Here is a 68586-nt window from a genome sequence, read left to right as displayed (position 1 = left end):
CAGTCCACCAGATACTGTAGATGACCTCCTCATCTCCTGGAGTCCAAAAAACTGTGAACAATGTAGACTGGGGCTCCTTCAACTCCCACCTGCAATGGCGGTGGCTACAACATCAGGCATGGCCTCATCCATCAGACCTGGAACAACTGACTTAAGGAGGAAAACATGAAACAAGCAATGTCTGGGTAAATCAAGCTTGAAACTAACTTCATTAACTCTTTTCCAAATGCTGAATGTACCACCACGTTTAGGCATGTGTTTTCTGCAACCCTCCTCAAACCTGAAGTCCTGACTTGACAGCCACACACAGTCTCTCGATCAACCTGGGCCTTATTCCTCCTCAGAACTTGTTCAACGCACTGATGTGTCAAAGTCCAGACTTCTTCGCTTCTCTTCATCCATTCATCCAGAGCTGGAATGTCAGTGGAATCAGCAGTCCAGGGCATAAGTGTAGGTTTATACCCTAGCACACACTGAAAAGGAGTGATGCTTGTAATGGAGCTAGTGAGAGTTCTGAGCCATCTTGGCCCATGGTAAGAATTGGGCCCGGTCCAACTGGTTGTCATGGCAATATATTCTGAGAAGCTTGCCTAGTTTTTGGTTGACCCTTTCACATTATCCATTGGAGAGGATTTTCAAATGTTAAACTTATATTTACACCAAGGTGTTCAAAGAAAGCAGACCACACAGCAGAAATAAATCGAAAGCCACAATCAGATGTTTTCTGTTATGCCAATCTAATCTAAAACCATGGTTAAGTGATGCTTCTGCAGTTTAGAAAGCTGAGGGTAATTTAGTAAAACAGATGAATCTGAATGCTCGAGAACACCTATTGGCTATTGTCATAATGGTGTGTGTGTGTGTGTTTGTTTTGTTGTAAGTATACTGGTGCAATATTGCTGCCACTTTACACTGTTTTTTTCATTTGTTTCATTTTATGTTGTTTGTGTGAGGGGGGAGAAGATGACAGCCTCCACGCAGCCTCCCCTGCTAGTAGTGAGAAATGGTGCAAGACCAACTCATGAAACTAATGTCACCAAAGAATCATTGAGCTGGCAGACCAAGGTACAAGCCAAGGTCAAGACCAAGGCAGAGAACGTCCTATTCAGGATGGGTGGATACCCCCACTGTGGAAAACCAAGGCCTGTCAGTGCTCCAACTCAACATTGAGGGCCTTACCATTGCCAAACTCAAAGTCATCAAAAATCAAATCAAATCAAATCAAATTTATTTATATAGCGCTTTTTACAACTGATGTTGTCACAAAGCAGCTTTACAAAAATGGGAATCACAGCACAGAGAATCAGACAAAACACTGAACATAATATACAGAATATACAGAATATACAGAACCCCCGTGAGCGCTGAGGCAAGGAAAAACTCCCTCAGAGCTGGAGGAGGAAGAAACCTCGGGAGGACCAAGACTCACATCTAAAGGGGGGGACCATCCTACCACTGGTCAGACAACTTATAAGTTAAACATTGAAAAGTCAATTTTACATCCACGCAGTTCTAATATATTCAGGTGTGTATAATCAACAGTGGAAACAATTAGAGTTCATATAGATTTGGATGTGATCTGTAGTGGAGAAGCTGCGTTCCAGAAACTTCCATCAGTCTGGTCAATCAGGGGGACAGGGGGACTTGAGGGTGGGACATCCATCAGTATTGGGCCGGACCGGTGGACAGTCAGTAACTCGGAGGAAGGAAAGATTTAGGAATTGGTTTAGACTAGATTTATGAAGAACAGAAAATGTAAAAAATTATCAGAGTGTGACTAATGACTCCGGCAGGTCTGAATATGACAGCCTAACTAAAGGGAGAGAGCCAGAAGGTAACATAGACACGGAGGCTCCCTGAGACACTGGCATTCACCCACTCCACCGTCCACAAACCTGAGTGACTGCATGTAGTGAGTGACAGCAGCACCAGCATCTCAGTTTACCCACAATTCACTATGTCCATGAACCCCTGGATCTGCAGCCTTATCTAAAGGGAATTAACATTAACTACCAAAAGCTAAACTAAACAAGTAAGTTTTTAGTCTAGACTTAAAGATTGAGACTGTGTCTGAGTCCCGAACATTATCGGGGAGATTATTCCAGAGTTGGGGCGCTTTATAAGAGAAAGCTCTTCCTCCTGCAGAGCTTCTCTGAATTTTGGGAACTACTAGGAAGCCAGCACCCTGTGATCTAAGTAATCGTGGTGGTTCATAATAGGAGATAAGGTCTCTCAGATACTCAGGAGCGAGCCCATGTAGGGCTTTATACGTTAACAGGAGAATTTTATAGTCTATGCGGAATTTGACTGGAAGCCAGTGAAGAGCTGATAGGACTGGACTAATATGGTCAAATTTTCTAGTTTTAGTAAGGACCCTGGCTGCAGCATTTTGAACTAGCTGAAGTTTATTTAAGTTACTGCTAGAACATCCTGACAGTAGCGCATTACAGTAGTCTAGCCTTGACGTAATGAAGGCATGTACTAATTTTTCTGCGTCATGTAAGGATAAAGCATTTCTTAGCTTGGCGATGTTACGGAGATGTAGAAAAGCTGTTTTAGTAACATTAGATATGTGTTTATCAAATGCTAGATCTGAATCTATGATAACGCCAAGATTTTTAGCTGTTGAACCAGGTGTGACTGAGAAGTCGGCCAGATTCAACATTAGGTGTGATAATTTATTTCTAGCAGCTTTAGGGCCTAATAGAAGAACTTCTGTTTTATCACTATTTAATAGAAGAAAGTTGTGTGACATCCATGATTTCACATCTTTTACGCAATCCTCCATTTTCTTTATTCTCTGTTTGTCATCAGGTTTGGCTGATATGAAGAGCTGCGTGTCGTCTGCATAACAATGAAAATTAACATTATGTTTTCTAATAACTTTGCCCAGGGGGAGCATGTATAACGTAAATAATAACGGTCCTAAGATAGAGCCTTGTGGAACTCCATATCTAACCTTTGTATAATTGGAGGGTATATTATTTACCCTCACAAACTGAAAACGATCGGTCAAGTATGATTTGAACCACGATAAGGCAGTTCCAGTTATACCGACCATTTTCTCTAATCTTTCTAGGAGGATATTATGATCTATTGTATCAAAAGCTGCGCTCAGATCAAGAAGTACCAGTAAAGAAACGCAGCCTTGGTCAGCGGCAAGAAGCAGATCATTTGTTATCTTAACTAGAGCTGTCTCAGTGCTATGATGAGGCCTAAATCCAGATTGGAATTTTTCATAGATCTGGTTTCTTTGCAGATAAGAGCCAAGTTGTTGGGCCACGGCCTTTTCTAAAATCTTAGAAATAAATGGTAAATTTGAAATAGGTCTATAGTTAGATAGTACACTAGGATCAAGATTTGGTTTCTTGATCAAAGGTTTAATTACTGCTAGTTTAAAGGCTTTGGGAACATACCCCAGGTTTAATGATGAGTTTACTATTGTTAATAGTGGTTTAATTATGTCTGGTAATACCTGTTTTAATAGTTTTGTGGGAACTGCATCAAGTGTACAGGTTGTGCACTTTGATGAGGAGATAATTTTCTCCAGTTCTAAATGATGTAGTGGGTTAAAAACTTCCAACCTGACTTCGGTAGCTGGATTTTGTTCTATATCAGCCACACCAGATGACAGACAAGATGTGCTATTTATCTGTTGAATTTTGTACCGAATATTTTCGATTTTATTATCAAAATAGTCCATAAAAGCATTGCTAGTGTGGATTGCTGGAATCTGAGGATCAGTACCTGCCTGATTTTTAGTCAGTTTAGAAATAACACTAAAGAGAACTCTAGGGTCTTAGCGATTCCAACAAAGTGGCAGTTGTTCTACTGCAAGAGACACACTGGGTTTCTGACGACAACCTGGGATCCTTCTCACTGGGTCCATCCACAGCAAGAAGCATGGAATGGCAACCTTTGTCCTGGAATGATTAAGCTGGTCAGCCACCAGCCAATCTCCACCTGGCTGCAACATTGAGTGGCCGGTCACCAAAATCCAAGAAACATCTGTTGTGAATGTATGTAAGCCCCCAGTAACAGCACTGACTATAGCCTCACTTCAACCTGTACCTGCTCCCGCCATCTATGCAGGTGACTTCAACTGCCAACATACAGATTGGGGTTACAACCACACATCACATGATGGTGTAGCACTGAGTAAGTTGGCTTCTAACAGCGAAGCACTATTGCTCTTTGACCCAAAGAGCCACCAAGCTTCTTTTCTGCATGCTGGAACTCTTACACCAATCCAGACCTGGCCTTCGCCATATGCCGCAGTAATGACCTGAAACCATCATCAAAGTACCATCGCTGGTACAGCCAGTAGCTGGCAAACTGGTCAGGAGATGGAACTTCAGAAAGGTGAACTGGCAGTTCTTTGTGGTAGAAACAGAAAGATGATCTGCTGGCCTGCCAGACCCAGAAGTAGCTGATGTGGACATTGCATACTCTGCCTATTGTAAAGTCATCCTAAGGGCAGCAAAGCACAACATTCCACATGGAATCAGGCTGGGATGAGGAGTGCAGCTGTCTGCTGCGCCAACACCAGCAGCTCCAGGGAAGAAATGGAGGCAACAGCAACAACCTTACTGCAGAAGCTGGATGACACCCGAAGGACCAGGTCGACTGAAGTAGTGGAATCTATTGACTTCATCCACTCTAGCCGGAAGGCATGGCAGTCCATCAACCTGCTCTCAGAGAGAAGAACAACACCCTGCAGGTGTCCAGTGACAGCAGATGCCATTGCTTCACAGCTCCTGAAAAATGGCCGCTTCCCAGAGGCAGACAAAAACTTCACATGACTGACCTCGTGTGACGTATTATCTCTCTCCAGGGCAGCCAGTGCTGATGCCAACCTCTTGGGAGACTTCACAGCAGCCAAACTAAGTGCAGAAATCAACAAACTGAAGCCGGGCAAGTCACCAGGTCAAGAAAATATCCACCCAGAGTTTGTCATACACCAAAGTGACATCTCCCTATGCTCGTTCATCTTGGCATGCTTCTGGAGGGCCAAACTCCCAAAGATCTGGTGTCATGCTTCCATCATAGCCTTGCCAAAGCTGAACAAACCCACTGAAGACCCAAAGTTCTACAGGCCCACCTCTCTGCTCTGCGTACCATATAAGATCCTGGAGAGACTGATTCACAGCTGCACTGAGCCAGTGGTGGACCCACAGCTTCCGTCGGAACAAGCTGGCTTCCACTGAGGCAGGTCAACAGTGGCTCAGTTAACCCTATTCACTCAGGACATCAAAGACATCTTTTAGGATAACGAGAAAGCTGGGGTAGTATTCCTGGACCTGACAGCCACCTATGACACCGTGTGGCACTGTGGACTATATCTGAAACTGTTGAGGACAATCCCTGACTGGCACATGGTGAAATTTATTATGGAGATGCTAATGAACCATAGTTTCATTGTACACACCAGCGATGGCCAGACCAGCAGGCTCAGAAGACTGAAGAATGGAGTTCCGCAAGGCTCTGTCCTCTCACCAATGTTGTTTAACATCTATATTCATGACCTTCCGGGTACAACTACCAAGTACAGCTACGCAGACACCCAACATAGAAGGTGGTGGAAGATGGTCTCAACGGAGACATGAGCAACCTGGCGGATTACCTCCAAAAGTGGCACCTTCAGCTCAGCATGGGCAAGACAGTGGCTGTAGCATACCACCTCAACAATTGGGAAGCAAGAAGGGAGCTGGACGTGTATGTTGGCAAGAACTACCTGGAGTTCTAGCAAGCCCCCAAGTACCTTGGGGTGTGTTTGGACCGGACACTGTCCTATAAGCAACACCTGGATGAAGTGAAGGCCAAGGTAACAGCAAGAGTCTTGCTCATCCGCCGCTTGGCTTGATCGACTTGGGGTGCTTCCCCCCAGACCCTTCACATATCCACACAAGCCCTTGTCCTACCCGCAGCCCAATATAAGTCCACATGTGAACAAGATAGATACTGCCATTAACAGCACCCTCCAGATAGTAACTGGTTGTCTGAAACCCACCCCTGCATCCTACCTGCCAGTCCTTGCTGGAATCACCCCAGCCAAACTCAGATGGGATGTAGCTACCCTCACCCTTGCAAGAAAAGCCCAGAAGAATGATGCGCACTTCCTGCACAAAGCCACAATAACATCGGCTCCACCGGGCAGGCTCAAGTCTCGCCATCCCTACAACAAGGTGGTACAAGAGACACTACAGTCTATTCCTGAGGACTTGTCCAGGGATGCTTGACTGGCAGCAACCTGGAAACAGACATGGGAGAAGGCTGGGCCATCCAGCATCCAACAATACATCAGGGACCCAGGTGGCGGTATAAAAGGAGAAGACCTCCCACGCCACCTGTGTACCTTGCTGAACCGATTTTCCACCCATGGAGACTTCTTGGACCGGCTGTTTGGGTGATGCTATATTACAGCTATAGCGTGGCTTGGACCAGCCACTTGAGTGATGCTGTATTTTGGCTACTAGGCTGCCTGAACCAGGGATGTGATTGACATGACATCATAGATATGTGGCCACTGGGCTGGCTGCTTGGATGATGCTGGGGGACTAGGTTCAAGACCTTGGTCTATTTTGTCTATCTCCCATCTAACAGTGGCCACTATGCATTCAGAGGCAATGATGCTCTCTGCTGGATCAAGTGATTCCTTCCCTTTCCCACTTCTAAGGCTGCATGAAAATATATCAGCTTTGATGTTGCATTATCCTGGCTTATAAGTGATTGTTAAATGAAAATGGAAGAAAAACAAAGACCAACTAGCCTGACGTCGGTTGAGATGTTTTACATTTCATAACTATTTAAGATTCTTGTGGTCAGTTAGAACAAGGAAAGGGTGTTCAGACCCTTCTAGTCAATGTTGCTATTCTTCTAAAGCTAATTTTATTGCAAGAATCTGCCCATCACCAATACCACAGTTTATTTTGGCAGATGTGAGCTTATGGGAGAAAGATTTTACTGGATGAAGCCTACAAGCATTACAAGAAGCTCCCAACCCTACATTTAAAGCATCTATTTCTAAAACAAATGGTCTTGCTGGATCAGGGTGAACTAGAATTGGTGCTAAAGTGAATGCTTCTTTCAGCTTGTGGACTCCACTGTAGATGCTTAGGTACACTCTTTAGGAGTGAAATCAGAGGAGCTGCTAAAGTACTATATTTCTGATGAAGTGACAGTAGTAATGAGTGAATCCTAATAAATTGTTGAAACTCTTTATTCTCTTTATTGGGGACAGGAACAGGCTGGTTCTTAATGACATCAATCTTGCAATCATCCATAATTACACTGTCATTACAGTGCATCTGGAAAGTATGCACAGCGCTACATTTTTACCACATTTTGCTATGTTACAGCCTTATTCCAAAATGGATTACATTAAATTTTTCCCTCAAAATTCTACAGACAATGCCCCATAATGACAAAATGAAAGAAAGTTTGAATGTTTTGCAAATTCATTAAAAATAAAAAAACAAAAAAATCATATGTACATAAATATTCACAGCCTTTGCCATGACACTGAAAATTGAGCTCAGGTGCATCCTGTTTCCACTGATCATCCTTCAGTTGTTTTGACAACTTGATTTGAGTCCACCTGAGGTAAATCCAGTTGATTGGACATGATTTGGAAAGGCACACACCTGTCTATATATGGTCCCATCGTTGACAGTACATGTCAGAGCACAAACCAAGCCATGAAGTCCAAGGAATTGTTTGTAGACCTCTGAGACAGAGTTGTATTGAGGCACAGATCTAGGGAAGGGTACAGAAAAAATTAAAAGAAGGGGCTCAGTCAGGGAGGTGACCAAGAACCCAAGGGTCACTCTGACAGAGCTTCAGCATTGCTCTATGGAGAGCGAAGAACCTTCCGGAAGGACAACTATTTCTGCAGCACTCCACCAATCAGGACTGTATGGTAGAGTGGCCAGACGGAAAACACTCCTCAGTAAAAGGCACAAGACGGCCCACTTGTTTATCAGAGTCACCCCCTGTAGTTTAGACTGTAGACTCTGGTCTGCTACTCTGGTCTGCTACTCTGGTCTGCTCTCTTCTACTGTCTTGCTGCTGTTGCTGGTGGTGTGCTGATTGCTAGCTCTCTTTAATTTACTTCAATTTCTACATTTACCCGTTTTCTTCCTCTTTCACCCTTCATACTTACTAATCCACCTTTAGCCTGCTTCCACTTTGCTCTACCCACCTATTAATCCACTCTTAGCTCACTTTTACAGACTTCTTCCACAGGTTTGCTGGATTAGCTGTTTGCTGCTGCTGTTTGGTTTGTGTTAGTTTCTAATTTCAACTGAAACAAGGTGAGTGCTTTTTTGTCATGGCTACTGCTGGGTTTTTCTCTTGTTCAGAGTGTGGCATGTTTAGTTTAGACCCCTTCTCCACCGATAGTCATAATGATAGTGGTGTTTGTTCAAAGTGCAAGCTAGTTAACTGCCTGGTAGAGAAGGTGGACAAGTTAGAGCTGCGTATCCGGGGTTTAATAAGGGATAGACAGCAAGGGTCACTGTTAGCAGCCCCGGGTACACCAGGGAGAGCTAGTACCCCCTCGACTCCGGCCTTAGAGCCCCCACAGCAGGGCGAATGGGTAACGTCTCGGCGGCATAGTCGAAAGGCTAAGGCTAATGCTACTGCAAAGGCCACAGCCAGCCCACCTGTACACCATGCTCCCCCAGTTCACGTGTCAAACAGGTTTGCCCCGCTCAGTGAAGCACCCGCTGAGGAGCCTGTTAAAGGTACTCTGGTGATAGGAGATTCTATCGTCCGGCACGTGAAATTAGCTACTCCTTTAGGGGCACCAGCGGCTAGAGTTATCTGCTTACCGGGAGCCAGAGCACCGGACATTAGTGGCAACCTTAGGCTGTTAGCAAATAGGAGATATTCGAGGGTAGTTATTCATGTAGGGGCCAATGATATTCGTCTGCGGCAGTCTGAAGTAACTAAGGCTAATATTAAAGAGGTGGTTAAACAGGCCCAGACGCTGTCCGAGGAGGTAATCTGTTCTGGCCCCATCCCAATGAGGCGTGGCGATGAAGCTTACAGCAGGCTTTCTTCGCTGAACCGCTGGATGTCCAAGTGGTGTACGGACAATCATGTGGGCTTTATAGACAACTGGCTAATGTTTGAGGGCAAGCCTGGTCTTTTAGGTAGGGATGGTGTCCACCCCACGCGGGATGGTGCTGCCTTACTTTCGTGCAGCATAGCACATAGTCTCTTAGTTAGTCGGCAGAGTAGCAGTAGCCTTAGAAGCTGCTGACAAACCGGAGCCGGGACCAGGCCGCAGACAGAGAGGCTTAACCGACCGTCTGTGAGCTGCAAAGAGACGTTACCTAGATACCAATGTATTCAGACTGTGTCTGTCCCCCGAGTCAAACATAAATGTCAAAAAACTCAAACAGTAAATCTAAATAACCTAACGTATATTAAACAATCATATCCAGACTGTAGCACTAGCACTTCAAAACTAAAGATTGGTTTACTTAACATAAGATCTCTAAATTCAAAAGCAGTAATAGTGAATGAAATCATAACTGATCAGAAATTTGATGTGTTGTGCCTCACTGAAACCTGGATTAGACCCGATGAATATTTAGCATTAAACGAAGCCACCCCTGCAGGCTATAATTATATACACAACCCCAGATCGTCCGGTAGAGGAGGCGGGGTCTGCATAATTTTTAGAAATTCCCTAGCTGTCAATCAGAAACACTATGATAATTTCACTTCTTTTGAGCTTCTTTACATCAATATAATTAATCCAATTACAAAACAGAATGCATTTTCTTTAATTAATATTTACAGACCACCAGGACCCTATGTAGAATTTTTAAAAGAATTTAGTGATTTCGCTGCAGATTTAGCAGTTTGTAGTGATAAAGTAATTATAGTAGGAGACTTCAACATTCATTTTGAAAAAGTTGATGACTCATTAAAAAAGGCTTTTGCATCAATTCTAGACTCAGTTGGTATTGCTCAAAATGTAACAGGACCTACGCATTACTGTAATCATACTCTGGATCTGGTTTTGACCCTGGGTGTTAGCATAGATAACCTAGATATTCTTTCTCAAACCTCAGTAATCTCAGATCATTATCTTATTTCTTTTAAACTTCATCTTAGTCATAATATACGTACATCCCCCAGCTACTCTATGAAACGTTCAATAACGCCCTTTACCGTTCAACAATTTACTGATAACCTTCCTGATTTATCAACCATAGTGTACTCTCCAGGTAACCCAGCAGAACTAGACAAACTAACTGATTGTTTAGAAAATACCTTCCGGTCTACTTTAGATGGTGTAGCACCACTTAAACACAAAAAAGAGAGACAGAAAAAACTTGCGCCGTGGTATAACGACCAAACTCGTACTTTAAAGCAATTAGTACGAAATTTTGAGCGAAAATGGCGATCAACCAAACTGGAAGTATTCCACTCTGCTTGGAAAGACAGTATTGTTGAATATAGAAGAGAAATTAATAAAGCCCGCTCAGAGTATCTGGCCTCTCAGATCGAGATTAATAAAAACAACCCTAGAGTTCTCTTTAGTGTTATTTCTAAACTGACTAAAAATCAGGCAGGTACTGATCCTCAGATTCCAGCAATCCACACTAGCAATGCTTTTATGGACTATTTTGATAATAAAATCGAAAATATTCGGGACAAAATTCAACAGATAAATAGCACATCTTGTCTGTCATCTGGTGTGGCTGATATAGAACAAAATCCAGCTACCGAAGTCAGGTTGGAAGTTTTTAACCCACTACATCAGTTAGAACTGGAGAAAATTATCTCCTCATCAAACTGCACAACCTGTACACTTGATGCAGTTCCCACAAAACTATTAAAACAGGTATTACCAGACATAATTAAACCACTATTAACAATAGTAAACTCATCATTAAACCTGGGGCATGTTCCCAAAGCCTTTAAACTAGCAGTAATTAAACCTTTGATCAAGAAACCAAATCTTGATCCTAGTGTACTATCTAACTATAGACCTATTTCAAATTTACCATTTATTTCTAAGATTTTAGAAAAGGCTGTGGCCCAACAACTTGGCTCTTATCTGCAAAGAAACCAGATCTATGAAAAATTCCAATCTGGATTTAGGCCTCATCATAGCACTGAGACAGCTCTAGTTAAGATAACAAATGATCTGCTTCTTGCCGCTGACCAAGGCTGCGTTTCTTTACTGGTACTTCTTGATCTGAGCGCAGCTTTTGATACAATAGATCATAATATCCTCCTAGAAAGATTAGAGAAAATGGTCGGTATAACTGGAACTGCCTTATCGTGGTTCAAATCATACTTGACCGATCGTTTTCAGTTTGTGAGGGTAAATAATATACCCTCCAATTATACAAAGGTTAGATATGGAGTTCCACAAGGCTCTATCTTAGGACCGTTATTATTTACGTTATAAATGCTCCCCCTGGGCAAAGTTATTAGAAAACATAATGTTAATTTTCATTGTTATGCAGACGACACGCAGCTCTTCATATCAGCCAAACCTGATGACAAACAGAGAATAAAGAAAATGGAGGATTGCGTAAAAGATGTGAAATCATGGATGTCACACAACTTTCTTCTATTAAATAGTGATAAAACAGAAGTTCTTCTATTAGGCCCTAAAGCTGCTAGAAATAAATTATCACACCTAATGTTGAATCTGGCCGACTTCTCAGTCACACCTGGTTCAACAGCTAAAAATCTTGGCGTTATCATAGATTCAGATCTAGCATTTGATAAACACATATCTAATGTTACTAAAACAGCTTTTCTACATCTCCGTAACATCGCCAAGCTAAGAAATGCTTTATCCTTACATGACGCAGAAAAATTAGTACATGCCTTCATTACGTCAAGGCTAGACTACTGTAATGCGCTACTGTCAGGATGTTCTAGCAGTAACTTAAATAAACTTCAGCTAGTTCAAAATGCTGCAGCCAGGGTCCTTACTAAAACTAGAAAATTTGACCATATTAGTCCAGTCCTATCAGCTCTTCACTGGCTTCCAGTCAAATTCCGCATAGACTATAAAATTCTCCTGTTAACGTATAAAGCCCTACATGGGCTCGCTCCTGAGTATCTGAGAGACCTTATCTCCTATTATGAACCACCACGATTACTTAGATCACAGGGTGCTGGCTTCCTAGTAGTTCCCAAAATTCAGAGAAGCTCTGCAGGAGGAAGAGCTTTCTCTTATAAAGCGCCCCAACTCTGGAATAATCTCCCCGATAATGTTCGGGACTCAGACACAGTCTCAGTCTTTAAGTCTAGACTAAAAACTTACTTGTTTAGTTTAGCTTTTGGTAGTTAATGTTAATTCCCTTTAGATAAGGCTGCAGATCCAGGGGTTCATGGACATAGTGAATTGTGGGTAAACTGAGATGCTGGTGCTGCTGTCACTCACTACATGCAGTCACTCAGGTTTGTGGACGGTGGAGTGGGTGAATGCCAGTGTCTCAGGGAGCCTCCGTGTCTATGTTACCTTCTGGCTCTCTCCCTTTAGTTAGGCTGTCATATTCAGACCTGCCGGAGTCATTAGTCACACTCTGATAATTTTTTACATTTTCTGTTCTTCATAAATCCAGTCTAAACTAATTCCTAAATCTTTCCTTCCTCCGAGTTACTGACTGTCCACCGGTCCGGCCCAATACTGATGGATGTCCCACCCTCAAGTCCCCCTGTCCCCCTGATTGACCAGACTGATGGAAGTTTCTGGAACGCAGCTTCTCCACTACAGATCACATCCAAATCTATATGAACTCTAATTGTTTCCACTGTTGATTATACACACCTGAATATATTAGAACTGCGTGGATGTAAAATTGACTTTTCAATGTTTAACTTATAAGTTGTCTGACCAGTGGTAGGATGGTCCCCCCTTTAGATGTGAGTCTTGGTCCTCCCGAGGTTTCTTCCTCCTCCAGCTCTGAGGGAGTTTTTCCTTGCCTCAGCGCTCACGGGGGTTCTGTATATTCTGTATATTCTGTATATTATGTTCAGTGTTTTGTCTGAATTCTCTGTGCTGTGATTCCCATTTTTGTAAAGCTGCTTTGTGACAACATCAGTTGTAAAAAGCGCTATATAAATAAATTTGATTTGATTTGATTTGATTTAGTTTCCCAAAAGGCATCTGAAGGACTCTCAGTCCATGAGAAACAAAAATCTCTGGTCTGATGAAACAAAGATTAAACTCTTTGGCCTGAATGCCAAGTGTTATGTTTTTGTAAAGCTGCTTTGTGACAACATCAGTTGTAAAAAGCGCTATATAAATAAATTTGATTTGATTTGATTTGATTATGTCTGGAGGAAACCAGGCACCACTCATCACATGGCCAATACCATCCCTACAGTGAAGCATGATAGCGACAGCATTATGCTGTGGGCTTGTTTTTTTGGAAGCAGGAACTGGGAGACTAGTCAGGGTGAAGGGAAAGATGAATGCAGCAATGTGACATCCTTGAAGAAAACCTGCTCTAGAGCGCTCTGGAGCTCAGACTGGGTCGAAGGTTCATTTTCCAACACAACAACGACCCTAAGCACACAGCCAAGATGACAAAGCAGTGGAACAACTCTATGAATGTTCTTGAGTGGCCCAGCCAGAGTTCAGAACCTGATTGAACATCTCTGGAGAGATCTGAACATGGCTGTGTATCAACGCTCCCCATTCAACCTGTTGGAGCTTGAGAGGATCTGCAAAGAAGAACAGGAGAAACTGCCCAAAAGTAGGTGTGCCAAGCTTGTAGCATCATACTCAAAAAGACTTCAGGCTGTAATTGCTGTGAAAAATGATTCAACAAAGTACTGAACAAAGGCTGTGAATATGTATGTACATGTGATTTTTAACATTTTTTTTTTTTTTAATAAATTAGCAAAACATTCAAACAAACTTTTTTCACTTCGATATTTTGGGGTATTGTATGTATAATGTTCAGAGAAAAAAATTATTTAAAAAAAGTGAAGAGCTGTGAATACTTTCCAAATGCATTGTATAACCTAAAAATGAAATCCTGTGTACAACCCCAATTCCAATGAAGTTGGGATGCTGTGTAAAACATACATAAAAACAGAATACGATGATCTGCAAATCCTTTTTAAACTATATTCAATTGAATACACTACAAAGATGAGATATTTAATGTTCAAACTGATAAACTGATTATTGTTTTTTGCAAATATTCACTCATTTTGAATTTGTTCCAAAGAAGTTGGGACAGGGGCAACAAAAGACTGGGAAAGTTGAGGAATGCTCAAAAACACCTGTTTGGAACATTCCACAGGTGAGCAGGTTCATTGGAAACAGGTGAGTGTCATGATTGGGAATAAAGGGAGCATCCCTGAAAGGCTTATTCGTTCACAAGTGAGGATGGGCGAGGTTCACCACTTTGAACAACTGCGTGAGCAAATAGTCCAACAGTTTAAGATCAATGTTTCTCAACGTGCAACTGCAAGGAATTTAGGGATTTCATCATCTACAGTCCATAATATCATCAGAAGGTTCAGAGAATCTGGAGAAATCTCTGCAGGTAAGCAAGGCAGAAAACCAACTCTGAACGCCCGTGACCTTTGACCCCTCAGGCGGCTCTGCATTAAAAACCCACATCATTCTGTAACGGATATTCCCACATGGGCTCAGGAACACTTCGGAAAACCACTGTAAGTGAACTCAGTTCGTCGCTCCGTCTACAAGTGCAGGTTAAAACTCTGCCATGCAAAGCGAAGCCACATATCAACACCACCCAGAAATGCTGCCGGCTTCTCTGGGCCCGAGCTCATCTGAGATGGACTGACGCAGAGTGGAAAAGTGTCCTGTGGTCTGACGAGTCCACATTGTTTTAGGAAATCATGGACGTCGTGTCCTCCGGGCCAAAGAGGAAAAGGACTGTCCGGATTGTTTTCAGCACAAAGTTCAAAAGCCAGCATCTCTGATGGTGTGGGGGGGGGGTGTTAGTTTTCTTATTTTTCTTTTTTATTGTTTATTTTTATTCTAATTTTTTATCTCCTTCTTTTACATTTGATTAACTTCTTTTAAATCTATTATTTTAATTAATTTACATACATTTTATTTTATTTACATTAATTAAATTTTTCTGTATTTTTTCATTTGTAAAGCACTTTGAATGACCGTTGTGTATGAAAGGTGCTATATAAATAAACTTGCCTTGCCTTGCCTTGCTTTAGTGCCCATGGCAGGGGTAACCTGCACATATGTGAAGGCCCCATTAATGCTGAAAGGTACATACAGGTTTTGGAGCAACATCTGCTGCCATCCAAGCAGCGTCTTTTTCAGGGACGTCCTGCTTATTTCAGCAAGACGACGCCGAGCCACATTCTGCACGTGTTCCAACAGCGTGGCGTCGTAGTAAAAGAGTGCGGGTACTAGACTGGCCTGCCTGCAGTCCAGACCGTCTCCCATTGAAAATGTGTGGCGCATTATGAAGCTCAAAATACGACAGTGGAGACCCCGGACTGCTGAGCAGCTGAAGCTGTACATCAAGCAGGAATGGGAAAGAATTCCACCTACAAAGCTCCAACAATCAGTGTCCTCAGTTCCCAAACACTTATTGAGTGTTAAAGGAAAGGTGATGTAACACAGTGGAAAACACGCCCCTGTCCCAACTTCTCTGGAACGTGTTGCAGGGATCAAACTTAAAATGAGTGAATATTTACAAAAAAACAATAAAGTTAATCTGTTTGAACATTAAACATCTCGTCTTTGTAGTGTATTCAATTGAATATCAGTTGAAAAGGATTTGCAAATCATCGTATTCTGTTTTTATTTATATTTTACACAACGTCCCAACTTCATTGGAATTGGGGTTGTACATGAAATATGCATTTCTCCCCTTTTACATATAACTGATTCTCTAAAAGTCCATGAAATACCTAGTAAACATGTTGAATGTGGGTCTCAAAAGCGGGAATAAACTGTCATCTAAATAGGTGATTACAAATTTTCTATGCATCTCTCTGAATACATTATTAATGATAGACTGAAGGGCAGAGTCCAAATGGCGTTGCCAAGTATTTACAGTGGCCACTGTTAGTTGAGGAAGTGGTTTTCCACTCATCACCCTCTTTAATGCGGATAAGGTTATATGTGCTACGGAGAACAAGTTTAGTGAATATTGTAGTTTCTATGAATTGTTCTATGGCTACGGGTACCAAAGGCATGATCAGAACAAGTTAGTAAATTACAAAAATACAGTGAGGACTGCAGCAAAAAACCCTTCTCTTTGTCTATTGAACTGTCATATTTATCTGGCTTACTAACTAACGCTGTAGTGAGCAATAGGAGATAACAGATTAATAGTGGCAGTCACTCCTGGCGAACAGTGAGGAAACAGGTCAGACACTTGCAGATTAAAAGACAAGGTTGTAGTTTACTTGAGAGCTTTGGATTTTCACAAAGAGCATAGTCAGAACATGCCAGGGTCGAGACTACAAAGCACAATAATCAAACCAAGGAGGACGTTCAGAGAGAATCCAGTAATCATACCAAGTTTTTAAAAAACAAAATCAAAAATGTGCAGCAATCAAACCAAAAGGGCAAACACAGCAAAGTTTAAAATCTAATGATGCCAGCTTTAAGGCATATGACACAAAAATGACACTGGTTGCTTGAACCATTGTGTTAAAGCTCAATTCATTCTACAATGATTATGTGACCACTCACATCTGAAGCTTTGGTTTAGCACACAGCCACGTGACTGCTTCAGGGACTAGTTCAAAAAGAGTAAAAAGTAGAAAATCCTTGTGCGGTCTTCAAAGGTCATTCAAGGATTGAGAAGAGAGAAACCAAAATCAAAACAAATAGCAAGTAAAATTTAACCAGCAAGAAAAACAGGGCATTCAATGGACTGAATGTATGTAATGTGAATGTAATAATTACATCAGAACAGTTTTCCAATGTGTTATCAAGTAGAATAGAAAATACATATATAGAATAAAGAACACATTTCATTATTCAGCCATCACTAATTTTTCTAAGCATTCTGCTCCACACTGGATGTTTGTCCCCAACACAGCAATAAGATTTTGAAGACATGCACAACAATTTAGTTTTATCAGTTGTTTTTATTGATACAACAAATGTCATGTTTTTTTATGCACTGTAACACAGAGTTCACAAATCTGTTAAAAAAAAAAAAGTCCCAGATGAAACACTTTGTGGTGATGAGGCTTCGAGTAATTAACCTTTTTACGATACAGTTATGAGGAAAGTTTCAGTAGGTCAGAAAACTTCATTTACATTTATGGCATTTGGCTGATGCTCTTATCCACAGCAACTTACAATTTGATCATTTTGCACAGGTAGGTGAAGGTGGTGTTGGGAAACCAGCCATTAGGGGTGTACTGTTGACCAGCAGGGTGCTGGCGGAAATTGGACTACTGTAGGTCGAAGACCATCAGAGAGGAGAGGAGGAAGGCGGGTTAGAAGGCAGCGAGAGAGAAGGAAAGGCAGGAGTGTGGAGGTTAGAGTAGGGACTCTGAACATAGGGACAATGACTGGTAAAGGCAGAGAGCTTGCAGACATGATGGAGAGAAGGAAGGTAGATATTCTGTGTGTTCAGGAGACCAGATGGAAAGGAAGCAAGGCCAGGAACATTGGAGGTGGATTCAAAGTGTTCTATCATGGTGTAGAGAGGAAGAGAAATGGAGTAGGGATAATCCTAAAGGAACAGCTTGGGAAAAGTGTTCTGGATGTAAATAGTGTGTCAGACAGGATCATGAGCCTGAAGTTGGAGGTTGATGGTGTGATTTTGAATGTGGTCAGTTCATATGCACCACAGGTTGGTTGTCAGAGGAGAAAGAGGAATTTTGGAGTAAGATGGATGAAGTGGTAGATGGTGTCCCTAGAGAAGAGAGATTGTTGATTGGTGCAGACTTCAATGGACATGTTGGTGAAGGGAACAGAGGGGATGAAGAGGTGCTCGGTGTGTATGGTGTGAAAGACAGAAATGCGGAAGGTCAGATGGTTGTAGATTTTGCAGAGAGAATGGAAATGGCTGTGGTGAACACGCATTTTCAGAAGAGGGAAGAACACAGGGTCACATACAAGAGTGGAGGGAGGTGCACACAGGTGGATTATATCCATAGCAGGAGATGCCACCTAAAGGAGATTGGAGATTGTAAAGTGGTACCAGGGGAAAGTGTAGCAAGGCAGCATAAGGTGGTTGTCTGTAGAATGAGGTTAGAAACAAAGAAGAGGAAGAGAGTGAAGACAGAGCCAAAGATTAGATGGTGGAAGCTGAAGGAGGAGGATGGTTGCAGGCAGTTCAGGGAAAATTTGCAACAGGCCCTTGGGGGCAGTGAGGAGCTACCTGAGGACTGGTTAACTACAGCTAAGGTGGTGAGAGAAACTGGCAAGAATGTGTTGGGTGTTTCGTCTGGTCACAGGAAAGAAAACAAGGAAAGTTGGTGGTGGAATGAGGAAGTCCAGGAGAGTATTCAGAAGAAGAAGGCAGCTAAGAATAAGTGGGATAACCAGAGAGATGAAGGAAGTAGGCAGGAGTACCGTGAGGCTAATCGCATAGCAAAAAGAATGGTGGCAAAGGCAAAGGCTCAGACCTATGATGAGCTGTATGAGAGGCTGGACAGTAAAGAAGGAGTAAAGGACTTGTATCGTTTGGCTAAACAGAGAGACAGAGCTGGAAAGGATGTACAGCAGGTTAGGCTGATAAAGGATAGAGAGGGAAATGTACTAGTGAGTGAACAGAGAGTGTTGAGTAGATGGAAGGAGTACTTTGAAGAACTAATGAATGAGGAAAACGAGAGAGAGAGGAGGACAACGGGGGTAGAAATAGTGGATCAGGAAGTGCAGAGAATTAGTAAGGTGGAAGTGAGGGCAGCTTTAAAAAGAAGAAGAATGGAAAGGCAGTTGGTCCAGATGACATACGTGTGGAGGTTTTGCATTGAGAGTGTTGGTAGAGAAGTACAGAGAAGGTCAGAAGGAGCTGCAGTGTGTCTTTGTGGATCTAGAGAAGGCAAATGATAGGGTGCCAAGACAGGAACTGTGGTACTGTATGAGGAAGTCAGGTGTAGCTGAAAAGTATGTTAGGGTGGTGCAGGACATGTATGAGGATAGTGAGACAGCGGTGAGGTGTGCAGTTGGAGTGACCAATGGTTTCAAGGTGAAGGTGGGGTTACATCAGGGATCAGCTTTGAGCCCCTTCTTGTTTGCAGTGGTGATGGACAGGTTGACAGATGAGGTCAGGCAGGAGGCTCCATGGACCATGATGTTTGCAGATGACATTGTAATCTGTGGTGAGAGTAGAGAGCAGGTGGAAGAGAATCTGGAGAGGTGGAGGTTTGCACTGGAGAGGAGAGGAATGAAGGTCAGTAGAGACAAGACGGAATACATGTGTGTGAATGAGAGGGAGGCAGGTGGAAAGGTGAAGATGCAAGGAGTAGAGGTCATAAAGGTGGATGACTTCAAATATCTTGGGTCAACCATCCAGAGCAATGGACAGTGTAGAAAAGAGGTGAAGAAGAGGGTGCAGGCAGGATGGAGTGGGTGGAGACGGGTGTCAGGGCTGATGTGTGACAGAAGGATAGCAGCAAGAGTGAAAGGGAAGGTCTACAAGACAGCAGTGCTTCCTGCTATGATGTCTGGTTTGGAGACCGTGGCTCTGTCTAAAAGACAGGAGGCCGAGCTGGAGGTGGCGGAGATGAAGATGCTGAGATTTTCGTTGGGAGTGACAAGGATGGACAAGTTTAGAAATGAGCAGATCAGAGGGACAGTGAAGGTGGAGCAGTTTGGAGATAAAGCCAGAGAGGCCAGGTTGAGATGGTTTGGACATGTGTTGAGGAGGAATAGTGTTTAGCCTGTTTACTCAGGCGGGGACTGAAAGGGGTGTTACCCACTACACTATACCAACCGCCAGCCATCACTACAAAAAGCAGGTCATACACAGATGGTTGGGTTGAAATTAATATCTGTTGGTTGCTAGTGATGATGGGGTAGTCATGTGATCTCCCACTGTGTCATGGGAACTGGAGCTTTCCCAGACAGTCCACTGACCCAAGTGAGCCAGCAGGCAAAAGGGAACCAGTAGAGAAGGCGTTCTCGGCAGGAGGTGTGACACACCACAGAGCAAGTATATTCGATCTATCTATCTATCTATCTATCTATCTATCTATCTATCTATCTATCTATCTATCTAACAACACACACAAAGTTGTGACATTTTGTAAAATACAACAAAAACTGTAAATCTGTGATTTGTTATTTCTCTTGAACATTTAACTGATAAAAGTACAATGAAATGACTTAAGGTTTTGGCTGACCAATTTGATCATATTTTGTAAAAAAAGAAAAAAAAAGTTAGGAAAGGTGAAGAACAAGAATGAAAAGTACATTGTTTTGAAACATTACACAATCAGGACATGAACTGGTAACAGGTGATCATGGCTGAGTATAAAAGGAACATCCGACAAACGTTCAGGCTTTGCAAGTAAATTGGGTTTTGGGTTTTGGCTCATCACTTTGTGCTGAACTTTGTGAGAGAAATGTTTAAAAAGATCTATATCTAATCTACGTAATGCTGCAAGTAATTTAGGTTTTCACTATCTACCATACACAATATTGTGAAAAAGGAAATTCCAGAGAAATATCAGTCCTTGAAGGGCATGGAAGGAAACCGCTCTTGAGTGTGCCACATAGGCTCAGGAGTACTCAGGAAAACTGTTGCCCCCTTACACAGTCCTCAACTGCATCACTGCAACTTGAAAACATTAGTCAAATAGAAAACTACACATCAATTCTATACAGAAATGCCACAGAGCTTTCTGGATCTGAGCTCATCTCGGATGGTCCAAAGACCAGTTGAGTTACAGCTCGTTTTTGGGGAAATTGAACATTGATTTCTCTGTGCCAAAGACACTTTAGAGAGACACGATGCCATCAAGATGATGTCTTGTCTTGGGAAGTCCATGGTCATTTCAGCAGGACAATGCCTGGCCTCATTCTGCACAGGCCACAAGTGTGTGTGCTTGACTGGCCTGCCTGCAGTCCACATCTGTCTGCTGTATGGAGCATCGTGTAGAGGAGAATCAGATAGCAACGTCCACAGACTAAAATACTATACTATTGACATTGTAAAGCTTTTCTTTGTACTTTTGTCAGCTATAGAAAGTTTGATAAGATTGAACCTTTTTATAACCTTAATGCTGTTATTTCATAATTGTTGTTGGAAGGTGTTTGGGCTAGCATTCCCATCTCATCATTCACACGGTCATATAATAATTAGGTAGTGTTCATATCATGCACATACTGTGCTAGCTGTGACTTGTTACTTTGAAAATCACCCCAGTGTTTCAATTCCTATTTTACATTTGAGAATGTAATAAAACATGATTTATATAGGTCACATACAATTCAGGTAAAATAATTATTTTTATGCATTATTATGCATTTATACAAAAAGACATCATGAATGAAATGTGAAATTCCTATTTCAATGCTGTTAATAGAAAAGTGTCAAACTGATTTTTATGGTTTCCCCATTAAATACTGTGTGTCTTTGCATTCCAATGGTTGGTCTGGTCATAAACCAGTCTGTACTTTAGCACAGGTCAGGAAAGGAGTCACAGTGTGGGGAAGGGGTCCCTGCTGTATGGTTCACTGTCCAGGGGGGTTACTTTATGGCTGGGTGCATTTGGAGACCTTTAAAATGATTTCTTGGTAGACTAGGAGCTTTTCATCATGATATGGGAGATGGGAATTCCCTGCCATATTGAACGGACAAGACCTCTTTTGTAACAGGTGCTTTCACTCCTCCTGGAGTCCTTTCTCCTCTGCCCTTCCACCTCTGAGCTGGAAGCTGTAAAATCCACCATCTTAGATGACATTTAAATTCTTTACTGACATTCAGGGGAATTTAATGGAGAGGAGGTTTTCAGAACATGTATGTCTAATGCAGATGTTTTTGTTTTAGCCTGTAACACAAGGTCTGAGATACTCCAATTTTACTGTAACTATGATCTTGTCTTGAAGACCATAGTTACAGCATACAAATATTGGCACCCCAGTACATAATGATCAAAACAGTGCATCGACTGAAAGTAAAAATTGAACCTGATCATGAAATAAGTCACAAACTGTAGGTGCTTGGGTGTGTTGGTCCTTGACAGCAGATCTTAGCAAAATATTTTTTCATAGCATGTATTTCTCGATTGCGCTGTGAAGGAGGGGCACTGTAAACGTGTGGATCTCAGTAAGGATAGCCTTGTGAAACTATCAGGTTCGTAACAGGTGATGAAAGTGACGACTGAGTGAAGACCATCTCATTTGGAAAGCATGTTTGGTGTTGAATCCTCAGTCCTCCCATCCAATCTTCATGCCCTCAGAGGGAGGAGCTAAAATGTGAGAAAAGAATGCAAGAAAAGGGAATGGGTGACTACACCGTTTTGAACCCCTACAACCATCACACCACTTCCACACTCACTGCCCTCAGTGTAGCCAAAAAAACCTATCCTTAAACACTGGAAGACCAGGAATTCCATAAACATTACACAATGGAAAAAGCTACTTTTAACGCATATATCACTGGAGAGATTAAGCGCTATAGAAACGAACCAAACGGCCATATTCAACACCTCATGGGAACCATTTATTAAAAATATTGACCCCTGAACACCGTAATCCCCCCACTTCTGTCTCAGCCTGTTCATCAATCCCCTCATTTCAGTGAACACTTAAATCTCTGCAATAGTTCGCATATACATCAAGTACACACACAAACACACACCAATTTATACACACACACACACAAAAATATGACATGAATACGAAATATTAAATTCTGTTAAACCCTTTCCTACATGATTACACTGAAAACTTCAATATACATGAGGTAGTATGTAGGTTTGTCTCTATTAGTCTATCTACTCTTTCATCTCTGTCACACTGACTAACACGCACACACACACACACACACACACACACACACACACACACACACCTGCACTGACCACCTAACCCCAATCCTCTGTTGTTATTTTTGATTATTCCCTTGATTATATTAGTTTAAAAATGCCAAAAGTTGTAAAAGATGAATGTTTTTTTTTCCTCTCTTCTTTCCCTTTCTCTTTTTTCTTTCCTTATTTCTATTGGTGTAATAAAATAAAGAATAAAGTTGTCCTCCAAAGAGGGGGGTGGTGGTGGGCCAAAAAAAAAAAGGAAATGAGAACATACGATAAAGGATATGAGAGACACCCACTGTTTCACTAGTAACATTAACATTTATACTTCACAGAGCTTAGAAGGAAAGCCTGTGGGTGGAGCATCATTAGCAGTGGATTTTATCAGTGGAAGTTGCTTTCTTAGCCCAGGTTTACATACTTTTATAATGACAGCTTACACTACCTGAGCTTCTACATATGTATAGATATTCACACATCACTTATGGTCATCTCCATTGCTCTTTATTATTCTTTAATCTATTGAATTTTTTTTGCTAAATACCTGTTAACAGGATGTCCTCTGGTCTGTTCAGTGTCAAACATGTCATACATACATGTTTAACTTGACGCCAGGACTATTCTCTGTGTATGGGAAACATACCTCGTAAAATAAAGTGGGTCTGATTCTGAAGGTCTCATACTTACACCACTTCTAATTTTATAAGGAGTTGGTCCCAATTTCATTGCTATAACTACCCAATGTATGTTCTCAAAATACATGCTTTATTGCTCCTTCCATGAGCTCATTTTGTCCACTGCTCCACCACTGAGCAATTGATGCTTAATGGTATTTCCTTTGCCTGATCTTTGAACCCACTGGACTGTTGGACTAACTGAGGAGGCTCCCTGTTGCTGACCTGCTGCTTCTCTGCACCGGCCTGCCGGACCTTTGAAACCACTGGACTGTTGGACTATCTGAGGAGGCTCCCTGTTGCTGACCTGCTGTTTCTCTGCACCGGCCTGCCGGACCTTTGAAACCACTGGACTGTTGGACTATCTGAGGAGGCTCCCTGTTGCTGACCTGCTGTTTCTCTGCACCGGCCTGCCGGACCTTTGCGACCACTGGACTGTTGGACTATCTGAGGAGGCTCCCTGTTGCTGACCTGCTGCTTCTCTGGGTTGGCTGTATCTGTCAGTCTGACTATCTTGGTCAACATGGTGTTTGGTGGTGCACTACATTGTTCCGGCACTCCACTGTTGCATTAATGTCCTTTACTGGATGTAAACAAGTGGTCCTAGGTCTCAGTGGAATATTTGTTTAAGACTGTTGACTTATTCCATCCTTGAAATCCATGATATCCTCCATTGATATCCTTCATTTACTTCCTCTTCTTCCCCGCATGTACTGTAATAACTACTGTTATTAGTACTGAAAGCTGACTAGATTACTGTCAGCATAACACATGGGTATAGACGTGTATCCTAACTTCACTTGACAGGAAAGGACAGATTTGGCTGTTGTCCAGAACTATAATATGAAAATTACAGCATTTGTTTTCTAAATATTGTTGATTCGTTTCCTCTGCATATAATTCAAATGTATTGCTCTCCTAAATCTCCAATTGTGTACTGCATGAAAGGGGCAGTTGTGGGCTGGAGGTTAGGGATCCAGCCTTGTGGCTGTAAGATTACCAGTTCAATCCCTTGAGCTGACAGGACATGACTGAGGTGCCCTTGAGCAAGGCACCAAATCCCAACTGCTTCCCGGATGCCATGGTTAGGGCTGCCCACCGCTCTGGGCAAGTGCACTCACTGCCCCCAGTAGTGTGCATGTTCACTAGCGTGCATGTGAGTGTTTCACTGCTTTCAAGTTAATAAAGAATAATTTATTTACTTATGATTTTATAAATGTTTACATTAGCCTGGGTTTTGCATACTGCTATGATTTTATTCAGAGATTTCAATATTTATATTGTTGCTAGCTGTTCCCTCAACACACATTTTTTCAGATCCAAAGAATCTAGGTTTGGTGTTCAGATGTTCCTGAAAGCCTTCATTACATGTATATCAGGTGTGTTTGGTAAGATTTGATTCTAAACTCTGCAGGGTGGTAGATCTCCAGGACCAAGTCAAGCACAATGTATCATTACCTACTACCTAGAAGAATTATGGAAATGTATCACAAAGATTTTTTACCAGCTAACAGTGAGATATGGTTGAGGCCATCTTCCAGATGCCTAATACCTTCATACATTTCTCAATCTACAAATCTGTACTCTCTCAAAGTTTTGTAATTGTTCAGAAACTGTTTAACTGTCTATCAAATAAAATGACAAGATACCCCCCCCAAACAGTTCAAAAACTCCAGCAAGCCACCATTGCTTCCCTCAATTTGGCCAAACATTTTATGGGACCTTTTTATTAACCTTAAATTATCCTTCAGGAGCTAATAGTCATAAAATATTGTGGAAAAATTAAAAGATTTATTAGCAAATATTAACTTTATACTCAAAACGTTAAGGTGTACAATGACACAAACTTTTTCATCAAATCGTAAGATTTTATAGAATAGCTAACTATAAACTTAGAATATTTACAATTAACCATTCAAGAACATTCAACTTCAACAGTGAAAACTGTAGGATAACCTGTGTTTCTTTTATTCAGTGATTGTTATTCAGTAAGAATGGCACAGCTCAACTCACCACTGTGAAGTTCAGATGGAGGTTCAGTCAGGACCATTTGCTCCTCACTCAGTACTGCAGAGCTGGTTGTGGCTTTTTATTTCTTTTTATACTCAGAAGATGAAACTGCAGCTTATGTTTGTCTGCATGGGTTTGAACGGCTTGCTGATTGTTGGATGCGTTTTATTTTTCCTGAGTTTAATCACTTGATGCTGTGTGTCTCGGAAGAGGCTTGGATGGATCAAGATACCTTCTTACAGAGCTAGTAATGGGTCGGTCTCTTCAGTTCTCAAATCTCCTGTCTTCAGAGGACAGAGAAAAACAAATATTTTCATGATCCATATCTTTTTAGTAAACCAAAACTGATTCTTCAGTTATCCAGATGACATACAAGCAACACCTACTAAAAAGTACAATCATGATATCTTAGCACTTCTGTTTAATAGACTATGGATGCTATTAGCTATGATATGCTTTACTTCCTTAAGTTCTACAATGCCAGAATACAGCCTCCTTTGGTAGAAGAAAAAAAACAAACATTTAAAATGTTTTATGTTTTTTTTATACATTTTTACCTTTTCATGCACTTCGGAAGCTTGTCCCTCTGAGCAGTGATCAGGATTCTCTCTTATATGAAGGCGCTGGTGTTTCTTGAGGTTACTACCATCTCTAAAACTCTTTCCACACTCTGAGCAGTGATACGGTTTCTCTCCAGTGTGAATGCGCTGGTGATTCTTGAGGGAACCACTTTGTGTAAAACTCTGTCCACACTCTGAGCAGTGATATGGTTTCACTCCTGTGTGAACACGCTGGTGTTTCCTGAAGGTACCACTTTCTCTAAAACTCTGTCCGCACTCTAAGCAGTGATACGGTTTCTCCCCGGTGTGAACTCGCTGGTGATTCTTGAGGGAACCGCTTTGCCTAAAACTCTGTCCGCACTCTGAACAGCTATACGGTTTCTCTCCTGTGTGAATGCGCTGGTGTTTCTTGAGGGAACCACTTTCCGTAAAACTCAGTCCACACTCTAAGCAGTGATACGGTTTCTCTCCAGTGTGAATACGTTGGTGTATTTGAAGATCACTCTGTCTACAATAACGTTTTCCACACTCTGAGCACTGATACGGTTTCTCTCCTGTGTGAATACGTTGGTGTATTTGAAGATCACTCTGTCTATTATAACGTTTTCCACACTCTGAGCACTCATACGGTTTCTCTCCTGTGTGAATGTGCTGGTGTTTCTTGAAAGAACCATTTCCTGTAAAATGTTGTCCAAACTCTAAGCAGTGATAGGGTTTCTCTCCTGTGTAAATGTGCTGGTGTGTTAAGAGATTAATCTGTTGATTAATACTCTGTCCATAGTCAGAGCAGGTATACAATTTCTCTCCTGTGTGAATGCGCTGGTGACGTTGGAGATGACCTAATACAGTAAATCTCTTCCCACAGTCTGAGCAGTGATACGGTTTTTCTCCTGTGTGAATGCGCTGGTGTCTTTGGAAGTGACTAAGTACAGTAAAACTCTTTCCACAAACTGAACAGAAATATGGTTTCTCTCCTGTGTGAATGCGCTGGTGTATTTGGAGATTACTATGTCTATTAAAGCTCTTTCCACACTCTGAGCACTGATATGGTTTCTCTCCTGTATGAATAAGCTGGTGTCTTTGGAGACTACTCAGTCGACTAAAACTCTTTCCACACTGAAAGCAGTCATACGGTTTCTCTCCTGTGTGAATGCGCTGGTGTTTCTTGAGGGTTCCACTTTCTCTAAAACTCTGTCCACACTCTGAGCACTGATACGGCTTCTCTCCTGTGTGAATACGTTGGTGTGTTTGAAGATCACTCTGTCTAATGTAACACATTCCACACTCTGAGCAGTGATACGGTTTTTCTCCTGTGTGAATACGTTGGTGTATTTGGAGACTTCTCTTTGCAGTGAAACTCTTCCCACAGTCTGAGCAGTGATACGGTTTCTCTCCTGTATGAATGCACTGGTGTCTTTGGAGATCAGCCAGTAAAGTAAAACTCTTTTCGAACACTGAAACGTGATGCGTACTTTCTTCGTCTTCAAATTTTAGTGTTTGTCTGGGAGATGTGTTTGTGCTGACAGCAGCAGAGGATGTCTGAATACTAAAACTTCTGGACACCATGTCCTCACATTTAATCTTTTCTAATGTTAGCATTGTGATGTCTTCCTTTTGGTGGTGCTACTGTATGTACTTGTGCAGGTAAACTTAGCAGGAAAGTGGACATCAGCAGCAGAAGAACGTTTGCAGCAGGAGACCAGTCCTTTCTAGAAGAGAAAAAGGAGAAGTAGTAAAATGTCACATTCAACAAAATAGGGGCAAATTCAGCAACTCAACATTACTGGCTTTTAAAAAAAGGAAATGCATAACATTCTTATTCTAAATATATAGCTAAATTTCCTTCGGTATCAATAAAGTATCTTCCCATTTACCATTTAATTTTCATTGTCTTAACATGGGTACACTTCATCAGTCCAGCACAGTTTGGTAGTGTCTCTGGTCATTAAGTGTAATCAGGTGTGCATGAGCAGGTTAATCAACAGACTGTATGGGACACTGGCCTTCCTGGACCAGAAATGCCATACCAGGCCGAAAAAAAGTCCCCCATTTGCAGGAGTATTTCCTCATTATCAAGCTTCAGCTCTACCAAAATCAACATGTATTTAGTCCTGCTTGGACATGCATTTTCACGGTGAATGATTTTCACTGTTATTTCTGTCAAACACTGTGTGTGGGACAGCAGAAGGGACTGTGTGGGTGTGTTTTTCAAAAGGCTGGAGCTGTGCATCCTTCTGTTCAAGTGTTAGCAGCATGTGTAAAACTTATTTTTACTGTAAACAACTAATGTAAAAGCAATAAAATGTTATTGAAGCATATCACAGCATGAAGTACAAATGCTATATTTTTCATTTTCAAGCACAAAGAAGTAGATTCAATCTAGTCAAAGCTGTGATTAAAATCTAAATTAAACATACTGAAGAAGCTGTATGTGAGACATAGTCCTATTTACTACTGTTGAATCTCACATGGGAAAATCTCTGCCACATGCAGAGTATTCAATCGATTTTTGTAATATTTGTCTTTAAAACAATGCTGAACTTTTATATGTAGCATGTATTCCCAAAGGACTACCAGCTTGCTAACATATCAGCTTTGAGTCACAAATTAAAAATATAAATAGATCAATAAATAAATGAACAACTAAATATCAAAAAGAAAACTTAAACAATGAATGATATTGGTAAGCTATTAAATCAATAAAGAAAGCATGCAAAAGGGTGATATGGACTGAGCGACTGAGAGCGCGTTGCCGTCAGCGGCTGAGGTGCATCCGGGGATTATTAAGGGATAGGCAACCAGATGCAGCATTAGCAGCCCCCGGTACCCTAGGGAGAGTTGGCACCCCCTTCGACTCCGGCGTCAGAGCCCTCACAGCAGGACGAATGGGTGACGACTCGGCGGTCTAGGCGGAAAGCTAAGGCTAATGCTAATGCTGAGGCCAAAGCTAGCCCACCGGAACACCACACTCCTCCGATTCGCGTGTCAAACAGGTTTGTCCCGCTCAGTGAAGCACCCACTGTGAAGCCTGTTAAAAGTACTCTGGTCATAGGAGACTCGATTGTTCGACAAGTGAAGTTAGCTACTCCTTTAGGGGCGCCAGCGGTTATAGTTAGATGCTTATCGGGAGCCAGAGCGCCAGACATTAGTGGCAACCTTAGATTAGCTGATAGGAGATATTCGAGGATAGTCATTCATGTAGGGGGCAATGATATCCGTCTGCGGCAGTCTGAGGTAACTAAGGCTAATATTAGAGAGGTGGTTAAACAGGCCCAGACGATGTCCGATGCCGTAATCTGCTCTGGCCCCATCCCAATGCGGCGCGGCGCTGAGGCCTACAGCAGGCTTACGGCGTTAAACTGCTGGATGTCCAAATGGTGTTCCGCAAATCAAGTGGGCTTTATAGACAATTGGTTGCGTTTCAAGGACAAGCCTGGTCCTATAGGTAGGGATGGTGTCCACCCCACGCGGGAGGGTGCTGCCTTACTTTCGTGCAGCACAGCTTATAGTCTTTAGTTAGTCGGCAGAGTAGTGTAAACAGCTGCTGACAGTCCAGAGCCGGGACCAGGCCGCAGACAGACAGGCTAAACCGACCGTCTGCGATCCGCCTTGAGGTGTCACCCAAGATTAACCTTATTGAGACTGTGTCTTTGCCCCGAATTAAAACTAAATTTAATCATAGAAAAACTCAATCAGCCCGTTTAAACAACCTAATCAACATATATCCATGTTCTGATGATGGCACTAACACCTTCAATCTAAAACTTGGACTACACAATATAAGATCACTAAACTCTAAAGCAGTCGTCGTAAATGAAATTATAAGCGATCATAAATTAGACATTTTCTGTCTCACTGAAACGGGTTAGACCAGATGAATATTCAGCTTTAAATGAAGCCACGCCTACAGGCTATAATTATGCACATAGGCCAAGATTATCAGGCAAGGGAGGTGGAGTCTGTATAATATACCAAAATACTCTCGATATCAGTCAGAAACAATGCGGCACTTTCACTTCCTTTGAGGTTCTTTCCATTCACGTTACAAATCCGGTCACAAAAAAGACGTTTTCATTATTTAAAATTTACAGGCCACCAGGGGGCGACTCTGAATTTATAAAAGAATTTAGTGACTTCGCTGCAAACCTGGCTGTGTGTAATGATAAAGTAATAATTGTAGGAGATTTAATATTCACTTTGAGAAGGTAGACGACCCATTAAAAAAGGCATTTAACTCAATCCTAGACTGTTGGTTTTACCCAAAATGCAGCAGGGCCTACACACTACTGTAGTCATACGTTAGATTTAGTTTTGACACTAGGTCTTAACATAGACAAGCTTAATATCCTACCGCAAATCACAGCGATCTCCGACCATTACCTAGTTTCATATGAGCTACGACTTAGCCATAATATATACGTCCCCTTGTTATTCAACCAAGCGCTCAATAAAACCTACCGCCCTACAATTTATAGAAAATCTCCCAGAGCTATCAACCCCAGGCTCCACTCCATCAGACCCAATGGAACTAGATTTACTAACCGATTATTTAGAAAATACCTTCAGATCCACTTTAGAAAATGTGGCCCCACTTAAAATAAAAAGAATAAGGCAGAAAAAGTTCGCCCCGTGGTTCAACGATAAAACCCAGACCTTAAAACAGCTTGGAAATTAGAGCGGAAATGGCGTCAAACCAAGCTGGAAGTGTTCCACACTGCCTGGAAGGACGGCCTTATAGAGGATAGAAATGCTCTCACTGAAGCTCGCTCAGCATATCTGGCCTCGCTGATCGAGAATAATAAGTATAATCCTAGAGTTCTGTTTAATGTGATTTCCCAAATCACACAAAATCAGGCAGGTACTGAACCAGAAATCCCAGCAACTCTCACCAGTGAAGTTTTTATGGACTTCTTTAATAATAAAATTGATAATATTAGACAACAAATTCAACCCCCAGTATCAAATTCAAATCCAGCTTGGCCGTCATCTGACTTGGCTGATATAGAACAAAACACAGCTGTAGAAAAGAGCCTGGAAACTTTTTACCCCCTCCCACAGCTGGAGCTAGAGAAGATTATCTCTTCTGCAAATTACACAACCTGCACACTCGATGCAATTCCATCAAAATTACTCAAAGAAGTCCTGCCAGTTATTATAAACCCTATTTTAACTATAGTAAACTCGTCCCTTAGTCTGGGCCATGTACCCAAAGCTTTTAAACTAGCAGTTATCAAACCCCTGATCAAGAAACCAAATCTTAATGTCACCGTTTTGTCTAATTACAGGCCTGTTTCTAACTTACCGTTTATATCAAAGATCTTAGAAAAAGCTGTGGCCCAACAACTTAGTTCATATCTACACAAGAACCATATATATGAAAAATTCCAATCTGGATTAAGGCCACACCACAGCACTGAGACGCTCTAGTTAAGATAACTAATGATCTTCTTCTTGCCTCTGATCAAGGCTACATATCTCTCTTAATGCTACTAGACCTCAGTGCGGCTTTCGATACAATAGACCACAATATTCTCCTAGAAAGGTTAGAAAACATGGTTGGAGTCACAGGGACGGCCCTATCATGGCTCAGATCTTACCTTTCAGAACGTTATCAGTTCGTTAGGGTAAACAATTTATCTTCCAATTATTCAAAAGTGAGATTTGGAGTTCCGCAGGGCTCTATTTTAGGACCATTATTATTTACACTATACATGTTACCGTTAGGCACAGTTATAAGTAACCATGGTGTAAACTTTCATTGTTATGCAGACGATACTCAACTGTACATATCAGCCAAGCCTGATGACCAATACAGGTTAAAGAAACTAGAGGACTGTGTAAAAGACGTGAAAGGCTGGATGTCACGCAACTTCCTCCTATTAAACAGTAACAAAACAAAGGTTCTCCTTCTGGGTCCAAAATTAGCAAGTAAATTACCAGATTTAATCTTAAATCTTGCCAACTTTCCAGCCACACCTGGATCAGCAGCAAAAAATCTCAGCGTTATAATAGATTCAGATTTATCATTCGATCAACACACAGGCGGCATCACTAGGACAGCTTTTCTACATCTTCACAACATCGCCAAGATCAGAAATGCCCTGTCCCTGCGTGATGCAGAAACACTAGTACACGCCTTTATTACTTCCAGGCTAGACTACTGTAACACGCTACTGTCAGGATGGACGAGCAGGAATTTAAACAAACTCCAACTAGTCCAAAATGCAGCAGCCAGGCTCCTCACTAAAACTAGAACATCTGATCATATCAGTCCAGTGCCATCATCACTTCATTGGCTGCCTATTAAATTCCGTATTCAATCAATCAATCAGTCAATCAACCTTCATTTTAACTCGGAAGTACAGGAGGGCAACCCTCATTTTCAATGGTCTGAAATGGGTAGCAGGAGGGCTCGACAGTCAGTTGTCCTTCAGTGTCCGGCCAGGGGATGTGAACATTTCCAGAGTGTGGCTAACAACTCCGGCAGATCTGACTATGACAGCTTAACTAACAGGAGAGAACCAGAAGGACACACAGACACGGCAGCACTCTGAGACAGTCTGGCATCCCTCCGCTCCACCGTCCACAAACCTGAGTGACCGCGTGCGAGCAGCGGGACGACAGCACCAGCGTCTCAGTTTACTATAATTCCCTGTGTCCATGGACCCCTGGATCTGCTGCCTTTATCTAGGGGGAACATTACCTACCAAAAGCTGAACTGAACAAGTGAGTTTTCAGCCTAGTCTTAAAGACTGAGACTGAGTCTGAGTCCCGAACAGTTTCTGGAAGATCATTCCAGAGTTTGGGGGTTTTATAAGAAAAAGCTCTTCCCCCAGCTGAAACCTTCTGAATTCTGGGGACTATTAATAAGCCAGCACTCTGGGATCCACTGTTGCCCCTGGCTTGCTCACCAGGGGGTTTTTACATTCTAGTCTTTTCTGGAATTCGGTGAAGCTAATTTGTGACAACATCTGTTGTAAAAAGCTCTATATAAATAAATTTGAATTTGATCTAGAATTTTTTTCAAAGAAATGTTTATATAGCTGGAATGAAAGTCACATTTTTGGAGCTACATGCTTTCATGAATGCTTGGTTTGTGTTGCTCATCCTCTAGTCCTTCATCAGTGGTCACAGGACGCTGCCCACAGGATGCTGTTGACTGGATATTTTTGGTTGCTTGACCATTCTCAGTCCAGCAGTGACACTGACCACATTTACATGCAGCCTAATAGCTCATTAGTAATCTGACTAATAGCTTGATCAGAATAGAATAAGTCCATGTAAACACCTCAATCGGAATAGTCTAATCCAATTGAGGCCATTCGGAATACAATTTCTATCTGAACAAGATGGGTAAACCTCTAAATAATCTGTTACATAGAAGAATAATATCCATGCAAATGCCTGTATCCGATTACATTCCCTATCGGAAAGTTTCAGTCCGTTCTGCATGTGCGTCGCGTCACAGTGAGAGTTTATACCGTTCAACACGGCGGAGCAGAAACCGGTCTGCAGAGGAGACGAAGTTCATGCTCTGATCTTTAAAAGATGGTGCTGGGATGGACGTCCAGCTTATGTGTCTCAGAACACGACGCCATCCTCTCTGCCTTCTTTAATAAGGACATGTGAAGGACGTTTTCCTGAGTCTGACGTCATTTTAAAGCAGTTAAAAACACAATCACTGCTCACTGCTGCTCATCTCACTCTGACTGGACTCACGGGATGTTCGCTACTCCACGCATACACATCATTTTGCATCAGATTAATTGCCATGAGCATGTAAACAAAGATTTAACAAAGGAATAAACACCTCTGCACACATCTGTAATCTGATTGGATAAAATTGGATTGGCAAAAATCTTTGCATGTAAACACAGCCACGGAGGTGTTTAAAAACTGAAGGACTAGAGGATGACCAACACCAAACTGGGCAGCAGCAGGTGAGTTATCGTCTCTGACTTCACATCTACAAGGTGGACCGACAAGATAGGAGTGTCTAATAGAGTGGACAGTGAGTGGACGCAGTGTTTAAAAAAATGAGGCAGCACTGCTGTGTCTGATCCATTTATACAAGCGCAACACACACCAATTCATCACCACCCAAACAGTACTTGCTCTGTGAGGGTCCATGGGGGTCCTGACAACTGAAGAACAGGGTAAAAGGGGGTAACAATGTATGCAGAGAAACAGATGGACAACCGGCTGTAACTGTAGAACTACGAAGTGCACCTATACAGTAAGTGGAGCTGATAAAATGGACAATGAGCATAGAAATAAGAACATACGGTCATAATGTTATGCCTGATTGGTGTATGTACAACCGTAAAGCTTAAAGATAAGTTATAAGGGCAGTAGGCTGCAAACACACAGTAAGTTGTGCAAGATGGAGTGCAAAGAAGTGTAAGCAAATCCTGGCAAATATCTGTCCATTGAGTCTAAATCAGTCACATTATTCTAAAGCAAAATGCAACTATTTTACTACAAAAACAGACTGTGCAAAAAACAAAACCTAATAGAAAATCATATTTAACTTTAAACAAAACAAAAAAACATTTTCTCTGTATGTGACACAGATATGTGTCTGTGTGAACAGCAACAAATTAAGTTAATTTAAGTGATACTTTTTTGATCCCACAATGGGGAAATTCCACCTCCACATTTAACCCACCTGTGAAGTGAAACACCACATACACACTAGTGAACACACACACCAGGGGGCAGTGAGCACACACTTGCCAGGAGCAGTGGGCAGCCCTATCCACGGCGCCCGGGCAGCAGTTGGGGGTTAGGTGTCTTGCTCACGGACACCTCAGTCATGGACTGTCGGCCCTGGGGATCAAACCGGCAACCTTCCGGTCACAGGGCCAGATCCCTAACCTCCAGCCCACAACTGCCCCTGCATTGGATGTGACATTTTCAAATCTGATCTGAGATGCTTTCATACACTTTATTGCCACCACTCTGTGTTTGCAGAGATTTCAGCTGCAGCATCAAAGAAGTTTAAAGAATCCGAGGACATAAATCAAAGAAGTGGCCACGGCTGAATAACGTGGCCTTTACACGGCAAAACTGAACATGAGCCATCAACCATTGGAACTTTATAAATCGCTCATGTGATGCTGACAAAGACGAAACAGGACCCTCCGGGAGCCAGAGGCGTTAGCTGGCCGCCATGACCGTTTGCCTCTGGATGAGTACACTCAGTTTAGGGTGATCTGTTCAGATGATGTCGCATACAAGACACATTTAAAAAACAATGAACTGCCAGATTTTGTGAGAAAATCAGATTTATGTATTTTACCAGTTGAATAGCATCATGTTTTGGCTGCTCAAAATCATGACAATCTGCCATCCCTGGTCTGCAATCGCTGTTTAGCTTCAGAGAAACCAGGGCAAAAGCTGCACCTGCTGGAACTGTAAAAGCCAGTCCTACATTGGTTCTGCTCAGAGTGAATCGATTAGATTATATTTGCAAGAATTTTAAATTTCATTTACAACAAACACTGGTTTTCCACTGAGTTGGCAAAGCTATCCATAGGCAAGGACCTTTGACCATGGTCCATATGAAAATGTTAAATGTGCAGTCTTCAAAGCAGTGAAATGTAAATAGGGATAAAATGGAACAGAACTGCTTCCCATATGACTGTTCTTTTGTCTAAGGGAAATTCCAGACCATCACCAACTAGTAGCCAAAAGCCTCAACACAGGATATGCACAGCTTCAGTCAGCTAACTAAAGTCCAACAAGTTCCTACGTACTTTCATTCTGTAGGAGCTCAAATGGGACAGATATACCTCAATAGTCATGAAAAAGGAGCAGCAGTGCCTGCACATCCTGAAACGGATAAAAAGTTGGGACTGCCTAAAGTATTGCTGGTCCAGTTTTAGAGCACCATTTTAAACTTCAGCACACATTGCATCTCTGCTTCTGCTCTACACAGTTGCTCATCAAACATAATGTACAACCCCATTTCCCCAAAAAAATTCAGATGCTGTGGAAAATGTGAACAAAAACAAAATGCAATGATATACAAATCACTTAAACTTTATATTTAATTTAAACTAGTACAAAGACAACACATCAAATGTGGTAAATGTAAAATTTTACTGCTTTTTGAAAAAAATTTGCCCATTTTGAATTTGACACCAACAACTAACTCTAACCCAACACTAACACTAACCCTAACCCAAAAAAGTGGGGATGGGGTAACAAAAGATTGGTAAATTTGTGAAATGCTATAACAAAAGGTGGATGATTAGCAGCATGTCAGTAACATGATTGGGTATAAAGAGCACCTCAGAGAGGCGGAGTCTTTCAGAAGTAAAGAGGAGGAGGGGTCACCACTCTGTGAAAGGCTGCACCATCAAATCGTCTATGGTGCAGAATATCATTAAAGACTCAGAGAATCTGGAGAAATCTCTGTCTGTGAGGGACGAGGCTGAACACCAGTATCTGCTTGCCGTGATCTTTGGGCCCTCAGGCAGCGCTGCATTAAAAACAGACATGATTCTGTAGTGGAAATCACTGCATGGGCTCAGAAACACTTCTGAAAACCACTGTCTGTGAACACAGTTCATCACTGCATCCACAAACGCTGTTAAACTCTAAAACACAAAGAAGAACCCAAATATAAACAGGATCCAGAAACGCTGCCACCTTCTCTGGGCCTGAGCTCTTTAAAATGGACTGAGTGGAAGTGGAAAAGTGTCCGGCGGTCCGACGAATCAACATTTGAAATTCCTTTAGGAAATCATGGACACTGTGTCCTCCGGGCTGAAGACCACTCAGCTTGTTATCAGTGCACAGTTCCAAATCCAGTATTCATGATGTTTTAGGGGGGCATTAGTGCACTAATAAAGGATTATTGTATATTATGCACACATCTGTGAAGGCACCATTAGTGCTGAACGATATATGGTATCAACATGTTTTGACCACATCTGCTGCCGTCCAGAAGACGTCTTTTTCAGGGAAGGCTTGATTATTTCAGCAAGACAATGTAAAACTACATTCTGCATGTATTACAGCAGCATTGCTGTGTATTAAAAGAGTCCAGGTTAAATTGACCTGATTGCAGTCCAGTCACCACTAAGAACATGTGACACATTTGTAAATGAAAAATATAGCAAATGACACCCTGAAACTGATGAGTAGCTGAAATCAAACCAGGAAAACATTTCACTTTCTAAACTACAGCAGCATCTCCTCAGTTCCCGAACGCTTACAGAGTGCTGTTAAAGAAGAGGTGATGAAACTCTGCGGTAAAGAACATGTTGTTGTTTTAGAACATGTTGTTGGCATCAGATTAAAAATAGGCACATATTTTTCCAAAAAACAAAATGTCTAGTTTCATCCTTTGAGTTGTTGTCTTTGTACTATTTCCCTTTTAAAAAATATGGTTTAAATAATTTGCACATCATAGCAACTTACTTTTATTTACATTTTGCACAGCGTCCCAACTTTTTTGGAGATGAGGTTGTACAGCAAATTACAAGATGAACAGAGAAAATCACTGACTGGTAAATCTTCACCCTCAAAACCAGTAATCATGTAGGATGTGGAAGAGGGTGGGGCAGTTTCACAGAGGACCCCTTAGCCACTGGTCACTCTAACTGCATCTAAATGGTTAAATCTATGGGTTAAATCTATCAGGGGCTAAAGGAAATCCTGCTACTCCCCACTGGCAGTCCTTCTACCTAAGCTTAAGCAGGGACACCTCACAAACAGCACCTGCACTCAAACTTAATCAGCAATCCCCACCCAAACTGGACCAAGACCCTCCCACCAAACAAAGAAAGCAAGCCCCACCCAAATTGGACCAAGACCCTCCCACCAAACAAAGAAAGCAAGCCCCACCCAAACTGGACCAAGACCCTCCCACCAAACAAAGAAAGCAAGCCCCACCCAAACTGGACCAAAACCCTCCCACCAAACAAAAAAAGCAACCCCCCACCCAAACTGGACCAAGACCCTCCCACCAAACAAAGAAAGCAACCCCCCACCTACATGACCATTAGAACACATTCATTTCAGTTAAATAAAAACATCAAGTAGTAGAAATGTCCTTGCAAAAAAGGTCAAATAGACTTGATTTGCTGAACTGCAGTGAAAGCTGAACATTCAGTTCTTCTACCAGCATCAGAACTGGATCAGAACCAGATCTTCTTGCTCTAGAACGAATGCTAAACCAGCAACGTTAAATGAGCCCCAGCAGGAATCCGAGACTGAATGTTAACGACTGAAACTGAACAGAGGAGATACTAAAGCCTGTTCTCCTGACCTGACCAGCTTCTTCTCCCTACTGACCAGCTTCTTCTCCTGACCTGACCAGCTTCTTCTCCTGACCTGACCAGCTTCTTCTCCTGACCTGACCAGCTTCTTCTCCCTACTGACCAGCTTCTTCTCCCTACCTGACCAGCTTCTTCTCCTGACCTGACCAGCTTCTTCTCCTGACCTGACCAGCTTCTTGTCTTCTCTGACCTCCACCACCACCAGCAGCCCAAAGCCCGGAGCTAGGCGCTAGCGCTAGCCGCCTCCGCTCAGCTCGGTGTGGGCGAAGGCTGCCGCTGAGCTCGCTCGCTGATTTCACCGCTCAGGCTTTAAAGAGAACCTTTCTCCACCGCCCGCGGTAAAAACCGCGCAAACAGCCTGAGGAGCGACGAGGAGCGACGAGGAGCGATTTACCTCCTTCAGCGGATCCGCTCGGCTGCTCCCTGCGCCGCAGAGCTGCTGCTTCTTCTTCCCTGCGCTGTCTTTGCAGAGCCGCGCGTGAGACTTGCGCCCCCTCTGGCTTCAAACGTCAAACACAAAGCACAACTCATATTTTCTCAGGTTCAACATCTCGTGCGCTCTCGCTGTTTCCAGTCACACATACTTAGCATATAATTAAACACATAAAAAGACCACTCATAATTAATTATTAATCATTAAAGATATAAAAAACAATTACCATAGAATTAAAAGAGTTTACACAATTGCCTTGTTTTTATTTACATTTCACACAGCAGTGCATTTTTTAAAATCGGGGTATAATTCATTAAACATATGTATGAATAAATAAATAGGTAAATAAATAACACAACAAAAATAAAATAAACAAAATATTTAAATAATATGCATGTAATCTGTAATATAAACGATTTTAATAAATGTGTGTATGAAAATAAAACTATTCATATTCCTCTTGGAATCTCTCTCTCTATCTCTCTGTCTCTCTGTCTGTCTGTCTCTGTCTGTCTGTCTGTCTCTCTGTCTCTTTCTGTCTGTCTCTCTCTGTCTCTCTGTCTCTCTCTCTGTCTGTCCTTCTCTCTCTGTCTGTTTGTCTGTCTCTCTGTCTGTCTGTCTGTCTCTCTCTGTCTCTCTGTCTCTCTCTGTCTCTCTGTCTGTCTCTCTGTCTCTCTGCTCTGGATGTTGTGGGGCTATCTTTGCTGACACGCCTTTTCAACATTGTGTGGACATCGGGGGCGGTGCCACTGGATTGGCAGACTGGGGTGGTGGTGCCTCTTTTTAAATAGGGGGACCGGAGGGTGTGTTCCAACTACAGGGGATTCACACTCCTCAGCCTCCCTGGTAAGGTCTATGCAGGGGTACTGGAGAAGAGAGTCTTATTAGTAGAGAGGCTTATAGTCAGACCTCAGATTCAGAAGGAGCAGTGTGGGTTCCTCACTGGTTGTGGAACACTGGACCAACTCAACACACAGCTTGGGCTCTGGGTCTAATCTCCTTGAGAGGGGCTGGACTTTATTCTTTTCTGGAGTTGCCATTGGTGAGAGGCGGCGGGCAGGTGTGGGCTTTCTCATAGCCCCCCGACTCGGCGCCTCAGGGTGTCTGGACTCTCCCTTAAATATAGGGTGAGAAGTTCAATCATCCGGGAGGGACTCAAAGTAGAGTCGCTGCTTCTGCTGGATGTCTCCTTGTTAATTTCAAACTTCCTCAGAATTGCTGATTTCAATTTGCCGTAGTTGAGTGCTTCTTCAGCATCCATCGTAACATATACAGCTTGTGCCCTTTCTTCCAGCAGTGGAACTAAATGTATCGCCCTTGTTTGCTTGGGCCACACTGCTTGAACATAAATAAGAAGTTTTCATTGTCATCCGTGTCCTTCAGGTTACGTAGCCTCGGTGTGGGCCAGCTAGAGGTAGCTGGGGTTTGAACCACCTGCCTGGTTGTCGTGTCGTGTACTGGCGTGTGCTGCAAAATCCGCATCTGGTGAAGCCTCTTAGTTTTCTCATCGCTGTATTCGTCCTCCGTTCCGCATGTTGGCCAGCTCTCATGCTGGGTTCCGCGTACCTGCTCCTGTTGCAGGTTGACCTGGTGTTGCATGGAGTGCCAGTGTTGCTCCTGCTTCTCCACCTTGTGCTGCCATAGCTCGTCCTTCAAGTGTTGCTCGCATATGAAGGTTTGAAGCATCGCACACACCTTATTCACACTTCCAGCCATCGAGCACACCGCCTCATCGGATGTCAGGGGTAGGTTTTCATGTTTGTCCCTGTCTCTTTCATTGTGTAGCTCTTGTGTTGGCACTTGTCTTTTAGGAGCCATTCTTAGTCTCTGCAGTACTTTGCCACTTTGGTTCACTTCGTGCTGTCTTTGTTTGAGTTCGGCGTCCTTCAGTCGACACCGTGAGTCTCTTCAAACCTCCGTGCTTAGATAACGTTGAGACCAGCATTTGGTAAGTTACTGCTGCAGTCGCTGCCACCATTTGTGATGTTGTTGCCTCTCGAGTAGAGGTTTTTGAATTTACGTGTGACTTCCTGGTAAGGTCTGCGGGGTTGAGGAGAACAATAGGATGAACAAAGCCAAAGATGGCGTGCACTAACAGATGGTTTATTTATGAACAAGAGACATGAAACAAAAAACTGTACAAAAATGAATGGAAATAAATTATTTACATAGCATCCTAGGCATCATACGCTATCCTATAAACACTACAGGCAGCTAGTGTTTACAGTATCAGTCATGGGGAGAGGTAGCCCCTCTCTAAGGAACCCCCAGGTTCTATATACTAAGCCCCTTCCTTGGGGAGCCCATTCCCCACTATGTGGTCTGAACTGTGTTACTTGCATTTAAAAACAACAATAGTGCTATACATGGTCAGCCCGGGTTATGCAACCAGTCACTGGTAAGATCATTGGTTTGGCCAATACTTTGTAACATCATAACTATTTCCTTTCCTCATCACTAGGGTATCGGATGGGAAATAGACCCCCCATTTTCCCCCATCGGTGGATCCTCCCGATAAGGATAAGGTGAGTCAGTTTCCCTGCCATCCCCTTTTGCTGTTTCGTCTTCACCGGCAGACACAGGTAAGTACTTTCACATACCCACATACACACACCTATGCACATTAAGCCTTAAGGGTGATTTTCATTGGTGACAGGTTAGGCTCTGTCTTACCACATCACAATAGGGTTGACTATTCCTATCTTTTTAGTACCCTACAAGTTTTGGGTTGGGGAGAGTCTTTTTATCCTGGGTTCAGCTTTTATATTCTGATGCCTCAGTTATTGGTCGGCTTAGCTTTCCGATTAAGATGCTACAGGGAATAAGGTAGGGATGTCCTCTGTCTGAGCAGCTGTATGGCCTTGCAATTGAGCCTCTGTTATGTAGGTTGAGGTCTAAGTTGCAGGGGTTGCAGGTGCCATTGTTAGCTCGTAGGGTGGTGCTGTCTGCATATGCCGATTATGTAACTGTCTTTATTAGAGACAATGCGGATGTTCAGGCCTTGACTCAAACTCTGTGCATGTATGAGGGTGCATCTTCTGCCCGTGTAAATTGGGATACATCTGAGAGTTTAATTTCGGGCAATGGCGGAGTGGAGGGGCACCAGTTTTGCCAGCAGGTCTATGGTGGGGGTTGCAGGGTTTGAAGTATCTTGGTGTGTTTCTAGGGACAGTGGTGTATCGGGATAAGAATTGGGAGGGAGTAGTCTCAATGGGCTTGGGTCCTGTCTCAGCTGTCCTACAGGGGAAGGGTCTTGGTGGCCAACAAATTTATTGCCTCAATGCTGTAGCACAAGTTCACTGTGCTGGAGCCACCTGACTTGCTGATTATGGAGATGGTGGGAGAGCAGGTAGGCTGTAAGAACATTTACTCAGCCTCCTGAATAAAGCAGTGGTGGTGTTCCTGTGATGGGGGAGCAGGTAGGCTGCTCTTCTCTTACCTCCTTCCCTCCCTCCCTCTCTCTCTCCCTTTCCTCCCCCTCTCTCTCCCCTTCCCTCCCACTTTCCCCTTCCCTCTCTTTCTCTCTCTCCCCCTTCAATCACCTTTTAACAAAAGGTTTGTAAAAATCATTACCTTAGAAATGATTAAAGACAGGCAGGCAGATATGGCAGATATTCCAAATATGGGCTTTCTGCTCCAGGAGCAGATAGTGTAAGTTATGAAAGGAGATCTTTGACAGTGAGTGCACCTGGCCTAGGAGCCATGAGAATTTCTGCCCATTCAGTGAAAACAAGCCTGCCGTTAGTGAGCTAAATAGATAAGCACCAGTAGAAACTAGCCCATCAATCAAAATTAATGAGGAGAGCAGCCAACACTTGGTTAAGATGACCTCATGTGCCAGGATAAAGGAATTATATAAAATAGAGGAAACAAAGGTTCCTAAGGAAGCTAGAAAAAAAGTTCTATTGATAGGTGATTTCAGGATGTATCAAGAATAGGTGGAGCGTTGATCTCACCCTTCTCACCCCAGGGAGGGATGATGGCTTCACTCATAAGTGGTATAAAATGTATGGTTTTTGAAGTGTCTGTATATTTTGGCTTTCAGGTGCCAACTTGTCACACTGGAACTAATAAAGAGGGCCTTTTCTTCCCTTCGAACCAAACTTGCAGCTGAAGTTTGGTATTTCCATCTGACTTTGATTTTTTTTGCAAGATTGATTTTTCAGTTTTCTTTAACTTTTGCAAGAACGCTTTTTCAATTATTTTATTTTGCTACTCTTTTTATATTAGAAAACAGATTAAATTAAAAGTAAAACTTTGATTTGACTTTAATTAATTAGTAACATTTTTTCTACATCATCAGGAACTTTGGAGCAGAGGACGGAGAGCTCTTTTGGTCTCAACAGAGCTCTTAGTGAACTACCCAGATACATCCATGGAGCTCTCTCAGTGATCCATCCATTGAACTCTCTCTTAGGAACCACCAAGATCCATCACCGGGGTGAGCGGAAGCCCTTATCTGACATTAACCCCATCTGACAGACACTAAAAACATGTTAGCTTAGAGTATGGAGCTCATAGGAACCACCAAGATCCATCACTGGGGTGAGCGAATGCCCTTATCCAACATTAACCCCATCTGTCGGACACTTCATCCATTCAGTCCGTGTTAATTTTGAGTATGGAGCTCATAGGAACCACCAAGATCCATCACCGGGGCTTAGCAAACCCGCAGGAAAGGGACTTACTTGGCCCACCATCAGGAACGCCCTTGGGTTTTTTAGTTTGGGTCCTCGCGTACCTTCCATGTCATCGAAATGAAAGAAAAGTGTGGACTTTCATAATTTCAAAAAACTTTTCGAAATTTGCACTAAGTTCACAAAAGTGCTTGGACCCAAAATCACCTCTAAAAAACCCATTCCTCAAAATACCCCCTTATCACTGGGAGACCTATGGACCTGATTTTTGAAAAAAAAACATTGGGAGACCTAAAAAAAAAATGCAAATTGCAAGAAGTGCAAAATTCGGTGCCCACAGGGATACCCAGAGCAGCCCCTGGCACACCATGCCAACTTTTACTCTTTTTTCTCAATTTTTTCTCTATTTTTTTCCCCTCCAAATCAGCTACCTAGGCGAATTTATGGACTTTGTCTGTTTTTTTTTTAATCAGTCGGTCCTAAGGGATAGGCAAATGCCGTTTGGAAAGGCCGGGGCGATGATCTCCTTCACCCCCATCCAACCGAAAGGGAGTTGGGCCAATATACCCGAACCCGGAGTAGCGGAGATAGGCGCCACGCATGGCGTCCAATGCGATAACGCAAATGATCCTGGAGATGCCGGTGGGGGCACCGGGAAGAGTTCTTGTTTCTTTGTGAAGGGCACCCTGGAACGGGATCACCCCGAGATAGGGGCCCGAGCCCTGGAAAGTGACATGACATAAGCAGCGTCTGGAGAGCTCTTGCTGGCCCTTGAAAATCCAGGGGAGATGGTATAAATCTCGCACTGGGCCGTACCCATATCCGCATCAGGTCTCCAAGGTAAACAGCCTCTGGCATGTTGGCACAATGTAGGTAAGGGAAGTTGGCAAGTCAGATCTGTAACTTAGGGATAAGGATTGGCTCTAAGGGCTGAGTCGGTCGGGCCCGGTTTTGAAGCGAGTCTGAGCCCGTGACCGTCCAGGGGTTCATGGCCTGCTCTGCCATAGGGCTCGGGCTCATCAATCTCGGCCGGCCCTTCCTCCGACCCCTTGCATCCATCCGCTCTTGAGCGGCAGGCTTGGCCATGCTGGGCGCGTCTTACCTCAGCCCTCCACATGAAGGTTCGTCTCCTTGGGGCTCACCCCCGGGGGACACGGGCCACCTTCTCTCCCCACCGGTTTTCTCTTTCCTCCCCTGGAAGGAATGGTGGGTAGACGAGGCAGGGGCATGCATTGGTCTCCGGCATTCACATGGAGGTGGGATGTTCGCACGCAGTGAAGCCCAGGTTCTGGGGGAACAGAGCAGTTGGGGGGGTATGGGGCATAAGCCTGTAAGCCGCGGCGAGTCATGCCAAGGTTGCCGTGAGAGCGGGTGGGTGGAAGGGTGGAAGAGTTCCGTGCGAGAGCTCCCAGGTCTCTGCACGGGGCTTCGGTAGCGTGTTCTCCCGGACATGCGCTAGATCCTACTCACGGGCTTTCTAGGCTTTGGTCCAGTGCTGGGGGCTCCATCCCACCATTACCGTCTGGCATGAATGGGCGCAGTGGTCGGGGACCCACTCCCCTGGCTTGGTGCCATCGGCCGGCTACTAACTGGTCATACAACACAGCTGCACTTTACAGGAAAGGACAGAGCAGACTCTACCTGCTCAGGAGTCTGAGGTCATTTGGAGTGCAGGGGCCACTCCTGAGGACCTTTTTCGACACAGTGGTGGCATCAGCCATCCTCTATGGAGTGGTCTGCTGGGGCGGCAGCATCTCCACTGCAGACAGGAAGAAACTGGACAAACTGATCAGAAGGGCTTGCTCGGTCCTAGCGAACTCCTCTAGACCCAGTGCAGGCGGTGGGAGAAAGGAGGATGCTGAACAAGCTGGAGAATGACTCCCACCCCATGCATGAGACTCTGGCAGCACTGGGCAGTTCCTTCAGTGACCGGCTCCTTCACCCCAAGTGTGTGAAGGAGCGCTATCGCAGGTCCTTCCTTCCTGCTGCTATGAGACTGTTCAACCAGCACTGCTCCCAGTAGACCACACACACACACACACACACACAATATACACTTACATTCAGAATGCGAACATTCTTCATTGTGCAATATGCTAAGTGCAATACAGATTCCAAAGGCAACTCTTATTTTATTTTATTTTATTATTATCCTTATTTAAATAGTCTAGAGATTTAGCTTTAATTTTTATTATTTATGTTGATAAGGTTTATACTGTTTCCCATTTCTATTACTGAGTGCCTTACTCCTGTTGCTCTGCTGCTGCTGTAATATTGTAATATTTTCCCGCTGTGGGACTAATAAAGGATTATCTTATCTCATCTTATCTTATCTTAACAGCTGACTTAGAACTGGAGCAGACAAGGGGAATCTGATTGTTTAATAAAAACAAAGCATCACGTTGGTTCTCGCAGATGTTGATGCAATGTGATTTCTGCCCAGTGCTCTGAATGTCAAGGTGAAGAAATTCAAAGAAGCGCGGATTAACGGTGGGAATAACAATGATTAATATTTTGAGGCCGGATTTGGCCTTTCGGTTTCTATGGTCATAGTGAGTAACCACAATGTGGCCCCCACCTCCTCGTGGTGACATCTGGGCAACATCCTGACTGTCAAGGCGGCCAAGAGGGGCAGCCCATGCCAAGAGGCAAGGGGCAGTAATGCGACCTAAAGGAATTGATGGCAGGGAAGGATTGCCTAATGATGTTGTTGTTGTTGACCTCTGGGCCCCTACCCAGTGCGAGGACCCATCCCTAGGCCAGCAATGGGGCCATCACCATTGGCGTGGACTCAGACACTCCACTGTCCAGTAAACGCATGCTCACGGTAAGAGTATGACATGGTCCGGTATCCATATGCTCATGATATTCAAGGGGAGTCAGTGCAATGGAGCTGCACAAGCAACGCTGTTGGCAGGTGTGGACTGTGGGGTTCCGATGGCATGCAGACTCCCCCGTTCTCCCAGGATGGATGACCAGAATTGCCCTGACCAGGGGCAGTCTGATCTCGATTCTTCCTGCGGTCTCTTAGATGTTCTTGTGTTACAGGTGCTGGTTGCAATAATGGGCAGTCGACATGCAGACAAGGATGAGAAGAAACAGGCTCCGGTGCTGTAAGGGGCAGCGTCAAAACCTCTGCAAGTAGTCTTCCAGGACTCCATCAACCTAGCCAAAAGCCTCGTCATCTAATTAGTGACGTGCATGAATGGATGAACGAGATTCCCACTGTCCCTACCTTCTATTATTAGTAATATAATCACTTGTAGGTAGTTTGACCATAGGAGGATGGGTCCCCCCTGGTGAGCCTGGTTCCTCCCAAGGTTTCTTCCTCAGTTCTGAGGGAGTTTTTCCTTGCCACTGTTGCCGCTGGCTTGCCCACCGGGCAGTACCACTGCTTTGTGACAACATCCGTTGTAAAAAGCGCTATACAAATAAATTTGATTTGTTTTGATCTATCTGGCGAAACCACAGCCAAGGGAATGGGCTTGGCAGAACCAGCGGGGAAAGAAGATTCTAGTCTGTCATTGTGAAGAGACATGAGAGGTGTAGAATAAGTGGGAGTGGGTGTAGAATAACCGGTCCCCCTATGCTGGTTGTGCCATCAAGGAAACCTCCCATGGAGCAGAAGGGCAAAAGCTCGCTTGATCTTGATTTTCAGTATGAATACAGACCATGAAAGCGGGGCCTCACGATACTTCCAGCATTTTGGGTTTTTTTTTTTTTTTTTAACCTGTCATGTCTGGCCATTTTTGCAATCGGAATGGTAATCCAAATGTACTGATGTACCAAACATATTTGTTTTCACAAGAAAAAGCTCTATAGGTTACTAAAGCCTATTCTTGTTAAAGTTTTTATTTTATTTGTTTGGCCAGGCCTGACAGGCAATAAAAAAGAGGACAGGAAAGAAAGAGAAGAAGGGAGGAGAGAGAAAAATAAATAAAAAAAAAAAAAAAAAAAAAATAATAAATCATAATAATGATAATTAAGTAAGTAAATAAATAAATAGAAAAAAAATAATAATAATAAAAAAAGAGAGAAAAAACAAATAAAATAAGTAAATAAACAGACAACTAAATAAAAATAAATAGATAAATAAGTAAGTTAAAAAAAAAGGGAGGGGAAAAAAACAATTATACAGATATACATACATAGACATATTCACATATACATATACATATATACACCCAGACATAATTCTACTATTTGCTGCTACATACATACACATGTTTACATATCTATACATATGCATATACACATATACACCCACCCACCACACACAATTCTACTGTTTGCAGCAATGTGTATATGTGTGTATATGCGTTCACGTGTCATGTGTCATGGAATGTGCTCAGCAATGAGGGCAAGAAGCCGCAACCATGCCCCCGTGGTCCAGAGACAGATAGGGAAGGACCCGGGGGACCCGGACCATCCACAGCCCATTAGGAACTCAGGAGACCTGAGGCCACGTGCTCCGACGGCCACCGCGTGCACGCCCCAGAGGACGAAGAATGGAGGCCCCAGACAGAGCGCCCACAGACAAAGGGCAAGTGACCGGAGAGCCAGAGGCAATGAGCAGCCCACCCCCCCGGCAGGCCAACATCCCCAGCATGAGCTGAGCATGCGGCCCCTGAGGGCCCAGGCACCCGAGACCGGCCGACCCCCGGCAGGACCCCCCCCCATGCCAGAGAGGCCCAAACCACCCTCAGGACACAACCGCCAAGGGAGCAGGGCAGGGACCACGCCAAGATGTCCAGTCATGCACCCAGGGACCCACAGGGCACCCATCCCCCGGGGGGGGGGGGGCGGAGTCGGCAAGCAGCGGGGAGCGGTGGGGAGGGGTAACTCCTGCCCACCACCATGTACCACAGATGTCCAGGCTCAGCAAGTCATAGACCCAGGCCCAGCTGTCCACACACACATGTTCACATGCACCCACACACACCCACACCCACACTCGCACACACCAGTCACCCACTCATGCATACACACGGAACATACATGGACTCACAGTATCGGCGGGCGGACACCAGCACGGGTCAGCGGTAACCCAGGGAGGCAGCCACCCCGGCCCCGAATGACCGGCCGGTCTCCCCACCAGGCAGGGTGCACCAAACCGGGGTGTGAGAGGACCTGCCCACCCCCCCCCCCACACACTCAATATGTGTGTGAAATGAAAAGAATGTGTGTGAGCTACAGTGCAATTAAAATTGGAGGGACAGAGGCAATGTAGTACTGAATAACAGCACACTGCCACGCTGCCCCCCAAGGCCCTCAATGTCTAATGTGTAAATAAAATTGAGGGGCAGGTAGCAGTGAGCAGATAAGTGAGGTCACATCAGCAGCGCCACCCACCATCCACTGAGTGACACCTGCCCCCCAAAGCCCTGTGTGTACTGTACTGTGTCATGAAATGTGTCATTGTAAGGGGGGAAAAAAGGGGAGGAGTGGGACATCACGCATCACAGCGAGCAGAGCCAGGTAGGTGGCCCTACTCACTGTAGCATGGGCCCCCCTCCCCCAGAACCCCCATGTGTAGTGTGATGTTTGACTGAGTGGGAGGAGGGGAAGGGTCAGGATAAGAAAGACCGAGAGGCAGAGAACTACCCCTCGGAGGAAGAGAGCCAGCTGGCGCTAGCTCACTAGGCACCCCGGTTTCCTACACCCGGCCGCGGCGCAGGGAAGGCCGGCCCTGGGCCCGAAGCGGCCACGACCCCAGGACACCACCGCGCTCCGGGCCGGCGCCCGCCCACGCAGCTGACACAGCACAAAACATACACACCCACACGCACACAAGAGACAACAATTATCACACATACACATACTCACGATTACAATACACATACTCACGATTACAATACACATACTCACAATTACAATACAAACACACACACATACATACCAACACAAACACACTCACCCGCACAAACTTCACACACACCCATATATACGCAAACACAGTGGTCCTGGGTCCAGAACCAACCAGCCCTATGTGGTTGTCCCCCTACTTGAGTGCCCCACCCCTCCTCCCGGGAGGCATCCAGAATCCTGGAATGCCAGACAGACACCCCGGCGCGCCCCAGACCCCCCACCACCCGGCGGTGCGCCCAGGGGGGCACAGGCAGTAAGAACTATATGTGATATATTCGTTTCTATGTTTAATTCACTTATATCACCTAAAATGCACAGTTTTGGTGAGGCTTGGATATCACAATGGAACCATGTGGATAAGTCTTCACATATTGTCTGCCAAAATCTCTGAACAGGCATGCAAGACCATATAGCATGCATATAATTTTCAGTATAATTACCTGAGCAGTTAGTGCATATATTTGTTTCTCTGAGGCCCATTTGGAACATTCTGTGCCCTGTATAATGTAATCTATGGAGAGTTTTGTATTGTATAAGTTGTAAATTTGGATTTTTAGTCATTTTAAAAGTATTTAGACATATCTGTGTCCAGAAATTTTCATCCGGGATGATGGAAAGATCTCTCTCCCATTTTGTAATTGGAAGGGATATTGAATCATTAATTTTTAATAATAATTTGTATATTTTTGATAACAGTTTAGGGGTATAGAGGTTTAGAAAGTCTTTTATCCACACAGGGATTTCTAGATTTAGATTACTTAGATTAAATCTTGCCTGTATGATGGACCTCAATTGGTGATATTCCAGAAATTTGCTACTGCTAATTTCATATTTTAAAATAAGATCTTCAAATGAAATAAAGGTCCCATCATGAATAACATGTTCTAAATTATTTATTCCTTTTTCTTGCCATTCTGAAAAATTCAGTACTGTCTTTTTCCGACATATATCGGGATTGTTCCAAATGGGTGTTAATTTACAAGGGATTAGTGAAGACAGCCATCTTTAAGAATTCCCACCAGGCTATCAGGGTGGTGCTTATTGTAAGGCTTTTAAAGCAATTGTAATGTTTAATGCTGGAGCTAATGAGAGGTAAGTCAGATATTTTCAATTTCCCACAGAGTGTTTGTTCCAGATCCAGCCATGGGCTGTCTGAGCGGTTTGATTTCATCCACCTTGTAACATACTGTAGTCTATTGGCTAAAAAATAGTGATAAAAATTTGGTAGTTCTAGACCACCGCTGCATTTTAGCTTTTGTAAAGTCTTCAAGCTTATTCTAGATGTTTTACTTTTCCATAAAAATTTAGATATATTTGAGTCTAGCGACTTAAACCAAGCAATAGAAGGTTTATTAGGGATCATTAAGAACAGATAATTTACTTTAGGCAGAATCATCATTTTTATTGTGGCAACTCTCCCCATGAGAGATATAGGTAGAGAGTTCCAACGTGTGAGATCGTCCTCTATTGTTTTTAGTAAAGGAATATGGTTCAGTCGTACCAGATCTAACAGCCTGGGAGAAAAATTTATGCCTAGATATCTAATGTTGCCCGACTGTAGTGATGTAGGTATGATGTTCTGAAATTTACAATTCAGAGGCAAAACTGTTGATTTACTCCAATTAATGGAGTAATCTGATACAGATGAGAACTTATCTATAAGTGTGATTGTCTTTAGAAGAGCGGTTTGTGAGTTCCCGAGGAAAAGTAATACATCATCAGCATAAAGGCTTATTTTATGGTCTGTATTTTCTGTTTGGATTCCTTTGATGTTTACATTCTGTCTGATTTTTGCTGCTAGTGGCTCAATGAAGATGATAAACATTGAGGGAGAGAGTGGGCAACCTTGTCTAGTTCCCCTCTGCAGACTGAAGCTTTGTGAAATAAGATCATTTGTCCTAACCCGTGCATTTGGAGTATAATGTATAATGTATGATATAACTGTATAATGTTTCGATCCAGTTTATAAAGGATGGGCCAAATCCAAATTTATGTAGAACTGCTAACAAAAATTTCCAATTTACCCTGTCGAATGCTTTCTCTGCATCTAAAGAGACTACTATTTTTTCTAATTTGTTAATGGAACAGTAGTCTATTATATTTATTTGTCGGCGTGTGTTATCGGCCGAGTGCCGGCCCTTGATAAAACCTGTTTGGTCCGAATGTATAATATATGGAGTGATTTTTTCTAATCTTCTTGCGAGAACTTTGCAAATAATTTTAAGGTCTACATTAATAAGAGAGATTGGGCGATAGCTAGATGGAAGTGTTGGGTCTTTGCCTGGTTTAAGAAGCAGGCTAATGTTGGCCGAGTTCATGTTTGGAGAGATTGTGTGGTTATTCTTGATTTGAGTCACCATCCTGAAAAAAGTAGGTTCTAACACAGGCCAGAATTCTTTATAGAATTCTGCTGGGAACCCGTCTGGGCCTGGGGCTTTATTATTTGGAAGGTGCTGTATTGCCTTATAGAATTCAGATGATGAAAACGGTGAATCAAGAGTTGTAATCTGATCCTCATTTAATTTAGGAAGATTTATGTCATTAAGAAATTCTTCAATTTCAGCATCAGATGGATTAATCTGTGATGAGTATAAGGCTTCATAAAAGTCTTTAAAGGAGTTATTTATTTGTTGTGGGTCATGAGTAATATTACCGACCGAGTCTTTAATAGAGTGAATAGCTGTTTTTTCTTTATTCAGTTTTAACTGATTGGCCAGGAATTTTCCAGATTTATTTCCATGTTCAAAGTTTTCCAGATGCAACCTCTGCAACATAAATTGTGTCTTCTTATCAAGTATTTCATTTAATTCCAATTTAAGTTTCCTCAGGCTGTTAATTATATTTTCTTGTGGTGATGCAGCATAGGCATTTTCTAAAGATTAAATTTTCTGTTCCAATTCTAATATAAGTGTTTTTTCTTTATTTTTCTTATGTGCGCAGTAAGAAATTATTTTACCCCGCATTACTGCCTTTCCTGCTTCCCATAGAACACATGGCGATATTTCCGGCAGATTATTTTGTTCTAAGTATATAGCCCACTCTCGTTTAAAATAATTAATGAAATCTTGTTCTTTAAGTAATGATGTATTAAATCTCCAGTTCCTAGTTGGTGGTGTAACTCGTTTCTGTGTCAGAGACACAGATACAGGTGCGTGATCACTAATAGTGATAGGATGTATCTGAGTGTCTGTGATTTCCGTCATCATGGAGCTACTGACTAAAAAGTAATCTAAGCGGGAGTGGGAGTGATGTACTTGTGAGAAAAAACTATAATCTCTCAGAGTGGGGTGATGTGAGCGCCAAGCATCGCAAAGACCAAAATCCTTCATGTATTGTTTAAGAATGTCTGCAGACTGCCAGTTTCTTTGACTCACTGCTGTACTAAGCCTGTCAATCTCTGCATTAAGTACCAGGTTGAAGTCCCCTCCTATTACAAGTGTGGTATCAGAGTGATCAGCAAGTGAGGTGAAGAAGGTATGAAAGAAGGAGGGATCATCAACATTTGGTCCATATATACTGGCAATACATAAATCTATATTCTGAATATATAGATTAATTATTATAAATCTGCCTTCGGGGTCTGACATCGTGTTTCTAATAGAGAAGTTTATCCTTTTGTTAATTAATATAGCTCCACCTCTTTGTTTAGAGTTGTAACAGGCTGAGTACATATGAGGAAACTGTGAAGAGGAGAGTGTGTGTGCAGATGTTCTGGACACATGTGTCTCCTGTAGGAACACAATGTCAGCCTGTAAGTCGTTTAACCGGTTAATAATTTTCACCTTCTTCTCCCTTGAACCAACTCCACGCACATTCCATGAAACAAACCTCAGTGTGCTCATATTGAAATTAATCGAGAAAGTGTTGCGTGCTCACTGAAGATGTGTGTGTGTGTGGATGTGTATGTGAGTGTACATTGCATGTTGTGTGTCCTGTATAGCATTGTGTGTGTTGTGTAGCAAACATGTTGGATGCAGAAAGAAAAGAAAAGGAAAGGGTGCTCCAAAGTGACAAATATAGCAAAAGAATGAGGGGAAGAAAAAAAAAAAAAAAAAAAAAAAAAAAGAGAAAGAAAAAAAATAAAAATAAAATAAAAATAAAATAAAAATAATAATAATTACTTAACATAAAGTCCACTATGCTGTCTAAACCGGCATTAATTGTTATATATAGACATGTAAAAAAAAACAAAACAAAGAAGATAGAGAAAAAAGGCGTTTGTATACACAGGTCACCTGATCAGTATAGCCATGGCGTGGTTTCCTGGTCGCGATAGAGCTGTCCGTTTATATAGAGTTTGTCCACCGCGATGATAGCTTGTGAACCTTCTTGAATATGTTTTTTCCGGAGAGGGAACAGGATTTTGCGTCGCTCCAGGATCTCTTTAGGAAACTGATCGTTGACGCTGAAGTCCGTTCCTCTCAGCTCCCGTCCGCGGCCCTTCACCAGCTCTTTCTGCTTGAAACATTCGAATTTGGCTATGATTGGTCTGGGTCTGTGTGCCCCGGGTCGCTTAGCTCCTATACGGTGAACACGATCGAAATTGATGGTTTTAACGGTGTCCTCCGGGAGCTTCAGGTAGGATTGCAAGAACTCTTTCACTGTCGTTTCCGGGTTTTCCTCCGATTTCTCCGGTAGACCCGAAAACACGAGGTTGTCCCTCATGCTGCGGGCCTGGAGCTCGGTGACGGTTTCCCTGATTTTTTTATTCTCCTCCGAGAGCCGGGTCATTCCCTTGGTGAGGGAATTCACCGACTCTCTGAGAGCGGCGTTCTCCACAGCGAGTGCTTCCACCTGCTGTTGGCTGAACTCTACCGACTCCCGGAGAGCCTGAAACTCCTTGTGAAGAATTTCCAAAATGGAGAGGCGAGCGTCGAAACTGGACAGCTTCTTATCGATGGACTCCAAAATGTCCGCCACTTCGCTGGACTGAGAAGAAGCCCCTGGTGAATCTTCTGGGTGACTCCTCTTGGTGGATGGAGCTCCTTTGTTGCTGGACGGAGTGTTGGTTGGTTTTCCCATTACGACTCGGTCGAAACACTCGTCGATGTAAGCTTGCAGACTGTCCAGATCTTCTTCACCGTCCTCCAGTGTACTTCCGGTAGTGAGTAGTTTATTAATATAAATTTTATAGCTTTTGAAGTTGTTTTATAACTGTGTTGGCTAAGAAAACTAATTCATGTGGTTTATAGATTACTGACTTGCTGCCTTGCTCAATATTGCCGAGGTTCGCGTTGAAGTCTGCATTACTACAGCATAGCGTCTTCCTGTCTCTTCCTCTCAGCATTTTGGGTTTTAAGCGGGAGGTGCCAGAAAAATTATCACAGGGATAACTGGCTTGTGGCGGCCAAGCGTTCATAGTGACGTCGCTTTTTGATCCTTCGATGTCGGCTCTTCCTATCATTGTGAAGCAGAATTCACCAAGCGTTGGATTGTTCACCCACTAACAGCAAGCAACAGGTTTTTACAACAGGTGTTGTCACAAAGCAGCTTTACAGAACAATCAGTATTACAGAGATAAGAAAAAAGAAGAAAGAAAATAGGGAAACAGGGAAACGTGAGCTGGGTTTAGACCGTCGTGAGACAGGTTAGTTTTACCCTACTGATGTTGTGTTGTTCCAATAGTAATCCTGCTCAGTACGAGACGAACCGCAGGTTCAGACATTTGGTTCATGTCCTTGGCTGAGAAGCCAATGGGGCGAAGCTACCATCTGTTGCAATTATGACTGAACGTCAGAATCCCACCTAGACGTAACGATAACCCACAGTTGAGCACTGTGGATCCGGTTGGTCTGGAGTAGCTGGGGTGGAAGATGTTGCCCACCTAGCATCTTACAACTGCCTTAACACCAAAGCATGTTCGTGGAACTCTGTGTTTTAAAAGATTCATAAACGACTTGATTGTAGTGTAGTGGTAGAGAAGTAGCCTCACGGCGATCCATTGAAAGTCAGAACCATGGGTCCAACCTTTGTCTCCATCTCCCCACTCCAATGCGGGGCTCCGCCAGTGAGGGCAGTGGCCGGAGTGGTGGAGTGAAAAGCCCCCCATTTTAGGGACCGGCTGAGTGTACCGGTGGGCTAAGACCCATAGTGCGAGGCCGACCAGATGGCACTAAGGTTGGCCACAGCACTGATGTAAATTAAAGATTCTCAAAATTAAAATGCCATGTATTATGCAGGATAAACCATAAATAAGGCCTAGCACATTGGAGTAAGTGCCCTAAAACAAGCTTCCACTTTATAGGGAGTGAGTGAACTTGTGAACCTTTCAAGGCCAAAAGCCGAGATGAAAAAGTACCAGAATGCGCTTGGCACAATGTTTTTTTAAAAAAATTATTCAGACAAGACTTGGAGATAATGGTTTACACAAGACCCTATTTGATAGACATATGAAGGTCAATTTGGATATAATGGTGGTTTTGTGAAATCAGGAGATGACAAAAAGAGGTGGGGCGATGTCACCCCACCTTCACCAAGGGTATAAAATATGTGTACAAACTCTGTATATTTGGGAGTGTCATCCAACGGCCTTTGGAAAACATTCTCCATGCTCAAGAAATAAAGAACCCGCACTTCTGAATTCTGAAGTCTTCTCGTATTTCTTAGTTCATTCGATTCCTTTTATTTTCTTTCAACAAACAAATTGAATTCGTTTTATTTTACAAACCATAGATAGAACTTAGGCTTGGTGGTCAAACAAGTGTCGAGCCATGACAGCACTTTGGGTTAAGTGCCCTGCTTCTTCCACCAGGGGGTCTAAGACCCAAAGTGCGAGGCCAACCAGATGGCACTAAGGTCAGCCACAGCACTTTGGGAAAATCCCCTGGTGGTTAAAAGTGCCGTTATTTTTCTAAGTTATTGTGGTGCACCAGTGGCCAAGAAAAATCTTATTTATTGTGATATACCAGTGGGAAGGAGTTCCACAGTTAAAGTTTTTATGGTCTACCGGTGGACAGTGAAAAGAACCAGGAACTTGCTAACCAATGGGAGACCATAAAAACTTAGCCCTGTGGCTGATAATGTCTCTGGACCATTGGGAGACCAATTTAAGGGTTCATAATCCCTGAGGGAGTGCTTAAGTGTGGGCTATAAAGGTTTGGGTGGTACACTGGGTTCCTGGAGGATCTGTACCCCAGATTTGGTGATGTGTGGAGGCCGGAGAAGGTGCATGGTAGGGCGGATAAGGAAGGTGGGTGGTGGGGGGGTGGTTGGGTATGGTGTATCTCCAGGACGGACAGTGGTAGAGTAACGGTTCATGGCTCGTTTGAAGCAGGCTTAAGGGTAGGTTAAGTGGGCTAAGTTTGGTGGTGAGAGTGGGTATGGCCCGGAGCAATTGGCTCTGGAATTATGGGAGGTAAATTGTTATATCTCAGAGCCAGAAAGAGCTATCGACTCAGGGTTTTTTGCATGATAAAGGGGTGGGTCTCAGACATATAGTGGTGAATTTGTATGGCTGTACTGTTCTGTGGAGGCCCATGGTAAAGGTTATTAGTCCCACAACAGGGAAATTTCACCTCCGCATTTAACCCATCCGTGAAGTGAAACACCACATACACACTAGTGAGTGCACACACACACTAGGGGGCAGTGAGCACACTTGCCTGGAGCAGCACCTGTGGAGCAGTTGGTTAGGTGTCTTGCTCAAGGACACCTCAGTCATATGCTGTCGGCTCTGGGGATCGAACCAGTGACCTTCCGGTCATGAGGTTGGTTCCCTAACCTCCAGCCCATGACTGCCCCCAGCTTAGGATTCCTGGTCACTGTTAGCTGTGGATGTGAAATGGTCCTCACTGTCCATGGCCTGGTTGTCTGGCTCCAAGCTGTCCTGCTCCATGGCCTTCATGTGGAGGTCTCTGATGTGGAAGACATCCCCGACGTCGGGTACGACGGTGTAAAAGCGGTCGGCAGTGGCAACATCGTGGCACATGCCCTTGCAGACAAGCTTGCGCTTCTTGGCCGGCAGGTGCTTCTTTGCCTGGAAGCACACTGACAAAGTTAGGCATGGAAGAGCCTGTAAAGGGTTGTGTGGATCCAAAAGACCCACCTGGTTGGCGATGGCAGTCCGTATCAGGCCAAAGCTGATGTGGCCAGACATCCCAACGTGATGCCACACAGATCTGAGCTCTGTGTTCAACTTGGAGAGCTGGTTCCTGTTGAACTGGAAGATGAACGGGCCGAAGTGGTTGGACATCTCCACCAGACCTTTGAGCCAGTCCGATTCATATGGGAGCAGAGCCATGAAGGCATTGCCAAATGCCCGGTTCATTTTGTGTTGGTCCACCTGAAGGCAGAGAGTAGAGGTTAGACCCAAAGCAGGGCACTGAGAGAAGTACACAAGGCAACTCACACATATCATGGCCTGGTTCTGTTCATCCACCTCTGCTTGGAGGAGTTTGTCCTTCTGGAGGTTGATGAAAACCACCGGACAGTGCCCTGTGAGTATGGCCAGGTACCCAGCGAGATAGCACTGCAGTTCCGAGCAGTTCTGTAAGGCATAAGGGCAAGGATGTGGCTTCTGGCCCATGAAAAGAGGGAACCGTAAGTGTAAGCGATGTATACTCACTCGACTTATTCCACTTAACCGTCTGTTGGTGGGCTTTAATCCTTCTGGAGTTGTCCTCCTGGAGCTTCTTGAACTGCAGAAGGATGTGCTCGAACTGTGCGCTGGTCCAGCCGGACATCTCCGGGTAAAACATCTTGATGTAGGTCACAAATGCGCTTGCATTGAGCATCATGCTCTTTATGATGGTTGTGGCATACTGCTGGCTCAATAGCACAACGGACCACCTTTAAAAGAAAGAAAGCCAGCTGGTCTGAAACTCCTGGAACTTTTGAAGGACTCTCCCTACCATGGATCTTGGGTGTCCTCCCTTTGAGCGAAGGCCCTGGGGCTTCTCAGAATCAGAATCAGAAGAAGTTTCATTGCCATTGTCAATGAACAGGATTCGCAGACTAGGAATTTGCTTCGGCATGAAGGTGCAACATAAAAACAAGTAGTAATAGGCATGCAAAATTAAGTCCACATAAATAAATACTCTATGCAAATATATTGATAGAATGAATAAAAATAAAAATACATTGTATACATTGAAAAGGCATGTACAACAGTACTATATACAACAGTGCAGGTGGAGTAGTGCAATTCAAGTAAAGTGACCAAGGCAGGGTTATAAAGAGGTAAGTGACGTGATTATATATTGTTCTTGAGTCCAATGGCAGAGGGGAAGAAACTGTTCCTGTGGCGGGAGGTTCTGGCCCGAATGGACCGAAGCCTCCTGCCCGAGGGGAGTGGATCAAATAGTCCGTGTGCGGGGTGAGAAGGGTCTGCTATAATCCGATCCACTCTCCCCACAGTCCTGGAGACATACAGGTCTTGGAGAGATGGGAGGCTGCAGCCTATCACCTTCTCAGCGGAGCGCACAATGCGCTGCAGCCTTTGTCTGTCCCTGGCAGTGGCCCCAGTATACCACACTGTGATGGAGGAGCTGAGGATGGACTCGATGATGGCCGTGTAGAACTGTACCATCAGCTGGGCCGGCAGTTTGGCTTTCCTCAGCTGCCGCAGAAAGTACATCCTCTGCTGAGCCTTCTTGATGAGGGAGCTGATGTTCAGCTCCCACTTGAGGTCCTGGGTGATGGTGGTGCCAAGGAACCGGTAACAGTCCACAGTGGTGATGGGGGTGTCGGTAAGGATAAGGGGGGGCAGGGGGCTTGTGCCTTTCCTGAGGTCCACAGTCATCTCCACTGTCTTCTGGGCATTGAGCACCAAGTTGCTGTTCCTGCACCAGGTCACCAGCCGGTCCACCTCCTTCCTGTAGGCAGACTCATCACCGTCTGAGATGAGTCCAATGAGGGTGGTGTCGTCCGCAAACTGGCTGGTCCTCTGGTTCTCTGAGAGCAGGGTTACTCTGGTGGGTGTCCGTGGGAGGTGAAAGGCTTGGCAAAGAAGCCTCCTCATCCTTCGTGGTGGCTGCGTGAGTCTTCTCAATAATGCACAAGTCCAACTCACTCACCATGGGTGGTTTGGGTCCACAGGCCCTGAGGTCTGCCAGCTTCCGAATGAGGCATTGCTCCTTGGCTGCGACCAGCATCTGAGCTCCTTCCCCTTGATCTCATGGACGTTGACCAGATGCCTTGCTAGGAAAAGTTAGTGTGAAAATCTTGTGAACAATCCTGCGACATAAAAATATAGGAGCTCACCCTGATGAAATCTATCATCGCTGAACTGTAAGTCCCCCAGGAAATCACAGTGCTGGTGTATAGTGGGAGAGCTTCTGATAGAAGCTTGATCAATCCCTACCTCTAACCAATGGAGGAGCCTTGGTATCTCTGGGGTTTCTGAGGACACCGATCTGTTCATAGTTGGCTCAACCCAAGATGAGACCAATTCACAGGCCTTGCCTGGCTGATCTGGGTAACCCAGCGGTGTTAACAAAGGGTGAGTTGGGCAGGGGGTAAGTATTCAGCCCCCCTGGGTCCACTAGGACAGCATGCAGGGATGGTGGTCTGGGGCAAACAGACCTTAAATGAGCGCCCAGTCTTCTATCAGCACAACACCATAACATAGGACATAGGCAGTCGCTGCTGCCCTTCACTACTCCCTCTCCCACCTGGAAAACAAAGACTCCTACATCAGGATGCTCTTTGTTGACTACAGCTCAGCCTTCAATACGGTCATCCCACACAAACTCACCCACAAACTCTCCACACTCGGCCTGCACCCCACCCTCTGTGACTGGCTTTTGGACTTCCTGACTGGCAGGCCCCAGTCGGTCAGGATCAGCAACAGGACTTCAGCCAGCATCACCACCTACATCGGCACTCCACAGGGCTGCGTCCTCAGCCCTATTCTCTACACCCTGTTCACCCATGACTGTGTCGCCTCCCACAAGGACAACATCATCCTGAAGTTTGCTGACGACACAGCAGTGATAGGACGTATCACTGGTGGAGATGAAGCAGCCTACAGGAGGGAGGTGACCAGACTGGTGTCATGGTGTGATGATAACAACCTCATCCTCAACACGGACAAGACAAAGGAGCTGATAGTGGACATGAGGAAGGAGAGGAGACCTCATCGGCCACTTTTCATCCCGGGAGCTCGAGGTGGAGAGGATGAGCAGCTTTAAATACCTGGGTGTCCACATCAGTGAAGACCTCACATGGTCACTGAACACCAAGCAGCTAGTCAGAAAGGCTCAACAGCGGCTGTACTTCCTGAGGAGGCTAAGGAGGTTTGGGATGTCTCCGGTGATCCTCAGCAACTTCTACAACTGCGTCATTGAGAGCCTCCTGACCAGCTGCATCACCGTGTGGTACGGCAGCTTGACCGTGATGGATCGTAAATGCCTACAGAGAGTGGTGAAGACTGCAGAGAAGATCACCAATTCTCCACTGCACTCTCTGCAGAACATTTACAACCACAGAGTCCAAAGGAAAGCTGCCTCCATCATCAAAGACCCCACCCACCCCCAGCACGGTCCGTTCAAACCTCTGCCCTCAGGACGGAGGTATAGGAGTATGATGTGCAAGACCTCCAGGCTAAAGAACTCCTTCTTCCCCACCGCAATCAGAGTTCTGAACCAGAAATAACTATTCACACTTCGGTCTGCCAGACTTAGGTACAGACGTGTGATGTGTATCCCACTGGTAAAGAACTCTTTCCTCAGGAATAACCTGCAACTACTGTCACTTTAACTGTAGCACATGTTTACAATTGCACTATCGCACTTTACTACTCATTTCTGCTGCAGATAATCATGTTCCCGGCAAGGCACAGCACTATTAATCCATACCACTGTAATTTATACATTGCACTATTTCTTGATTAATATATATGGTTGTACACATACTCTTTGTATTCTTAATGTTATATCTGGCATTCTTAGCGAGGAGCAAAGTAAGCTTTTCATTGTATATAAGGAAACCTGTTTCCTCTGTACATATGACAATAAACACTTTGAACTTGAACTTGAAAACAATCTACTAAAATTCACATTTGGAAAGAAAAAGGCTAAAAAAATTAAAAATTACACACACAATCATGTTGATGATACTAATTATGATAATAATAATAATAATAATAACTACTTACCCTTTAAATAATAACTAAATTGGACATGGGACACAAGCCTGGGCGTGATCAACCTATGGCTGGCCGCCTCAGATGAAGGTGTATAGTGTTTAAAGGCTGAAACACCTGATGACTCTGAGGTACACTACTGATGATGTGTCCTAAAATTTCTTCATCTACTGTATCACACCTGTTCGTTCTCTGACTTGCCGTTTTGGGGAAGGAGAATGAATAAGTGAAAAACATAGGGAGGGAGAGAGATGGGAAGGGAGAGATAGAGGGACAGAGAGACAGAGAGTGAGAGAGAAGGAGAGGGAGAGAGGGAGGGAGAGAGAGGGAGAGGGGGAGGGAGGGAGAGAGAGAGGGGGACAGAGAGAGGGAGAGATAAGGAGAGGGAGAGAGAGGAGGAGAGGGGGAGAGGGAGGGAGAGAGGGGGGGCAGAGAGAGTGAGAGAGAGAGAGAGGGAGAGAGAGAAGGAGAGAGAGGGAGAGAGAGGGAGAGAGAAGGAGAGGGGTGAGGGAGGGAGAGAGAGAGGGAGAGATAAGGGGAGGGGGGAGAGGGAGGGAGAGAGGGGGGGCAGAGAGAGTGAGAGAGGGGTGGGGGATGGAGAGAGAGGGACCGAGAGAGAGAGAGAGGGAGAGGGAGAGAGAGGGAGAGAGAGGGGGACAGAGAGAGGGAGAGGGAGGGAGGGGGAGAGGGAGGGAGGGGGGGCAGAGAGAGTGAGAGAGGGGTGGGGGGGGAGAGGGGGGCAGAGAGATAGAGAGAGGGAGAGAGAGGAGGAGAGGGAGAGAGGGAGGGGGAGAGGGAGGGAGAGAGGGGGGGCAGAGAGAGAGGGAGAGGGGTGGGGGGGGAGAGGGGGGGCAGAGAGATAGAGAGAGGGAGAGAGAGGAGGAGAGGGAGAGAGGGAGGGGGAGAGGGAGGGAGAGAGGGGGGGCAGAGAGAGTGAGAGAGGGGTGGGGGGGAGAGGGAGGGAGAGAGGGGGGGCAGAGAGAGAGAGAGGGGTGGGGGGAAGGGAGGGGGGCAGAGAGAGATGGAGAGGGAGAGATAAGGAGAGGGAGAGAGGGAGGGAGGGGAGATGGAGGGGGGAGAGGGAGAGAGAGATAGAGAGAGACAGAGATAAGAAGAGGGAGAGAGAGAGAGAGGAGGGGGAGTGAGAGAGGGGTGGGGGAGGGAGAGAGATGGGGAGGGAGAGAGAGAGGGAGGGTGGGAGGGAGAGAGAGATAGAGAGAGACAGAGATAAGAAGAGGGAGAGAGAGAGAGGGAGAGAGAGATAGAGAGAGACAGAGATAAGAAGAGGGAGAGAGAGAGAGGGAGAGAGAGACAGAGATAAGAAGAGGGAGAGAGAGATAGAGAGAGACAGAGATAAGAAGAGGGAGAGAGAGAGGGAGAGAGAGACAGAGATAAGAAGAGGGAGAGAGAGGGAGAGAGAGGGGGGGCAGAGAGAGTGAGAGAGGTTTGGGGGAGGGAGAGAGATGGGGAGGGAGAGAGAGGGGGAGGGGGGGAGGAAGAGAGTGATAGAGAGAGACATTGTTGACAGGTTGCGTTATTCAAGTCATAAATTTGTGTGTCATCCAGAATCCTGTTTTCCACTTCGTCAACGGTGTCAAAAGTACAATTCAGAAGTAGGACGATTAGTATTTCCTAGTTTCCAACATTTCCGACATTTCAAGGTAGCAGCACATATAAGCAGCATGTGGTCACTAACATCTGTTGGCAGCAATAAAGTTACAGTAATGGCAACGAGTTTCTCTGCGTCGCTCAGAGAGAGAAAAGACTGAACTTTAATGATTTTCACATGATAAAAAGCGGCTCTAGTGATTGTGTTTAAAGTCTTCATCATCAGAAGGAATGGAAATGTATAACTGGGTGTCGTCAGCATAGCTATGCAAATTGAAGTTGTTTCCTAATGACATCACCTAGACGTGGCATTTACAACATGAACCTTGTGGGACTCCAAAGGAAATGTAGTTGGCTTTACAGACGATGGCTGTTGTGTGACTCATACACATGAAAGTTCTATTATTTTGGAGGCAAAAACTATCAAAGTCTATCTATACGCAAATTAACAAACTCTTATTCTCCAATGAGCTCAGGAAACTGCACACAGCCAAGAAAGAGGCTTATGGAATTGGAGACAGTGACACATACAAAAGGGTAAAGTATGCATCTCCACCTGGAAAGGAGTTCAAGTCATTACAGACCTCAAGCCTGAAGCTTCAAACATAGCCACAGACCCCCTGATCCCAAGCCAACTCAATTATTTTAGTTTTGAAATACAAAGGGCACTTCCATCTGTGTTTACCGGTATACACTTAACCTGCCTAACTAACCCTCAACCCAGCACAGAACAGCACAAATAACAGATGTGCACATAATTAAGCAACACAACAATATATTTATAATAAAGTCTCTCTTACCGAGAGTGAAGCGCCTCCCGAGATTGCTCCCTTCAAAGATCAGCGGCCCTGGTGACCTCACAGAGACCAAGCAAGGTCCCTGGGCTGCCCTCTTCTCCCCCACAGTCTCACGGCAGCATGGTTTTCGGAATGTTTTCAGTCCTGGTAATGAACATGCTTTGGCCATGCATGCCCCCCAGTCCTCTCTTTAGGCCATGCTCCTCACATGCTGTTCTTGTATGCTGGAGTTCGGACTATCAGCTACCACAGATGTAAGGCTGGTCAGTGTGGCGTGCTGCCCATGCCATCTCAGCTCCACCTGACACTGTGCTCTCAGGAAACAACCCAGTGCTAACCCCTCCAGTGCTGCCTCCTCAAATGGCAGATATGAACGTCCAACAGTTGCACTCAGCTCTGCAGCCAGCTCCCCTATCTGCTCCTCAGGAAGCAGCAGCCTGGCCAACCGTGCCATTGGCTCCTGCTTGAAGCATCGCTCTGCTTCCAGGTTCTCGCCATCCGCTATCCAGGTGTCCTTGCTGCCAGCTCATTTGCCATCCTCTGGCCAGATTCTGCTGCCAAGCCTTGCTGGGCTACTTCTTCTACTGTCTTTGGCACTAGTCCTCAATGAGGGGAGGGACTCTTCTTTAGCCCGGCACGGTTCTGTCCAAGGTCCGCCTTTGAGTTTGGTGAAGAACCATTCCTCTCTAGTCCACAGCTGGTGCTGACACCAGTGTGGCACTGGCAAAGAGTAAGACCTAAGAACCACAATGCTTCAAAGGCAAACACTCTTTTAATATTACTGCTGCTCTACAAATCAGTAAATGGACTAGAACCTATAGCATCACTCACGAGCTGGAAAATGCAGCACACCTAGATGTCTCAGATCATGAGTCTCATCTCTAAACACGCTGAGGCACCTTCAGCCACTACTCTGTGGTCAGCCGGTGTGAACTCCACGATGCTGTCAGATGTGCTCACTCAGTCTTTTTAAAAAGCACACCAAAACATCTGCTCACCTTTACCTGTCAGGCACCCTAGCCTGCTGCACTTCTATAGCACTTTGCCATTTTTATTGCACTTACAGTGAGGACAATAAGTATTTGAACACCCTGCGACTTTGCAATCTTTGGGTCTGAAATTTTCATCTTAGGTGCACGTCCACTGTAAGAGACATAATCTAAAAAAAAGTCCGGAAATCACAATGTATGATTTTTTAATAATTTATTTGTGTGTTACTGCTGCAAATAAGTATTTGAACACCTGTCAATCAGCAAAAATTCTGGCCCTCAAACAGGCCCTGTTAGTCCACCTCTAAAAAGTCCACCTCCACTCCACTTATTATTCTAAATTAGAGTTTAGCACCTGTTTGAGGTCGTTAGCTTATTTGCTTAGTTACTTATTTGCAGCAGTAACACACACATAAATTATTTAAAAATCATACATTGTGATTTCCAGATTTTTTTTAGATTATGACTCTCACAGTGGACGTGCACCTAAGATGAAAATTTCAGACCCCTCCATAATTTCAAAGTGGGAGAACTTGCAAAGTCGCAGGGTGTTCAAATACTTATTTTCCTCACTGTAATTTTCATTGTGTATTTGAATGTAATTTATTTTAACTTAATTTTATCTCTTGACCTGTTATTATCTGACCTGTTTTGCCTTGTAATTTGACCTGCCTTTTGTTTAATCCCTGTGAACTTGACTGTCCATTGCCCGTGATCTGACTATGATTGTGGATTCTGTTTTGACTAGCAAAGCCTCTCATTCACGTCCTCTACTTTACATACACCCAAACAGAACAAAACTATTTCCATCTCTCTACTTCTTTCCGAGTATACAACCCCACCTGTCTGGCCGGACACTGATGGACGACTGAATGTGACAGACTAGATGCCCATGCTACTGCCACCTGCCTTGGAGTAGCTGCCCACCCTACATTGAAGTCTTCATGGACTTCTAGCTATTACTACTACTAATACTACTGCTATTTATATTAGTAGTATAATAACTCCGTAGGTACTCTGACCAGAGGAGGATGGGTTCCTGCCTTGTGAGCCTTGGTTCCTCCTTGCCACTGTTAAGTGATACTTATTAGTCCCATAATGGTGAAATTTCACCTCTGCAATTAACCCATCCATAACGTGAAACACCACATACATACTAGTGAGCACAAACACACTAGGGGGCAGTGAGCACACTTGCCTGGAGTGGTGGGCAGCCCTATCCACAGTGCCCGGGTATCAGTTGGGGGTTAGGTGTCTTTCTCAAGGACACCTCAGTTCTGTACTGTCAGTGCTGGGGATTAAACCGGCAACCTTCCGGTCACAGGGCCAGTTCCCTAACCTCCAGCCCACAACTGCCCCATAATAATTGGCCCCAGGGCTGGGGACTGGCCTGGGCCATGTCCACCGCCCCAGCTGGCCTTTGGCCCCAGGGCTGGCCTGGGCCGTGTCCACCGCCCCAGGGCTGGGGGCCGGCCAGTGCCGTGTCCATGTTCACTGTTAGGCCTGAAGCACTATCTAATCCAGAAGAATCAGGGAAGTGCTCTGACCATATGGTAGAACTTGGCAGAGTAAATTTGGGCTAGCACATTTGCTCCACCCCTTCACTGCCAAAGAGGCAGTTCTCCTGCCATCTGTGGGCAGGACTTGAGACTAGCCTGTGTTTGACTAGCCTACCATCTCTATAGCGTCAGATGGGACCTAAAGCAACTTGAGCAGCCCAGATTTAATTAATTGATGCCCCTGGCTTGCCCACCTGGGTTTTTTACATTCATATTAAAACTCTGTCTTTTCTGGAATTCTGTGAAGCTGCTTTGTGACATCAGTTGTAAAAAGCACCACAAATAAATTTGACTTGATTTGATTCACTTTTTACACACAAGCATCAGCATCATTGTGTCACGTTACACATACTTAGCATCAGCTGTGGAATTTAATTCCATTTTACTGGTGCTCCAGTAGGTTGTGTCTAATGCTGCATAGTGCTACAATTTATAATTGTTACCATATTTTGAAGACATATTGTGCATGCCTGCACAAATGTTGATTAAAGAATATGTATTGGTTGTGTATATGATGTGAGCAAAAGCCCTTTTATTTACCTGAAATGACTGCTAAGGTGCAAGCCAGTGCTGCTCCCGTCAACAATAGGCTTCTTTCAAGCAGGCCAGAATATATTCCATAAGAGATAGCAAAGTCAATTAGATGGAAGAAAAAAGAAAAAAAATACAATCTGTATTACAATTTAGACTGAACAGATAATGTTGAGCTCTTCACTTTTTAAGTTCACTTCACTTAAGATTAAGTTCTTTAAGAACTTAAATCTACCACATGATACTTTCAGAGATTGTTTCTATATTATTATTTTGAGAGGGAAAAGCTTTAAATGGTTTTCATTTTTGATAGGTAGCTCATGTGTAATTTTAATTTAATTTTAATAATTATTTACTGAGAGTCTGAACTTGGACCAGTGGCTTATTTACAGTGAAAATGAGTGACAGTTGATGTTTTAATAGTTTCTAGAGTCTGAGGCCTGTCAGACACTTTTTAGATAGTTTAGTATGCTTTGACATTTCTGTAAGGGCCCAGCCTTTCCGCCGGCCACCAGCAGAGGGCAATGGTGGCGAGGCATCACAAATTCAGGAAACTCCAAATCCCAAAAGCTCTCAGGCAGAATAGGCCCAACCGGGCACACCTGTGGACTCCTCTACTTAAGGCTGTGCAAACAGCAGCCCTTTGTCACACCTTTGTAGAGGGGTGACTGGTAAGGTACTTAGCCCAGGTGGGTATTTAGACCAAAAGGAAAGGAAACAAAAGAGGGCTGGAAAAACAAAAGAGAGAACTATTTAAAAGCCAAAAAGAAGGCTTGAACAAGAAATGGCTCCAAGCTGTACAAAAAGGTGTTTACTCCACAAAAAGCAAGCAGTTAAAACATAATCTTCCTCTCATAGTTACAGAGGAAGTGTTTTTTTATTTTCTGATTATCTTTTTCACTTTTCTAGTTCAGCTTTTTTTTGAGCTGCTTTCAACAGCTACTGTGTTTGCCCTTTCCCACTGTTTTTACCCCCCCCCCCCCCCCATTTGTTAAGGTGTTTTACTTGTTATTGCCTGTGCTTCTCAGTGGTTTGAGCCTGACTGAGCTACATCAACACCAACCCCACCACAATCACCAAATTCATCGCCTCAGTAAATTAATTTAAGACCCTTTCTTAGTTTTCCTCTCTGCACTTGGGTCTGCCTCACTCCTCTAACAGTTTTACCCATCCATTTATATAGCATATTTCTCACACCAAAGGTCTAAAAAATTCACTCTAAATTTCAACATTAAATAAATGTAAAGGAAAACACTGAGAAAACTGGCAGGTTGTGAGTTTTGTCTGCGTTTGAGATCATGGAGACTCTGAGGAAGCAAAATCTGAATGCCATCACCACCACTCATCAGAATGCCAAGCCTCAAAACAATTTCTGTCTGGTTGAAGGCAAAGGTAGACATCACATGATTTGCACATTCAACTGCTATCTGTTTGCTTTCTCCTATTCATCCTGTAATATACACAGGTCTTGCAGCCAGTGGAATCTTTCGTCCTGCAGTCAGTGACTAGATCAGTCCCAGAAACTGCTACATAAACACCAGCGGTTTCCTTATAGATGGCTGTGAGGTGAGCTCTGCCATGAAGTCCTTGTAGGTCATACCGTAATG

At 43.9% G+C, this 68586-nt stretch overlaps 1 protein-coding gene across 1 annotated transcript; it reads right to left on the bottom strand.

Annotated features, from left to right (window-relative positions):
- Positions 1-21864: 21864 nt before the first annotated feature.
- Positions 21865-38958, bottom strand: LOC108412570 (zinc finger protein OZF-like). The gene is made up of 4 exons (XM_017684645.2): positions 38870-38958; positions 26183-27894; positions 25629-25909; positions 21865-22377 (listed from the first exon to the last, which is right to left on the bottom strand). Exons 2-3 carry the CDS (start codon positions 27782-27784, stop codon positions 25862-25864), a joined length of 1650 nt encoding a protein of 549 aa, XP_017540134.2. The 5' UTR covers positions 27785-27894; positions 38870-38958; the 3' UTR covers positions 21865-22377; positions 25629-25861.
- Positions 38959-68586: the final 29628 nt, after the last annotated feature.

Source organism: Pygocentrus nattereri, chromosome 2 (genome assembly GCF_015220715.1).
Source record: "Pygocentrus nattereri isolate fPygNat1 chromosome 2, fPygNat1.pri, whole genome shotgun sequence".
NCBI lineage: Eukaryota > Metazoa > Chordata > Actinopteri > Characiformes > Serrasalmidae > Pygocentrus > Pygocentrus nattereri.
Note: the sequence above shows the minus strand (reverse complement) of the source record. Positions and strands in the feature narration are given on the sequence as shown.

Excerpts from the sequence above, each read along its gene's own strand:
- LOC108412570 (XM_017684645.2), bottom strand. The coding sequence starts at position 27,784 with ATGCTAACATTAGAAAAGATTAAATGTGAGGACATGGTGTCCAGAAGT. Across the intron at positions 25,910-26,182 it reads CTTCCGAAGTGCATGAAAAG|ACAGGAGATTTGAGAACTGA; the intron begins GTAAAAATGTAT and ends TGTCCTCTGAAG.